General features: G+C 39.1%; 3 protein-coding genes across 3 annotated transcripts; 2 read left to right on the top strand and 1 right to left on the bottom strand.

Annotated features, from left to right (window-relative positions):
• The first annotated feature begins 5,811 nt into the window (after positions 1 to 5,811).
• On the top strand, positions 5,812 to 31,321 carry zbtb20 (zinc finger and BTB domain containing 20). The gene is made up of 4 exons (XM_029518850.1): positions 5,812 to 6,028; positions 21,815 to 21,959; positions 23,271 to 24,806; positions 27,770 to 31,321. The coding sequence occupies exons 3-4, from the start codon at positions 23,291 to 23,293 to the stop codon at positions 28,303 to 28,305; spliced, it is 2,052 nt and encodes a 683-aa protein (XP_029374710.1). The 5' UTR covers positions 5,812 to 6,028; positions 21,815 to 21,959; positions 23,271 to 23,290; the 3' UTR covers positions 28,306 to 31,321.
• Positions 31,322 to 42,361: 11,040 nt separating this feature from the next.
• On the bottom strand, positions 42,362 to 45,261 carry LOC115054276 (ADP/ATP translocase 3). Its single transcript, XM_029519421.1, has 4 exons — positions 45,053 to 45,261; positions 43,732 to 44,218; positions 43,497 to 43,637; positions 42,362 to 43,319 (listed from the first exon to the last, which is right to left on the bottom strand). Exons 1-4 carry the CDS (start codon positions 45,161 to 45,163, stop codon positions 43,162 to 43,164), a joined length of 897 nt encoding a protein of 298 aa, XP_029375281.1. The 5' UTR covers positions 45,164 to 45,261; the 3' UTR covers positions 42,362 to 43,161.
• Positions 45,262 to 48,700: 3,439 nt separating this feature from the next.
• On the top strand, positions 48,701 to 68,471 carry LOC115054298 (GDNF family receptor alpha-4-like). Its single transcript, XM_029519453.1, has 8 exons — positions 48,701 to 48,951; positions 58,291 to 58,557; positions 58,642 to 58,734; positions 58,820 to 59,189; positions 61,098 to 61,207; positions 61,636 to 61,770; positions 63,731 to 63,867; positions 65,771 to 68,471. Exons 1-8 carry the CDS (start codon positions 48,897 to 48,899, stop codon positions 65,972 to 65,974), a joined length of 1,371 nt encoding a protein of 456 aa, XP_029375313.1. The 5' UTR covers positions 48,701 to 48,896; the 3' UTR covers positions 65,975 to 68,471.
• The last annotated feature ends 3,618 nt before the right edge of the window (positions 68,472 to 72,089 follow it).

Raw genomic sequence — 72,089 nt, 5'->3', positions numbered from 1 at the left:
CAAATTTTCCACCATCCCTTTCTGCAGATCCTCTCAAGCTCTGTCAGGTTGGATGGGGACTGTCAGTGGGCAGCCACTTTCAGGTCTCTCCAGAGATGTTGGATTGGTTTCAAGTCAGGGATCTGGCTAGGCCAGTAAAGGACATTTACAGAGTGAAGCAGCGCATGGTTTCCTCCAGATATAATGCTTAGAATTGAGGCTAAACAGTTCAATCTTGGTTTCATCAGACTAGAAGAATCTTGTTTATCGCATTCTGTGAGTTCTTCCAGTGTTTTTTTTAGCAAATGCCCATTTGATTTAATGTACCTTTTACTGTGGAGGGAGAGCTTAGAGCTAAGCTTAGATCAGTGGAGTGATGCTTGTCTTTCTGAACCAGAGCCACCGTCGGGCTCTTGAATACCTCTTCCTAAGGCCCTTCTTCCCTTATTGTTCAGCTTGGCTAGGCGCTCAGCTCTAGGAAGTCTAGTCCTGGTCAATCCAAATCCTTCCATTGAAGAATTACAGAGGCCATTGCAGCAGATTTTTTTTGCTGTCCTCTCCAGATCTGTCGAAACATTCTTGTCAGTTCCCTAAACCTCGTTGCTTGGTTCTTTGCTGATATGCATATGTCAACTGTGTGTCAGTGTGTTCCTTTCCAAATCATCTCCAATCAGTCGAATTTCCCACAGTCTTGTAGGAACATTTCAAAAATGAAAGCTGAGAGAGTTTCAATTGTAGAAAATAGCAAAGGTTCTGAATACTTAATCAATGTAATATTCAGTTTTTCATTCATTTCTAAAGTTCTGCTCTTTCTGTTGTATTCCTGGTCTTGGTGGGAGGTATTCGGTGTACACTGATGAAGAAAAAATAAAATAAAATTTTTATCCTAAAGCTGCTAGATAACAATATGTGTGAAAAGTTAAGGGGCCTGAGTACTTTCTGAATGTACTGAACAAGTGGTACTCTGATTTGTGAAGGTAAATCTAACCAGTAAAGTGCTGAACCTGTTGAACCAGTGACTCATTTTAAATTCTTCTTTAAATTCTTTTTCTTTTTGTTTTCTTTTGTTTTTCTGTAAAATCTTTCACCTCAAACATCATATGACTCTTGGAACAGTTGGTGCTATTCTGTGAAGAACAGGAGCTGCAGCATTTGTCTCACCTCGCAAACACAACATAACCTGAATAAAATAAGTACAGTTTTTACAGTTTCTGCAGTCTAATAACACCTAGGAAGCTACACAGAAGTCCAAACCCAAAGGGGAAAAAAAGGAAGAAAAAAAAGAAGAAATTGTCAGTATGTGAAGTCTTATTTTCCATCACGTCTGGCTTGTCTGTGATCATTCCTTGTGTGTTTCACTGAAACATGTAACACTAATGTTGTCACTGACATACTGCAAAGCCACAAAATAGTTATTTTAGGCTCAATAATTGACAAATTAAGAGCAAAGACCAAATAACCAAAAAGAGAGAATAGCTAACAAAGCAATGTTGTTGTCTGTACTTGTCAACTATCTACCTGCAGCCATGTTTGAAGATGAGAGGCAGTTAGCGCTCTGCACTGCAAACTTACTGTGCATTACAAAATGTTGCAAGTTTGGAGTAGCTTGTTAGCAATTGTAATTTTAATGGCCATTCATTTTATCTCTCAAATACATGAAACATTACAAGGGACAGGACAAAGATGTTATCTTTGCGGTTATTTTTTGAAATATTGAAAAGAATGTGAAGCACAAGGAAGTAGAAAGATGGCACTGTTGCAGCAGCTGGCTGGCACACAACGTGTAATTTTTCTTTAGGATTACTTCCAGTACACCATTTAAATTTGCTAAATTTCAACGGTGACAGTTAATGATAAAGAATACAACAACAGGCATTCAGACATGGAAAGAAGTGGTATCACTTGAACAGCAAATGCCAGCTCAGTATCTAGGCGTGTCTTACTTTAGTCATGCATGAATGGTGCAGTGGAATTCGCAGATGGGTCGTGGCTCAACCTGGGTTTGCAAGTAGCTTTACAAAGTAAAATGAAAATGAAACTGTCCTGAGCTGAACCCGAGATAACAAGGAACAGTGATATCCTGTGGTGACGCTGTGGTTATGTTGGAGAGAGTGGTGGAAAGTGGCGTGACCTTGATGGTCAGTTTCCCAAGCCTGTTGAGGTTAAGTGTGCTTAAGAGCCATGGTGGCCAGCCACACACATATGGAATAATATGGTCATTGCTGGTCTTCTAAAATATCTAAAGCCATTAAAAACATACTAGGCACATTGATAAATATAAACTCATTAGCATGGAGTGGACATGCATGTAAAATCTTGGTATTGCTCAGCAGCCTGATGTGTTATCTAGCTATTCCATTTATGTAAGTTTAATTGTGCTCACTAATATACATAGCTTTGAGGAATCACACAGCAACACCGGATGACACTAGATGCATTTAAAAGAATAAAGCAAACCTGAGAAAAGCTTGTATGCTTCTTTGCACACATTAAGAGGTTTGTACCATGTGGGCTTAAAACAGAGCCAGGTTTAGGAAGGAACATTTCAGAACAGAAATAACATTTTAATTGCACTGCATATTGAATGAAAACTAATTCCACCTGCCCTAAACCAGTTGGCACATTGTCACTTGTCATCCAAACTACTGTATAATGAGTTGTATGTTCTGCCTATGAAATGAGTAGCCTGTGGGTCGTTCACTTTGTGGAATATATTAGAAAACAAGAGACACAAAGGACAAAACCTATGAATGGATGAGTACAATACCATTTTAGTTATTACAGGAGCTGTGATGATTTATTTCCAATCTGAAGAAGTCAAACTGTCAAATTAGTTATCTAGAGTAAAAAGTGTGTTTTGAGTGTTGTTAGATTTTGAAAAGGAACACTTATTAACAGCGACATTGTTATCTAATGCATATTACTGTGAAATATCAAACAGCTGGAGATCATGTAAACGGGGGAAACATTTCATTTGGATTGGAAGAGGCTAGAAGCAGAATGAATAAATGTCCATAAGGTCATAATACTGCCCTCTGTAGGATACATTAAAGCTGGACAAGACAATCCTTGACCTGACAATGTGAAATAACAGCATGTTCCTGTTTAAGCAGAGAACGTTTGAAATGCGGCAATTCAATTGTTATACAGAATAATATTCTTTCCTAATTGATGGCATGGATTGCACAAGGTGAAGTTGAGATATTATCAAATTATATCTTTTTTAAAATATGTTTTTTTTTTCCTACACTGCACCTTTTGATTTAATACATTTTTGTATTTATCAGTGGGTAAATGAATTAGGCTAAAAAGGTCTGGTAAGGAAGAAATGAAGAGAGTAATATATATATATACCCCCCCAGGTATACTCATTAGATATATAAGGAGCATACCTGCTGGTGATGTACTGTGGCTGAGGTCGTTGGTGCCTTTTTGTCAATTATCTAATGTAAATAATGGTGACCACCTTTTGACTCTATGCCTTCCTGTATTAGGACATTTCGCACTGTCACTATCTAACATGGTCGAGGACATTGACCCAGCTCTGTGAATAGTGTGTGAGAATTGCCTCTTTCAAGTTTGAGTGATACTTCCTCATTTTAGAAATATTGCCTTCATCATCTCCATCAAAGAATTGAGCCTTACAATTATATTTACCCACTTTATTTTTAGAACACATTAAGATGTTTCTATTATTGCGTTTTTTGTGTGTGGTTGTTTTTTGTTTTTTTTTAATTACTATTATTTCTATGATACACTTGTGAAAGATGGGTGGATAATTGCAATTTGTATTTTATGTTATTTTCCATTAATTCAATTTTTTTTTACATGAAATGCCTTGCAGATAAATAGATGCCTATTGAGTAGATATCCCGTGCTTGTGTGTGTCCATCTCATGCTTGCTGCAGTGCGCTGATAAAGGGAAGTCCAGCACTCAGTGGCACTAAAACTCAGTATCATCCCGACTGAATCCTCCCTGCACGTGTTACCGCGTTGAGCCGCGTTAATCAAGAAAAGTATAGAAAACACATCTGCAGGACCTTCACTCCTTGACGCTTAGATGACAAAAAAAAAATCCAACTGACTCTTAATGAATATTAAAAGCTTTTTTTCCCAACGTGCTCCAGTAGCGGATTGCAGGGCGGCGCATTAGGGCCGGCGGTGGTGTTCCTGGTTAATGTAGGTCAAAGCAGTGACGGAAGGGTGTCCTCCGTTGAACCCGCCGTATTAATCCACATCACAGTCCTGCAGGTGGCGCGCACAGTCAACCGAGCGGCCCCGGAGCTCGGCACGGTGCTCGGAGAGATGGCGGTCGTCTGAAGCTTCCCCTCTCTCTCCGTCTGTCTCCCCTGTCCGGCCGAAGGACCGTGAAAAGCGCATTTGAAGAGTGCTGCTTTCTATATGAGTGCTTTTAACTCAGTTTTTTTTTTTTTGTTTAGTTTTTTTGTGGCTTGTTTGTTTTTTCTGTGCATCAGCTCCAGAGGCTGGGCCCTTTATCAGACGAGCTGATCGAGCGTAACCTTACGTGACCTCTTTGTCAGTGTTTGAAGACGCAGGGGCTGCTCGCACCCAACATCCTCTGCCGCCCCGCACACACACACACACACACACACACACACACAGAGCAAATCACGCACATGAATATTTTATTGGAAGTATCTGTTCAACACAACCCTCCGCGTGCTTCATTATTCTGATGTGAACTTCAGACACGCGTGTGCGCACACACGCACACCTGTCACTGTCTAGACAGGGAGGGGGCATTAAGGCGGTGGGTGCGGGGGGATCCCACATGACCCATTACTGCTTTATTCTGTGCCAGCCAGAATGCATCTCAAGGCGTTGGATGGTGACACAAAAAAATCCCAATAAAAGAAATGAAAAAAAAAAAAAAAAATCAACAACAACAAGAGAAAAAAAGAATTCGCTTCACCTAATATGATTGGCCAGCTGAACCGACACCAAATTTTTTCCCCGCTCGCTAACTCGAGGTCAGCTCGGGACGTTAAAAAATAAATAAATGAGAAAATAGAAATGCGTAGAAAGTAGAAGACACGGCAGACAATCTAGCTTGTTGGTGCCGGAGATGATTGACGGTGCCGCAAACCAATGAGAGGTCGCGGCGCAGCTGGCTCACTGTACTGGCAGAGGCGGCGTCCAATGCAAAGTTCAGACACATGATGGACGCGGCTGACATTTCCCCCGTCCTTCTCATCCAGACGGGATACATTTGAGAGTTCATTCACATTTGTGTGCACTGATATATATATATATTTATATATATATATTAACAGTTGGCGCTGCAGCCGGCACAAAGAGAGAAAAAAAAACGCGCAAGTTTAATAAATAAAAAAAAAAAAAAAGAGGGTGGGATTTGCGGGTATGGTGAGCTCTCTCCCTGGGGTGCAACATCACAGCGAACCTGTTTCAAACTCCCCCCCACCACCACCACCACCACCCCCACCCCCGGCTCCTTTACAGGTTTCATTGCGCACCGTGGCTGCTATTTTTAAAATTGCTGTGTTGCTGCTCAGGCAGGAGGAAACTTAAACAGCTCGAGTAGGAGGAACACTACTACTACAACTACTATTACTATAACTCCCACCACTTCCACTGAGCCATAATGGAGCAGGTCTTCCCGTCCCATTGTGTTCCCTGCGATTGGGGCACAGTAATGTTGACGGATTTCTGATCCAACCCAAGACAGCGCACTGTTCTTCCAATAGCAGCTTTAAGTGAAAAGGCGTGCCTGCCTGCCTGCCTGCCTGCCCCCCCCCACCTCCCTGCACACCCCCACCCCCTCCACTACCACCACCCCTCAAAGTACTCGATGTATAGTTAAAAAATGGGAGGGCACACTTGAACCGAGCTGCTCTATGAAGGTAGGCTGCAGCGTGTGTTTATTGATGAGATGAAAAGAAGATGGAAGTGAGAAATGAAACAAAGTAAAGGAACATATTAAAAAAAAACTATACGCGCTTCGTCGGGGGAAAACAAGGAGAGCCGTGGAAACGCTGTCGCCACTTTTTCAACGTGCTTCGAAGTGCAGGTAAGAAATTGAGAAAAAGTAAGAAAAGGGATGGGTCTCCTTACTATCTATAATGCTCTTATTAAAAAGGGGCGAAATGAGAGGAATCTCCTTCAGAGGAGATTAAAATGTGCTCGCTGACTCCGGGCTGTATTGCATGAAATACCGCTGACTTCCATGTAGTTGTGTCTGCCTTTACTAAAACCAAATACGAAGCTGTACATAATCGGAAACTTTATTCTTTAGAGGATCTCCGACATCCAGTAAATGTGACACCGGTGTAAGTAAACGACACGAACCGCTCGTGTTAGAGGGGCTCACTTTTGGCTGCCAGGATTTTTATTTATTTTTTGGTCCATTTATATTCGACCAGAAAAACGCGCTGCCTTGGCATGACGCAAGTTTCCCCTTCTGCCATTATTCTCAACATGCCCCTTTACCTTTAGCCCTTCACTTTGGGATCTGTCCGTGAGCCGGCCAGGAGACACACACACACTTGAGAACAATACTCTGGTCCAACTGTGTTCCCGGCAGTGTTTTTCTGAATCAGTGAAAGCCTCAGCGATGCTTGCAGAGCTGCTTGCTCACATTTTACACACTGTGAGCCCGGAACAACTGTGGCAGCCGACGTGCGCATTTGGCTTTTAGGTCAGATATTTGAATCCGAGGAAACGCGTTTCCTTATCGCGTTTTTAAGCACCAAAACGCACCCCCGGCACATATTTGTGTCCATTTCGGTTTGTTGAACTTGCCGTGAAGATGGTCCCGATGTCCCAAATGTATCATTTACAGCAGCGGCTCAAACAGCCGCTTATACTCAGACAGATGTCTAGCCTACATTTTTTATGAATTAATATCAATACGGCTTGGTATTTGTGAGGTAGGGTTACATTAAAATATGGTCGGCAGGGCTGGCTAAGATTGTGTTTGAAGGTAAAACAATACTGCAGGTTCAGTTTCTGAGATAAATCTGAACTAGATCCAGTGGGACTCTGGTCTGGATTTTGGTGCCATGCCCCCCCCCCCCCCCCCCCCCCCCCACACACACACACCTTCTCCCACCCCCCAGAAAATGAAGGATCACTTCCACTGTCGCAAAATCCGCTTTTTACCCACAGCCTACAGTATGTGAAAAATGTTTACGACGAGAGGATGCTTTGGCAAAAGGTTGGCCTGTATGTTGGGCCAGGTTCAGTGTAATTAAAGTTGCATTGGACGCCTCCTTCAAGCCTTTTTAAGACGTTGTGTTACAAAAAATAAATAAATAAATAAATAAATAAATAAATATATATATTCACGTGCAATTCGTGATTCCTTTGCTGCTGCTTATTAAATCGCGTTATAGATGTTACTTCTCTCACGGAATAAAGTTAAGGTGAGTGTCTGTTCATTGTATGTGCGCTAAAAAAAAATAAAAATAAAGCGATGACTCCAAAAAAAAAAAAAAAAAAAAAAAAAAAAATCAGAGAAACGGCCACGGGGAATTGAGCCGGAGCAACATGTCAGTCTTTTTCTTTAGGGCTCTATCTATCCGTGTGCGCGCGCGCGCGTGTGTGTGTGTGTGTGTGTGTGTGTGTTGGGGGGGCAAACAGATGTCCTAAAGTGGTTGGCTTTGTCAGATGAAGAGAGTAATGCAGCATGTTCTTGTGTCTATTATAAGCGCCACTGAGTTTCTACAACGACCCCAACATGCTGTGCTTGATTGGGAGGCGCGGGCTCGCCTCTAACCCCGAAGTTGTACAGAGGTAGAAAGCTTTGAGTCAACACGTTAGTCACGCCAGAGGTCTGTCCCGGTGTGCTGAGTGAAGCTGTTTCCCTCAGGAGACACAAGTGGCACCAACCAAGAAGAGCTGGTCCCGGGTTGGACACGGGGGGAGGCAGCATGAGAGCGCAGCTCTGCGTCCAGCTCCTTCCAGCGCAGGCACGGTCTGTGGATACGCACCTGTGTGTGTGTGTGTGTGTGTGTGTGTGCGCGTGCGCGCAGGTTTGTGCCACATAATTGTGCCTTCATTCCTTTTCACTATTGTTGCGAACACTTCCTCTCCCCGCTTTCATTCAGAATATGTTTCCACAACGTAAACGCTCTGCAGTGCTATAGGCTCGGTTATGTAATTGATGGCTGCACCGGATCATTTGTTTTCTGAATGGACACACTTGGAGAACACAGAGCTGAGCGGCGCAGCCCGGTGTAGCACAAATGCAACATTTTACTTTGATGTAGGTTTGCAGCAGGACATAATTATAAGACTCTCCTGTGAATTGCAGCATGTTGATTGACAGGCTGCATGTGGGTGAGTAAAGTAAAAATTATACTGTCACATAGTGTGAACTGGATTGAATCCACTTCCAATAAAAAGAAACTCCACGCTAACTTAACATCTGTATTTTTGAACATTTTTTATTGTTTGATGAATTGGAGGGTACTTGTTTGGTGTGTAAGTGAGCCCTCATCAAGGCTTCATGTCAAAAACTCTTGTTTTTTTCAGTACAGAGGTGTACAGTAGCTGCTGAAAGACCCACAGAAATGATGTACCTTGGGAGCGTTTGTAATCCACAGTATCAGGTGCCCAGTTTCATATCAGTTAAGTCACTAATGAGTATTTATATGTATGTATTCCACGTGTACATTAATATTCGCAGTGTTTGAGCCGTCACCATTTGCCGCTTTCTGTGTCACAGCTAAAACCCACCCATGACTAATGAATATTTAAGAGCATGTCTGCAGACCAAGGAAACTCATTATTATATGAAGGAGACTCAGCAGATAAAGTGTAGACCTGCTCAGATGAAGGCTCGGGGAGAGAGGTGTTTAGTTAATCCACACCTAACAATCAATCCCAATCGTCTTTTGGCTTCACCATCTTTCACTCATCCTCCGTAGCTTGTCAGCCTCTGTTGTCATTCAGCAATTTATCATTGACCAACAAACTGATATTAAGTGCCCATTGTCATGTTCATTTGTATTTTTTTTTGCTCTTTTTTTTTTACGTAAATGAAAATGTTGCACCGCACAACGCAATGGTTGCTTCTGTTGAAGAGATTTAACCAAAAAATAAAGAAATAAAGAAATAAAGAACGAAAGAAAGAAACAATCATCTTGTACACTACATGTACACAGATGGCAGGTCAGTATTCCAAATTATTTTTTAGCGCAGCAAAAGCACTGCTGCCCAAATACACAAGATAGAGACCTCTCTCTGAAGCCTCCGCAATGCCACATTTCTGGTTGTTGTTATTCCCACACCATTCAGCCATCTTCACCAGGCTGTTACCAGGAAATCCTGGTAACAGCCTGGTGAAGATGGCCTGGTTGTGAATGCAGGGTCACGATGTTGCAATACAACTCTCTTGAAAAGGTTTCAGGGCTTAGTGGTTTATTGGACACTATAATGGAAAGGACGGGAAAGAACATGCGATAATGATCATGAGTAGACTTCACCTCATTTTACTCAATCATGCAGTGCAGTTTATTTTTTCCAAGTCTATTGTTAACTCAAATTACATTTTATTGTAACATATAATTTAAAGTTAGAAAGTAGTAAATTTGGCTCCACATTTAAGCATGCACTGACAGTATGATTAAAAAACAACAACAACAAAAAAAAAAAAACAACCCAAAACTAAATTCATGCTTGCAGCACTCATGAATCTGAACAGATGAATTAAAATTAATATTATTTATAATTCCAAGTAGGCTATTTTACCACAGAATGACAAAGGACTTTTATTAATATGCATTTGAGTCCACCCTGGCACTTTATCTACCACGGTTGAACATATTTGGCAGCCATTTTGGGAATGCAGTAGAGATCCATCGATATAACGAGCCACTTTGTGGATTGCATCCAGAATGTCACAGTGCTTGTTAACTGCTTGGCCTTTTTGTCATAGACAGTGTTTATCCGTTTTCCCTTTTTTGTTGCTGTATAATACTCATTCGAAAAATATTCCCTCATAGAGGAAAACTAATCTTTGAAGTGATTACCAACCGAGACTGCTTTCAGGTGCTTTAAGTTAATGTTAGGTCCTTATATTTAACCACAGAATACCCTCTGAGCTTTTAATAGACGTTAATCCTAAAGGTTTGGTTTTGTTTAAGAAGAATACATTGAGTGTCTCACCTAATGTTTATTGCAAAGACTGCTGTTTTACAGCAATTGCAGCTTTAAAACTGCGTTTGAGTCCCTAGTTACCATGTGATTGGAAAGACTTGTCAAGAGAGACAGGCGAACACAGGAGACATAAAGATCTTTGATTGGGGCAGTTTATTACAGTGCTGGGAGAAAGAACATTTTTTCTCCTTGAGTGGAAGAAAGGAAAGCTTTTTGCATAGGTTTGTAGGCAAAACATCTGGAAAACATAGAGACCTGTACCAGGCTTTCTGCCAGCAAGATTTCTGAATGCATATATGGATGGCACAAAAACATTAAAATAGTTTGTGGTTTCCACATGGGGTCATTAATAATGACACTTTAGAGTGGAATAGTATGATAATGTTGGAGAATGCTCCCAACAGTAAAAGAAAATATGCTGTCTTATAGGTAACCATATGCTTCATGCACACATGCCAGGCTTTCATAGGAAATTCTAACCTTGCAATGTGCATTATTCTTATATATGCCAACCCGACACCATGGACATCTAATGTCCTACTCACATACTGTACATCTAAAATCTCCAAAATCTCCACAGAAGTCTCCAATACTCTTATATGACATGCACAATACTTTTTTTTTCACAAATCTTGATCATAGTAATGTCATGAAATGAGTGACTGCTAACCAACTCTACCTTGGTGGGTTGCATACTTTTATTTATTTATTTTATTTTATTTTTTTTTTTTAACTAGAATCTGTTGGCAGGCTAGCTGCCTCCTGGCTAACTGGCTTGAATCCTTCTACCCACAAAGCACCTTTTTCACACATAACATGCTTCTCTTCACGTTATTTTATTTATTTTTTTTTTATTCTTAAAAAACACTAGAAACACTATTGTAAAACCTTTTGAGAATCTGTACAGAGCGTCTTTGTAATTAAGGAAAGAATTTCCCCTTTAGCTGTATTATGCAACACAAATGCTGTTACAATGAGTTATGGTGATTTCCTTCCAGCACAAAGGCAAGGATAGAAAATAGTGTGCTTTGTTTAAAGAGAGAAAAGTGTATCTTGTTTATTGATGAGGTAGCTATTTTGCCAGGATAAAACCATTTTGGAATAACACTAAAGGTTTTTATTTTGCAACCGGTCAATGATATATTATGTTTTCATTACGCCTGAAGACAACTCCATGACAGCTGTAGACTGTCTCAATTTGTCAATTCATAGAGCAGATTCTTTAAGAAAACTTCCCCTTTTTAGTAAATTGGCAGTTAGAATCCAAAAAAACTGGTCATGAATCTGACTTTCACTCGAACCCAATGGCTTCCAGAGCATGCAATATGTTGAAAACTGACAACAAAAGACTTTAAGGCATGTTTTTCAGTTTTCAAAGGACTTTTGTTTTGGAATCTCCCCTCCCTGCGAGTATCACAGGAATGCGTAATGAAAGTACACATTAAGACTGAATAAGTATTTGAGAATGTTCCATGTTGTTGTCAAGAAGCTTTTGTTTGGTTATAAAACTTTAAAAAGTCTTATGAAACACAGTTACTCTCCTAATTGTTTGATTGTAAATACTTCAGTGTTTTCAGATTGACTGATTAATAGAAATACAGATAAAACGACATGTATTAAAGGAAAAAACTCACATCAAACTGTTCAACGCACTCTCGCAACAAAATTAGCCAACTGTTTTAATATTAAATGTTGGTATTATCCTCAAGGTCTATGATGTCATTTAAAGTAAAATCCATTATTTTCAATGTTTTTTTTTTTTTTTTTTGAAGCTATCAGGTAACAACTTGACCTGAAGTGGTTTTACAACAAGTACAAACGTTTTTAGGTTTCTGCAAGTAAAAGTGTTAATTAAAACTGCAGCTGGTTACAATAACATATGTCTGAATCTTAGGTGAACTTTCTCTTTTTTGCATGACAGAAACAAGCATTTAAACCTAATTTGTATTCTCTGTCTTCGAGCACACACACAGGCCCAGGCATTCAACTGATGTGAGAAATGTATCCTGGATTCTAATAGCGCAGTTGTATGTTTGCCAAGGTGCATGTGTGTCCTCAGTTCACCCTGCTACCCATATGGTTTTCTACAAGTCATGGTGAGCTCACTGCCTAGTTGAAAGGAGAGGCAATCTAAAGAGAGTTTTAGAAAATAAAAAACAGGATTGAATAATAGAATTATTTTATTTTCAAACTGTTAAATAGTTTTTTGTTAAATTATTCTTGTTTACAAAAAGAATAAGGGTTGGGAACTCCCTCCTTTTATCTTGGCTTCAGGAAGACTTTTTCAGCCTCATGCCAGTAAACGACACTAACAGCAGCCAAAACGTTAAGGTCATGCACGTTCTCACTCAAGGTACATCGCTGTGTATGGTGAAATGAGTACACAATAGTGTTGGTGTTGCAGTTTTATCACACAATGAAGCTTTGTACAACCTTAAAGTTTGCTGAATTCCCTTTTCTAATAAGTTATATGTCTTTGAAATACAATTGCAGGAATTAAAAAAAAAAAAAAAGTTTGGTCTTTTGAAAATAATCTTTTGCAAAAGAATTTGAAACATAAAAATATCTGTTCTACCATTCTTCACATTGTTATTTGTGCTGAAAGTGACCTTGGTGAAGACAGTTATCAAAATAGATTCCTGGAGAAACTGGAAAACAATTGAATAATTATAAAAACTGAATGCTGTAAAAAAATATATATTTTATCAGGCTTACCGTTGGTCAGCTTCAGGGTATTTGACAGCTGAAAACTATGTGTAACCTGTTCACCATCAAAAAGTGGCAGTAGTTGAGCGTGTTTAAGATAGGTTAGACATTTCTAAATTATTAAAATGAAATACAATTATCATGTTGCTAACACCAGTTAATAATGGCTGCAATATAAACTAACAACACACTTATTTTTCTTTTAGAGCTTTTATGAATAAGTTAACTGATATGAAAACAAATGTCTTTCTTGGTCTTTGACTGTTGCATCCTCGGTTGCTGACTAGTGCTGGGGCTTTCAGTCATTTATTAATGTTTTCATACTTATTCACTTTTCAGGGTCAGTCCAGTATATCCCAACAGGCATTTATAGGAAGGGAGAGCAACATCCAAGGCAGCTCACCAAGCTTAAAAACTTAAAGGAGCCAGATACTGAAGGTATACAATGATGCTTCCTTCACATAGAACCCTTTGTTGCTTGAAGAGCAGTGAAACTTCTAGATCAAAATTCTGAGTCAAAGCCATAAATTATGTTTATATTTGCAGCCGTTGGTCTCACCCTGACACTATTAATGACTTAGAACTAACACATTTATGATGGGACCTGCCAAAAATACTCATGGCCATGTGCTAAGATTTTTAGAGTAATGTTGCCAGAAACAGCTGATGAGCTTAGGTTACACTCAACACCTTATGAGCTATAGATTGTTACCATCAGAGATAATAATTCTGCTACATTCAACAGACCACACTGACCAACTATTCGTGCACATTAGCACAGCCAAAAGGTCATATGATGATCGTAAATGGAGCGACTGGGAGGTCGTGTTATCTCCCTGCTTTGTGACTCTGTATCAGCTCTATTTCTTATCCAGAAAACAGAACAGAGAGCAGAATCTCGCTAAACCTATCAATCAGAATAGCAAGCATAGTAGTCGTGAAAAGTAAAATAGTTTGCATCGGTTGCAGCGGTGCACGGCATAGCAACAAACATTAGCTAAGTAAGGTGAGCAAAAAATATTAAGAGCGCAAGTGGGCTTTGCTTTCATTGCACACGGTTTTTTCTTGGAAAAGCTAGACTATTTCTACTCAATAGAAAAAATTTTAATTAGCAAATGTACTCCTACAAAACAAAAAAAAGTTGTATCGGTTGTCCAGTTGAAAAACATCCATCTCGCTATCACATGGATGTGTTCATCCCATCTTGACTGCTGAAAACACCATTGACCTTGCAGCAGAGATACCAAAGTTCCTTCGAGAAAAGTGGAAAATAAAGAGTCCCTTCCTTGTCGTTGTTAGGTTAACAGCTAATTTGCCACAAAATAAATAATAATTACTTAAGTGCTAGAAGCAGTTTAAATAACAAACACGCAGCCCAGGAGCAATCACTTAAAACACACAATATGTCTTTAAAAGTATTGGATATAATATCAGTGATAATACATGACTATGTTTATCCTACTTACAATATGTTACACAACTGCCAACTCACACACCCTCAGCCTAATTTCTTCCTGCAGGCACTACTGAGCTTGGTGGGGAGTCAAAAGAGGTCGTGCATATGAGCAAACCTGCCTGCGAAACTAAATTACGGTCAAACTTGTAAACAAAGTAAACAAAGCACAACCTTAAATTAAAAAAGGCATTTGAGTTTCATTTGGAACTGTTGGTTAAAATATTGGCAGAGTATTTTAGAGTTGCTCATGAAAGTATTACACATGTGCATAATTAACACTGACTAATTCAGCAATGACAATTTCTGTGTGGTTTATATCATGGTCATAAGCAGTGTTACATGTTATAATTGGGAATGCGTGTAATTTATTCTCCGTTTCTTCTCCGTGAGGGACGAAATTCATAGCTTTCTCCAAAGATGTATTTACTAAGAAACAGTCTGTGTGTCACAAATTATTTTTGGTTATAGTTAGTACCTGTTGCAAAAGCCTTAAGTTAGCCCGTGCTTTCTATATATTTCTCACCTTGTTGGGCTTATCAGGAGCGTGTGTTAGAGATTGTTCAATAAGATCAAATTTCTTGATAAAATTTTGCCGTTGGCACAACACCAGAATCAGGAGAAATCTTGTGAAATTCTGTAGTTGCCTTGCTTAACAGGTTTGTCTTGCAACACAGTATTGTATGGATAAAGTTTCTTACTGTCTTACATTACACCCACCCTCCACTGGAATTACCAGAAAGCTTACCTTTGTGCTTATTTAAGACTCTTTTGTGTATAGTACTGTGGGATGTTGAAGTCATTATATCTAACTCATGTTTCTGAGCTAAGATGCTGAGGTGCCGGTACTTGGTGGAAGTGTGTATTGGACATTCATGTGGTCGACTCTGTTTCAGCATGTCAGCATTTCACTTTTAGATGGGTCATATGTCAAACAAACTGACGTGACATATATAATCTTAATTTACACATCAGATTGCCAAACTATAAATACACTAAAAGTGCTAATATCTCCAAGGTTTAAAATAAGCACATCTTATTTTTGTGAAATCATCTGGATTGAATATCTTGTTCGCATAGTAAGAACAATCTATATTTGATGATGCACAATATGTTGAGGATTAGGTGATTCATTTACCTGAATAATGACTGATGGCAGGTCCATTTTTGCAGCCATAGCTCGTGGCTGAAGAAAAGTTGCGTCATAGAGTCTTGTGCGAAGTCCATTTTCACCATCTCTTCTGCTTTTGTACTGTTAACATGCAATAAGTTAATTTTTAGTTGAATGGTAAACCCCCTTAAAACGACAGGTTTTGAGGCTGCCAGGTTCAGGGAGAGGCCAAAGTTCTGACCCTTGAAGCACAGAGCAGCCAACAGAAAGTACAGAGTTGTGCTGAACTGCTTAAAGCACCCAGCTCTGTGTTGGACCACCTCGGCACCAGCTCCTTTACCCTCTGGCAGCTGCCCGTGAAACCCACAGAACTAAACTTCTCCGGCTACTCACATTCACATTCCCAAACAATGAATTTTACCAAATGATCTGTAGCTGTTGGTAGCATCAAATTTTCCTTGGTTAACCTCTGAGATACCAGGTTTAGTTCATGGACCACGTCATTATGCCATACTGTAAAATGTTAAGAAAAACAAAATTTCACCATCTTAACAAAATTTTAATCACTTCCACCATCATGCAACATACATAATTGTGATTATTTCAGTGAATATCTTAACTTCAATTGTGCACTCCACTGACCACGTGTGTGGGAACATCTTTATTATAATACTGTTACTGTTGTGTAGGAAAGTCAGCGGTGTTTAGAGCTTGTGTGAGCACATTCTTTTGGTTTCCTGAACTCTGTCTAAATACTGCGTGCCGCCTCATTTTGTCTGGTCTCTCTAGTAAATGTTGTATACACTTAACATATTTAGAGGCTTTCCTGTTCTCTTTACTGTAAGGGCTTCATGTGTGTTAGTTGAGATCCCACACTTTCAAAAGCATCTTTGTTCTGGTTTATCTCTTCAAGAACAGAAAGTCAGGAGACCCTCGGTTTTCTCCCAGAGATATGAAGGTGCTTTAGTCCCTGCATATTACAGGACGCCTGCTTATTTATATACCATAGAGATAAACTAACAGAGTTCTATATTTGCTATTTCTTGCCAAATGTAATATAATTAAGCACTGATTAATGTGATTCACTGGTGATGGATAGAGAAGTTGTATATAAGCATCTGTGTAGGTTGATGAAGATCTCTTAATGGCCTCTGAGGTCCTTTTTTAGAGAGAAGCAAATTGTCCTCAACACATGTAGTAGCTGTAGAGAGCCAGTTGCTGTGGACACTTGTGCCTAAATGATAACTCTTGAATTTAGCATTATCTGCTTCGGGGGTTAGAGGTGTTTTGGAGACGATCATATGAGTAGTCAGATGGTACTTTTTGGTCAAATGCTCATTAACAAAAGCACGGCTATTTACCAATTCTGAGACATTCTTGAAAGCATACTTACCATCACCAAAATGGGACACTGTCTTTATAATTGTATCGGTCATAAGCCAGCAGTGGTTGTCTGTTTCGTTTCCCTCTGTTCCCTTTTGGGAAACTTAATAAAATACAGTTTTCACCATTTAATTAATGGATGTTTATGAGGGCTTTTCCCCTAAAAAACATGATCATCTGCCTATCTGCAAAAAAACACTTGCCCCTGGATACAAAATAGATGGGGTCTGGTGTTTTTTAACAGAAATTTTGAAAATCGAACAAGTTGTCCTGTCAAAAAAATACTTAAGCTGTTCCTGTAACATATGTATGGGTATTGTAGTGTTTTTTTATTTCTTTCCTTGAGGAGTTTACTTGAAAGCTGTACATCCTGATACATTTGAATGGCTTTCTGTGGAACTGGATGTCTCAACACATTAATCTGCTCTGCTATTTAAGAAATTTTTGTGGCAGTGGAGCTAAACTTGAAGAATTACCTTAAAATTAGACAACAAAAGAGTCAAGAGTTCCACTGAGTGTATGATGCATAGAAATACATGAACATAATACACTTATTCAAGCAATCTCAGTTGAGAAGTGGTTATAATATTGCACTGGTGCTTTGTAATTACTTTGCAAAGCTTTGCCCAAGCAAGAGAGCATTGGCAACAGAAAAACAATTGAGTTGTTGTGAATTAATGAAATGATATTTTATAGCATTTGCATATTTTCTAAACGGTCCCTGGTGGTGAGTTGAAATCTAAACTGTAGCTGTGAGGGAAGAATTGTTGGTTTATACATCTGTGTTGTAGGTGAGCAGTCGGTTTGAAGTTCAAGAAGATGTTCCACGTGATAATTGTTTGGATAACACTCAGCTTAAAGGCAATTCAGATTCATTGTCACAAGTATTGTCAGACATTTAGACACATTTCATGAGTATTTCATTGGCGATGTGATGTTGCACCACACAATTTCAGTCAAGAGAGAAAATGAAGTCAAAGAAGAAAAAGAAAAAAAGTGTGAATATCTTGGCTCAACTTGTCATCAGCCTACGTGTGCTTGTTGATGATTTTCAGTGACTGCTATAAAGGCAAATCAATTAAATCTTGAGACTGTGATGTGCTTAATGCTGCCTCTCCTGAAGGGTGTTTGATGTAGGTGAATTATTTACATTATGGGTTAATTGCTTCACAACATTATAGAAAAACACTTATAATAAGAGACACAGCACTCTAAAAAATTTAATCAGGCGATTCATCGTTATTGGGCGGAGATGAATAGTCAGTCAACTAAAGGAATAATTTTTAGTTGTGCAGATCAAAGGGAAGAAAGATGCGACATACACAACTGTGTTAGCTTCTGTTTCATGAATTTATTGACGTATTTCAGAAAAGTTTGATTGGTCACAGTGATTTGTAGATTTATATTGCTTTGTCAGAGGAGAGAAATGAACTTACTGACTCTTCAGTGGACATACCTTCAATTATCACTCGTCAGATCAACACTTCATCTTTTGATTATTGCTTAAAATTCCCGTGTGTGCTTGCTCTGCATTTATATTGTGTGCTAAATTACATTACATTAGATCACGTATCCAAACCATACTATTAAGACATGATTTGTAGTAGTTTATATGCTAATGCACGTGGGCTAAATGGATGATTGAAATTAATAATTACAATGTTGGACAGTGATCGTTAAGCAGTAGAGGTTTCAAACAAACTCAAACACAAATTACTATTAATTAGATGTAACACAAAACACTCTTGATAAGTGCAGATCTGCACCAGATTTATCAAGAAGCTGTATGTGCATGCATGGACATGAGCTCTTCACAATGCCCCGTGGCCCTTTTGTCTGCAGATTTAAATGTACCAAGGGCCTTGAATATATGCTTGTAGTGTGTATATATTTGCATATTCAAGATGTATATTATTCACATGGCTGATACTCCTCCTTTCATAAGCATGCCTCTTATGTCCGTTCTCAACCCCATCCCCCATCCTCACCATTTCCACCCCCCCACCCCCTCTTTGATTAACTAATGTCCAATTCGATGCAGCGTATTTCATGAGCTCGTCACCTTATACAGGCAGCTGATTAACCTGGAGTCTGGCTGGTGAAGTTGCAACCCTGTCTCTCTGCCTTAATTTTTTTTTTTTTTTTTTGGCCCCCTCCTCCTCCTCCTCCTCCCTGCTCACACACCCTCCACCCCTCCTCAGTCTTTGTTGTGGCGGCAGCAGCAGAGCATGCATTGCATTGGCGGTCTGAAGCATTGTGTCTGATTTCCAGCAGACAAACTGACCTCTGGGGATTTATTGACAGCAAACTCCACAGAGGCAGACACAGAGCTGGGAGCATGGAGGCAGCCGGAGATGGGCGGAGGGTGTTGGGGAAGGTTCATAGGGAGGGAGGAAGAGGAGGGGGCACAGACAGAGAGACAGACAGATGGAAGGAAAGATGGCAGGAGAGTTAAACGTGATGAAACAGGAAACAGGTACAAGCACACTGAGAAACAGATCAATTTGAGGGTGGGGACTACACGCCCTAAATTTAGTGTAATTTTAAATTTGGAGGGGTTTTTTTGTAGAGCGTTAGGAAGTGGAAGAAAATGGCCGCCTCCTACAAGGATCTAATTAATTTTGAAGGATCATCAGCCCCTTTAGTCCAAGGCAGGGTACAGGAGGGAGGGAGGGAGACAGACCCCTGGGCTGATTAGAATTCACTGCAGGTAGGCGCTGGCTGCTGCTCACCCACTGTGTCACGGCTAAAATGGAATCACTGTTGTGAGTGGCAGTCTGGGCAACTGAAGCCTGCTTCCCTTGGCCTGCTCCTTTGTTGCTAGCATTCACCTCACTTTACCCCTTGGGCAGGTGGATTTACATCTCTGGATGGGCAATGGAAGCCAGAGAGACAACATATATGTCTGCACTGTAGCCTCCAACAGTAGCATCAGTGTACAGTTACCTTTCATAGTAACTAGTGCCAGCAAAGAAAAAGGGTCAAATATTTGTCACCGTAATGTATTCAGGCATTCAGGCATGTGTGTGTGTGTGTGTGTGTGTGTGTGTGTGTGTGTGGCACAGTGCAGGCAGTGCTTTAAAATAATTATATCTTGGTGGTTTTCAGTTTGACTAAGTCAATTTGGAGTCACGGTGGTAAGGTAAAGACAGGGCTATGCTTGCAGTGGGTTTATGGTTTGGGCCAGGTCTAGTTTTTCAATGAGATATTATAAAAAGACAGATTTTCAGGTTTGGACTTAGGTCAAGGACTTTCACAAGTGTGATGGAAGATTGTAAGTTACCTTTCAATACTAATTTCACAAATTTTAGGTTTAGGGGTCAAGGATTTCATTATGAAATACACCATATGTCCTGAACAAAATGGAAGAATAAAGCGCGTGTGTGTGTGTGTGTGTGTGTGTGTGTGTGTGCGTTAGTGCCAAAGAATGATCAGTCTCTGTTTCTAGTTACTTGTCCATATCTAATCCTTGAATTTGTAAGTTAAAGAACATTTGAAGAAAACAAGCACATGTCTAACTGCTGTACTTCTCAAACTGAGGCCTACAGACACAATGCAGTCTGTGGTCATATCTGTCTCAACTTGCTACTGTCGAACTTCAGCCCCTCACCTCTGGCTTTCTCTAAATTACTCTTTTTTTCCACACCAAACTATAAATAAATCCCTAATCTTACCAGATGATTTTTCTCAGTTCATTTATGGCCTAATTTTGTATCTGTTGTATCTTGGCACGGCAGATTCTTGATCCAGCCTCCATCAGCATCTGTTCAAAAATAATGCAAAGGTCACTTGCTTAAAAGTAAATAATTTACATCTATAGGTTTTAGCTTTTTCAAAGCAAGAGGCGCGTTCTTAGAAAGATCTTGATATTTTTGAACAAAAAATATGCAATGCCATGCAGGTCTGGTCAAATCCAACCTGCATTCTGTTCATTCAGAAACACGCTGTAGTTACCGGCATTTCAGAGAGCACTTGATGTTCGTGTTGTAGCCAGCGTGACAGCTACTTTAGCATTTTTTGTTTGTTTTTTTTTAACCCCATTTCCCAAAAAAAAAAAAAAAAAAAACACCTAAGAGTCACATGATCAAAAGAGGTTACTGTCCAATTTTTTGGTGGAGAGTTTATCCACACCCAAACATTCAGAGCATTTTCTTTCGAGTTTTTAAGCTTTATTGGTTGAAATATCTGAATGTCTGTGATCAGTTTGCGACTGATATGTGAAAAATTGCTTTAAAAAGGGCATTTTACAATGGTTCAGTTCATTCCTTTCACTCTGTCTGACCTTAAATGATCCCATGAGTATCAGACTTTAATGTGGTCAGTTTTACATAATTGTGCTCCCAGTTTTGAGGTCAAACTTTTGCATTCTAATGTGTGTATGTGTGTGTATGTGTGTGTGTGTGTGTGTGTGTGTGTGCGCGCGTGTAGTATAAGAGATATTGTGTGAGGGTTTTTTTTATCATCAGCTCATCACATGCTTTAATGTCATTGAATGCCTTTCTTGTTTTTTTAAATGAATGCTTTGCCTGTTTTTATTTCTTTTTCTATTTTTGCTAATGCCCAGGTCCACTCTATGCCATTACTGGACAATATCATGTTTAATTTATGGATTTTAAAATGGAGGCAAACACACATATGTTCATACACACACAGTTTGTGGTGAGTGCGCACGAAACTTTGTCTGATATAATATTTAATCTGTGTAAATTCAAGTTCGTTTTTTTTTTTTTTTTTTTTTTTTTTTGAGGGGGGGTAAGGGTGTGGTTTTGTTGCCCAGCGGCACAGATAACTGCTGAGAGAAAAAGTGCCTCCAACATCACTGTTATTTTCAACCTTGATTTGTTATCGGTGGACATGTGCACACAGGAGCGTCCATTCATCTGGTTTTGGACAGTCTTTACACATCTGTTGGAGCACGCCGGTGGCAGATTTTTCTTGTTACTGTGGCTCCTGGTTCATTAAGGGAGTGGCAATATTGACGAGGCAGTATGTGGCATTAAGATTTGTCTTTGTCTTGTCTCTCCCCCTCCAAACACTGGCAGAGCAACACATGATTTGGACAGAGAGGACTGACAGCCTTGCCTAGCACCCGGCCTCTGATCAGCCATCTCCACCAGCAAACTGAAGCTTGACCCGCATTTCATCACCAGCCACACAAGCATCTTCGTAACAAAACGTCATCTGACTGTGAGTACTGGACCGTTTGAGCACCCCTCCTCTCCTTTACATTTCAGTCAGAAATAAGTTAGCTGAATGAGCATGAATACTTTGTGCTAACCCTGTCGCTCTTCTTCTGTAGGGCTTTTTTGCTAAATGCATTTGGTTAAAGACACATATTACTGTCAAATATGCCTTTATTATCAGTACCACTGTTAAATCTGTATCTATTCAATGATTTACTGCATTAGAAATTGTAAAGCCTTCTTCCACCTGCTCAAGTTTTTTTTTCATATATGCAGTAGTTAACGTCTGTGTTGATTTTGACATTTAATGACTAGTATATATTCATAAATGCATTCATTATTAATTGACAGTCAGTCTAAATTAATTATATATACATATATATATATATATAGAAAGAGAAAGAGAGAGAGAGAGTACAGTTTCTAGGATAAAAATTAAGGACAGTTTTCCCACTTTAAAGCAGGTGCTGTTTGAAATACTCACTCACATAAGGTTGAACGATTTACTTAAGTTATTCTCAAGCATGTTTATGTGCACAAGAATAAATTCTTACAGCAATCATGAAAACTCTTAATTTGTATAATTCCCACGTTAACTACCCGTCTAATTTGGATTAAGATTCTCATTTCTTTTGACATCTAACTGGGAATAAAATTATCTTAAGTTATCTTGCACACTGATCAGCCAGGTCACATCTAGTGTGTTCCAAGGATAGTTGGGAAGCGCCATCACAGTGAACACATGGCTAACAAAAGAGGCCTGTTGTCCTCTGAGCCCAGTGCACCACCTTATGGCGGTTGCAAGAATTTCAGAAATACACACTATGGGAAACGTGTAGTAATTAATTGGGAACCATCTTAATTGTCTTTTACAATGGCAATGAGGATTTTTTTAACTACCAAAGAAGAGACAAATTTAGCTCAGATGTTGACATTATTTGATTGTTATCTTAATATTGTGAGACTCAGAATTAGCATAACTGTATTGACATTTCATGAGTCTCCTAGTGAACACTCTTATATTTTGTTCTTAATAAGTGAATTCAGTAAATAAATTTTATTGAACTGAGTAATTGTCTAGAATGTTGTTTGCATAAATCAGAGCTTCGCTTCTGTGATTCATTTGCTCATAATTATATTACTACAGAGGGCATATGTAATTATTCAATTATAATATCGTAATCCACTGTCAATATCCATATAGAAATATATTTGTGTTGCGTGTGGAAAAACAGTACAGGCACAAATTTAACCGAGCCAGTTCAATAACAAAGTGTCAAACTTTTAAGTCGGGTGTGTTGCTCCCTCCTTGCAGGTGACATCAGTTGCAAGGGGATGACCGAGCGCATTCATAACATCAATCTTCACAACTTCAGCAATTCTGTACTCGAGACCCTCAATGAGCAGCGCAACCGTGGGCACTTCTGTGACGTGACTGTTCGGATCCATGGAAGTATGCTGCGAGCTCACCGCTGCGTGCTGGCTGCTGGAAGCCCCTTCTTTCAGGACAAGCTGCTCTTGGGCTACAGCGACATTGAGATCCCTTCTGTGGTCTCAGTGCAATCCATCCAAAAGCTGATTGACTTTATGTACAGTGGGATTCTGCGGGTTTCTCAATCAGAGGCCCTGCAGATCCTTACTGCTGCCAGCATCCTTCAGATCAAGACCGTCATTGATGAGTGTACTCGCATCGTGTCCCAGAATGTGGGCCTGGCTGGGCCAGGGGGATTCCCTGTTATACCAGGAGACTCTGGTCAGGAAACACCCCGTGGCACGCCTGAGTCTGGCACATCTGGGCCCAGCAGCGACGCAGAGTCAGGTTATATGCAAGCAACATCACAGCAAAGCATAGATCGTGCATACACATCACTATACACCTACCCTGGCCTCACCCTGCAGAATGGCACTCGGGAGCGCCCTCTTTACATTAACCCTCTGTCAACAAATTATGATTCAACTCTCAGCACTCAGAAGGACCAGCAATCTCAAGATCCACCTTGGATAAATCGCATCCAGGATAGATCTCAGCAGGTTGATCGCTACATCTCGACAGCAGAGTCCACTCACTGCCGCAAGCAACCCCGACCGGTACGCATACAAACAGGAGGGATGCACATAAAGCAAGAGGCTGAAGATGAGTACAGCTGCTACGATAATTTGGGGGACTGCCAAGATGACACTGACCATACAGAGGGTGTAGAGAGTGAATCCAAGGTTGAAAGTTTTGACTCAGGGGTGAGCTCCTCCATCAGTACTGAGCCAGATGCTATGGAGCAGCAGCCGTACCCGATGAGCTTTAGCCAGGGGGGGAGCGGGGACGGTCAGCAAGGTGAAGGAGCTCCAGTGCAGATAGAGGTCAATGACTCGTCCCCAGAGCAAGTGCAAGAGACAGAGGACGGGGACACATCACACAGCACTAGTGACAGTAGCATGATGCAGCCCCTGCCAAACTCAGTCATGTCCCAGTCCCTGCCAAGTGCCCCGCACTACATGCGCCAGGCAGAAACACACACCAGCAACCTGAGGATGCCGCTCACCGTGACCAGCAATTCCCAAGTGATAGGCACTGCTGGAAGCACCTTCCTGCCCACACTCTTTCCTACACAGCCGGCTAGAGACAACAAGCCTTTCCTTTACCTTCCTGGCCAGCAGCAACCACAGTTTGTGGCAGTGCCACCCCCTGCAATGCCATCATTCCCGAATCCTATGTCGGTACCACAAGCGCCAGCTCAGCAGCAACAGGCTGCAGGAGGAATTGGTCAGGGGGAAAAGAAGCCCTATGAATGCACTCTCTGCAGTAAAACCTTTACTGCAAAACAGAACTACGTCAAACACATGTTTGTCCATACTGGTAAGTGAAATGTCTTGCATGTAGTATTTGCAAAATTGTATTGATTTATTTTTTTGTGGTTAACAAACTCAAAGGGTTTTAGTTTTGACTGTGAATATAGATAGTCGAAGGCTTAGAGATGTAATTTTCTTCATGACAATGTAAGACAAATATTAGAAAAAGCCTGGTATTAATTTTCATTATAGTAGTGAAAACAACAAATACCATGCATACCCAAGGTTTGAGGTTGTAGTTTACTCACAATAAGAAATGTAAAAAAAAAAAAAAAAAAAAAAAAAAAAAAAGATGTAAACACATCGATATTCACATTCCAGTATTTTGTCCCGGTCTGCGTCAGTCTGAATGGTGTGTTCCTCAATTATCTAACCCTCTTTAGTAAATGGAATCAAAACACCAAGATCTTTGCTTTCAGTGTAGATGTAAAAACTTATTTAGTCATTTCTCCGTTCAGTGTATTTGGCAGTGGATTTAGGAACTGAAAGATAACTTTGGTCTATGTCGATCTTTAGCCGTTCCCTCTCATTGTAGTTAGTGTTAATTCATGAATTTTATTACATAGGACAAAATGTATTGTATTGCTTTCTATAGGAGCTGTAATTTTGTAATGGAAGAGTACAAAGACCCTGAAAATCTACATTCTTCAGACTAACTAGTATCTTGATCCTTTGACTTACTAAGTCAATAGATTGTGCTTGTACAGCACATCATTAAACTGTGTGCTCCTTTCATCCAGCACTGACAGCCTTATCAATCATAAACTGAGGAAATTATCATCAGAGAAAGAATTAGATATCATATAATTAGATGATCTCATAAAAATTGCCAACTCAAATAGCCATTATTATTCATTAGTAACCATTTCTTGGCCAGAACCCCGTCAAATATGAAGACCATTTAAAACCAAATCTCTGGTTTTATTCACACAACTGTGTGCATCACGACATATTGGGAAGGGAAGTCGCTAATTGACCAATCCTATTGACTTGCTTGTGAGTGGGTTTCACTGAAAAAAAAAAAAAAAGATATTCCAAAGTGACAGCCTGAATAAATTTAGTATCAAGTAGTAATGTAAAGTAAGTACAGTAATAGGATCACTGTGCGCACATCAACATAATTAGTTTTTATTTAAGTAAATAGAAGGTGTCACATGGCCTCAGTGCAAAATGAAGGTGGAGAAGAAAAAAAAACTCAAGCCAACAGTCAGGAAAAATGAATAGAAATATGCTAAATAGAGCTCTCACAGTGACTCAGTCAATTCTCTGATAATTGTTAATAAAGTGTCTTTGGGTCGTGGTATTTTGGCCAGACAGAGCATGACATCTGAAGGCATCACCTTGGGCTGTGGGGATTTTTCACAGACATTTTTGAAACAATTTTTATATTTTATAGAGAAACAATCTATTAATTGAGAAAATAGCTGGCCTCAATATTGAAAATGATAATTAGTTGCAGTTCAACCCATTAAATACACCCATGAAAATCTGAAAGACCAAAGAAACGACTGCACTATTGCACAATACACACGTGCAGCAGAGCCAACAGCATTGGCAGCAATTAGCCAGACACAAGGTAAGCAGCTCTGTAACTGTATGAGTCACTGCCCTGGAGAAATAAATATATATATTTCCAAAACTAATATAGATGAATACAAAACAAAAATAAAGCTCAGCCTGACCTCTGACCTTCCTGCAAAATAAAAAATAAAAAACCTAACAAACACAACAACAACAAAAAAAAAACAAGAAGTGAGAGTGTATACATTACTGGTTTCATTAAATCAAAGCAGGTAGCACATTAATTCACTCAGTGTAGCAGCAAACGGCGGAAACATGCGACTTCATTAACTTGCAAGATACAACTTGTTCATTTTGCAGTGTTATCAGTCTCTTTCTCTATTTGCTAGTTTAACATAATTATTAATACGATCATATTTTATTGCCCATAATGTCAGTAGAGACATCTATGTAAAATGAGCTTACGTCTTAACAAACTGACAAACTTACCAAATAGATACATAAATTATTTGTTCCCTGTTCGCATGGGAAATAAAACGAATATGTTTTCCAGATTTTCCTTTGTGGCTCCACCCCTCTTTGTAAATTGCAGTCATTACAAATTTTTCATAAACGATTACATTTCATACATTTTTGTGACAGTTTTGTAATGTGTACACATCACTGTCGTATTAGTATTACAGCTACTTTAACACAATGCCTTTCAATGCTGTCGCATTAAACACTTAGCGTTCTAACAAGGTTAATATAGGATTAAATCATTCTTCCCAGAGGTTTGTTCTTGTCCTGAAAATGTTCACACGGCTGGCTTCAGGCATCCAATGGTGCTGCACCAGTGCACATCAGTTGAACCTGCCACATTATTTCTCTTGTGATAAAAGTCCAGCAGCTTTTTGCATCAGCGTTTTGCTTGAATCGATTCTCAACCTCTGATGTGCACATATCTTTTGTACTTAATAATAATACACACATGATAGACACATGCCTTCATCAAGGTTGATTTAAAAACTGCAGCTCCCCGACACTTAAGCTCTCTCTTGTTATTTCATCCGCATTTGCAGGAGTGTAGTTTTTCAAATCAAAAATGACCGCAGTGCACAAATTTTAATATTACAGTGAAAGCCCTCATCAAGGCGGCTGTTGACATAATAAACAGATGGAGCAAAATTAACCTTAGAATATATGGAAATAAAGTGGGAAGGTTTGGATTCATAGCAAGATTTTTTGTGACACATTACCTGACCATCCAGCAATTTTCCCCGCAGAAGCCTACTGAGTTTAAGTGTTACTCAACAGAGTTATGATTGTTATGATTTCTAAAAATAGCTAATAAATGTCAATGTTAGCTTCTGTGGGCCACAGTGATGTTTTTTCTGCTTTTCTAATCATCAAAATGTGTCTCTTTCTTCTTTTTCTCCCCTTAATGCTTTGTTTTGTATGTATATCCAGGTGAGAAGCCTCATCAGTGCAGCATCTGCTGGCGCTCGTTCTCCCTGAAGGATTACTTAATCAAACACATGGTGACACACACAGGGGTGCGAGCTTACCAGTGCAGCATCTGCAACAAGCGTTTTACCCAGAAAAGCTCTCTCAATGTCCACATGCGGCTGCACCGTGGAGAGAAGTCCTATGAGTGCTACATCTGCAAGAAGAAGTTCTCACACAAGACCCTGCTGGAGAGGCACATGGCCCTGCACAGCACAGGCAGCGCCATCACAGGGCTGTCTGGGAGCGCAGGTACCCCGGGCCCCGTCTCGATTCCCATGCCTATGGCTGTCCCTGAGCCCGGAGCTGGAGTGGTAGCCCTCGCTATGCCAGTGAGTGGAGGTGCTGGAGTAGGGGCTGGGGTTGGAACAGGAGTGGGTGTAGCTGCAGAAGCAAGCTGCCAAGAAGGGACCACCTACGTATGCTCCGTCTGCCCTGCCAAGTTCGACCAAATGGAGCACTTCAATGACCACATGCGAATGCATGTCTCCGATGGATAAGTACAAATAGATAAACTTTTTTCAAAAAGAATGACAAATAAAATGGCACTAGATTTTCCTTTTCTTATTTTGAGGTATGAAGAGTAATGAGTATAGACACTGGCACATTAAGTTTCCCAAAAAAAAAAAGATTTTTTTTTTTCTTTTTTTTTTTTTCTGTTATTCTAAAGGAAAAAAAAGATGGTGGCCTTAAGGCTTAGTAGTTTGATATTGATCTACTGGATGGATCCTAACTACAGGCCTCTAAATGTATGCTTTCCTAAAATACTGATTTATGTGTTGAACACTACCGAAAGGCCTACGAAAGAAACACATACACACAAACACACCTGTAGTGTAGATATGTCTGAATGAATATACATGTGCATTTATGTTTGGGAGTTTGGGAGTTTTGCGTATTTGCTGCGGTGTGTGTGTGCGTGTGTGTGTGTGTGTGTGTGTGTGTGTGTGTGTGTACATTGCCATGAAAGATAAATCATGGCAGTTGTGAACCCATACTGACCAGTTTGGAAACTATAGATGTCCAAGCTTACTGTGGTATAATTTACAACAACAATAACAAAAGAATCATCTGGGGTTGGGCTACATATTCCCTCTAAGAATACTGATGGTCACAAGATTGCCTTCTTATGTAAAATAAAAAAGGAGAGTAGTGAATTTGACACTGGGTTTTATTTATTCCTATGGTATTAAGGGATTATAATGCAGCTGTTGTCAAGGTACCAATTTCAATCATTTTACTGAAATGTAATTTGCTGTCGATGGTGGCAGGGACAAATATTTCTCATGTTTTGTAATTGTTGTCCATGCATTTTGATGGTTTACTAAATTGAGGTGTGTTGATGAGACAGTATTTGAGCAAAAATGTTTCTTTTTTTCTGAAGTTTGGAGTTTAACTCATTTGCATACACTGCCACTAATATCTTAAAAGACTGTTAAGGCTAGTAGACCTCTTCCATTTCAAAACATAAGAAAAAAAGAAAGATTCTTTTGCCGAGGGTTTTTGTTTTAGCCTTTTACATCCACAGTTATGGCAGGCTTGAATATGCGACTAAACTCTCTCCTTCGTAATTGCTGCTCCTCAACTTGCACCTGACTGTTATGGGATGTAGATTAAAGAAAGGATTTGTCACTTAAACTATTGTTGTTATTGAGTAGCCAAAATGGTTTTAATTTCATTAGTGAATTATAATATTGGGGGGGGCTTGGGCAAGTTGTTGATTGGAAAATCGTTAAAGAGGGGGAATTTAATTTGAATCAAATCTGAATGGAAATAGGAACCTAGAACCCCTGTATAACCTGTTCAGTGCTTTTGCAAAGCCATTTCAGCAGGTGGAAGCTAAATGCATCGCTTGTTATGTTGCCGGCTCTCCCTGAAGGCTCAAGTGGCTTTGCAATGTTTTGACAGGAAATACATTATAAAAGCAAAACAAGTAGCTCCATTGATTGATATGACATTTTTTCCTGATATACCACAAGTGGCAGATGGACTTTCTAGACAATAGTATACATTCCTGATTTTTCTAAATACCTAGACACAGCATGTACAGAATAGATTTGGAAGCTAGTGTGCACAAGTTGTCATCCATGCATCACATCACTTAAGGCTCATTTCTGATATTTGAATTGTTTTGTATTGCTTTTTATCCAAATTAGGACACACACACACACATGCAACTGCCTGCAACTGCAATCTGAAGGATTTGCTCATTTATGTGAGCAAATACTTTCGTAGTTGTATTGTTAAAAGAATAACTGCGTACAGTGGTCTTAAAAAGACTTGCTGTGGATAAAAAAAAAAACAAAAAAACAAAAAAAAACTAAGTGCTACTTTGCACACTTTCTTAAAATGCCTGTGCTTAATATTTAATCATTTTCCTTAAATGAACTTCTATGATTTTCTTTTATTCAATTTCAAAGGAAAAAAAACATTTTTAAAAATCTTGATAAGTGGACTGCATTATTTTCTTGCATATATGTTGCACTGCTTAAACCAATAAGTGCACTACTGTTAACAGAGATATTATAGTTTTAGAAAAGAAGATTTTTTTAAAATCTAACATTTGGTTGTAGAGTACACATGTAATAGGATAGCTTTGTTTCAATTTATTCATTAAAGTAAATCAGCGGTTCTTGGCTTTTGTTAATGCTTGCAGTTATCTACAGTATATACCCATGCCGTGTTAATGCAAGCATCTATTTTTTTTAATTTGTAACCATTATGTGTGCTCATCTATGTTTTAACCTTTGAATTCATTCTTTTATGGAATCAGTTCCCTATAACAGTTCATTCAGTTGCATTTGTTTAGACACAGAACAGAATTTCCCTATGAGAACATCCAAGCCAAACGACTTTAACAGTGAAACGACAGTAGTAATAAACACAGCTCCCGTCCAACTCCGTTGGCGGAGGTATTAATAACTATTATTATATTATTAATGATAATACATATATAATGTGTGTGTGTGTGTGTAACATAAATGATATGTGTGTCCTAGAACAACTTTTTGTGGGTTTAAAGGTGTGCAGAGGTGATGGAATGCAGCTTCTTTGATATCTGTCTGTCAGTTGTACACAGTTGTGTCTCTTCCTTAGTGTTTGTATGTCTGTGAGTGTCTGTGTGTGGTATATAGCCTAATCAAACTGTTGATAAATGAAATATCTGAACTGTAGGGCTTCCTTTGCAATATGCAGCACAGGTACTATGAGAAGCAGCTCTCCAAATCTTTTGGGCCAACACAGCGCCTGTAACATTTGTTGTGAGATTTGACAAAAGCCTAGGTCAAGTACTGTTGACTTTGTTGTTTGGAGAAGTCATGTCAAGCATTTCAATGCTAATTTTCCTATAATCGCTACTAGATTTCAGATCCCTGTGGAGTCCTTTTGAAGTGAAGTTGAGTGATGAACATGTGAGACCTGTATACTGGTTTGTCCTCAGCTTTAAAAAAAAAAAAAGAAAAAGAAAAAAAAAAGTAAGAAAACAAATTGACCACCTATGAGAAACATACTCAAAAAGCATGAGGGTGGTCCTCAGTAAAAGTAGCACATTATTTAACATTTGATTGGCCCTGTCTCTTATGGTGTGCATATAAGCCTAAATTGTATGGTTCCTGTTTGTAGCTGTTATTGCCAGGATGGCAATATTGCTGCATGCTAGTGCTATATTTGTCTCTACACAGCACGTGGAGGGTAATCTCATGCCTTAACAGACAATGCACTAAATAGAATATGTAAGCAACTGCCGAGATCTCTTTCCAACAGTATTGCCACATGTATGGCACACAGCTCATGATGATGGTGGTGATGCTGTCTGTTCAGTACCAAGTAAAACACTGCCAAACTAACGTCATCACTTCTTACAAAGTTAAGGCAGAGACATTAATTGAATTGTTTCGGTGTAATGTATGTATTCAGTAATCTAGCATTCCTTCATGGCACCTAAATTTTACATATTTTGTGTAAACACATATATCAAATGCACTATTGACTGTAGCTAGATGAGTACAACCAGCTTTGTGGTATCATTGGTCTAAATGGTAGGTTAAGTAGCTCGATGTTGGTTTTTGAAATATTTGATTTCCAAATTACAATATCAATCGTCTCTCTCTTTCTCTCTTTCTCTCTCTCCTTTTTTTACATTTTATTTTATTTTATTTTATTATATTTTATTTTGGGAGTAACAAAAGTAGCCAATCTCAACGTTATCCGGATGAGGGCTAATAGCTCGTCCCATCGTCAGCTGACTTGTTGTATCATAAGGTGTTTAATAGCAGATCAGGCTCAGAAGAGGAAGGACCTTCTCTCCAGTGTGTCATAATGTGCTATAGCATACCCAGGCTTTTTCCCTTTCCTGTTGCATAAGCATCACATGCGCTTCACTGTCCATACTTATATATTCCTTATACAGCTTCAGCTATTTGTGGTGGTGCTTAATTCTCTTTTTTCAGTGTTGCAAAGAGTCGGTTTTAAAATTGTTGAAAAGTTGCAACATTATCCAGAAATAAGTCCTTATCTCAGTCGTGCTTCTTCTAGTTGTTAGTTTAAAAAAAAAAAAAGAAGTCTAGACCTTATGTTTGCAAAGTGTACACATATTTTCCAGAACAAAACATATTGAAAAGTAGAAAATAGCCTTGAGCCTGCAGCTGTTTGTATTGTGTTTCAAATATATTACTGTTCATGTTTTGTTTATCTTAGTGTAGAGACACAGGGTCTACAGTACATTGTTGTCCTTCTTGCAGTATGTTTAATTCATCGTTATACTTCTTTATTTGAGACTTCCTCCTGCTTTTTTTCTGGTGATCATAGTGGTGTTGTTACATAGCTTCATATGACTGGATAAAGGATAGTCAGTTATTGAGACATATTTCACAGTGTACTATATATATATAAATATACATATATACTTTGCATTGAGATGAAAACAAGGAAATGGAAGATGGTAATGGTGAGGGCCATGTTGGGTAAGGAACAGGTTCATTTTATTCTGATAAGCATGTGTCTGTCTTCCTGTGTGTCTTTCAGTCCATCTCCACACATTTTAAGTCAGATGTTTGTTTGTTTGTTTGTTTGTTTGTGTTTTTTTTTTTCAAGCATGAATAAAGTCACAAAGTTAAGAGTAGAATACAGAGAACTCATGAAACCGTTCAGAAAATACTTAACTGCATTGTATGTCCTGCTACAGTACACATAAGAATGAAATAGATAGCGTCTTACAAATATACTATATATATTTAATTATCACCATCTCCACACAGATAATAAATACATTTTCAGATAGTTTGATAAAGACATAATTGCAGCTAGAGTATACAGTACCTTGTGGGATATAGGGAATATGCCTATCAAGTGCCTATCAGTACATACAGCAACTATACAGAATATTCATAGTTTTTCTCTCCTACATTGCACAGATACAATATATACACAATGGTTTATTAAAAATATACTATTTATACTATTACTGCTAAAACCTGTTGGTTGTGTGCATCCTAAGAGAACCCTTTAAAATACCTGAAATGTTCTATACATATACAGTAAAAGCTACATCTGCAAGTTTTATTTTTTAGCCTACATTTATACAGTTCGGAGGATTCAAAGATATAAAATACAATTGCATTTTCATGTTTTAATGAACCTAAATAAATGAAATATACATTTAATAGGATTAGATGGTAATTGATTATTAAATCCAAGCTAAATTGGATGACCGTTTCTTTCTTCACGTAGCTTTCTCTCGTTGGTCTCAAGCATTTTTATTTTCGGTTTTGTCATTTTCAAACAAGCCATATACTATACAGTACTGTAAGTTTGGGGGGAAAGGGCAATGCCACTCTGTGAACAGCAGAGGGAGACACACAGCAGTTGGAAGAGGTGAAGTTAACATTGCCTGCATCTACAAACAAAAATCCACATCGAATCCCTGGATATTTTTTAATCTTGCTGTGGTAAATATTGCCATCATTCAGATGATAATTAAATCTGTTAACATGGTAGTACTTACCTCCACTGACACTTAACTGTAAATGAATCTTAAAGAAGGGTTTGCAGACTGTGGTAGCTGATTTAATAGTTGGTTTCAAAGTACACCGTGTGTCCTTTAACCTTGATGACAGGCCCTTCCACATGCAAGTCAGTGCCCAATTTCCCCACAAGGATCATTAAGGCTTTATCTTATCTGACAGCCTTGTTGTTTACGTATCTTGAAGTCGTAAAGTGCAAGCAACGAGCGATGAGAAAAAAGAAACTGGTCATTAAACGTTTGACTAGATTTTTATAACCACTACTTGGAGGCAAAATGAGATCACAAATTAAAAGTTTTGGCTACAGATGAACACATGCATACACAATTCAAAGGTATTTTAGCGGTTCATTTACCAACATGAAAACACCCCCACCCCCCCACCACCCCCCCCAAAAAAAAAGAAAAAACAAAAGGAAATACAGTTGAAGAAAAACCATAATTCAAGTTTCAGGGCTGAGTGGCTGCTAGATAAAAGATTTTGGGATGGCTTATTATTCAGTCCCCTGTGGACTAATTACCACAGTTTTCTCTCTAACCTTCTCTAGCCTAGTTACTGTGCCAAATTTAGAAAAAAAAAGACACTTTTTCTCTAAAATTGAATCACTATTGTTAAATTGTATGTGAGAGCCAAGCAGGAATGGGGGGAGGAAAAAATTCGAGAAATTTCTTCACATCACATATAACAGGAAAATAAGAATTGTACTAAAAGAAAATGGTTGCCTTTATTTTGAATCTTTCAATCCTCCATTATTCATATTGTTCAAATAAATAGGAGAAAACAGCTATGATTAACAAACACACATTTTGAGAACTCCGTTTCATAGACATGTAATGTTAAAATGAAGCATTGATAATGTAGGCAATGTGATATAGCTAGTCCCTGTCATCCAACTGTCACACTATGTCACGCTCAAACAGCATCCATTCAGATTTTACAGACAAACATCCAGACACTGTTTCCATTTTTAAGCTTTACACACATACAGTGAAGCAGCTGTTCAGATTTTAAAGTACGACACAGCCAAATTAAGCTATAACAACATCTAGATTATATTCTCTATGATGCTTTCTCCGAACATGCAGTTGTTACACTATCCTGATGAGGTTTTCATCATCATCATCATCAGGCATCTATCAGTCCAAATAAAGCATGCAGTCCTGTCTACACAGCTTCTTCCTGTAGGGAAGTATTTTGTTTCTGATGGAGCACAAATAATATTGTGTCCCTCAATAACAGTGGTTCGGTATCTTTTTCCTTTTTTTTTTTTTTTTTTTAATTCAATTACAATGAGGAGACTTCAGTGTGATTTAGCCTCCAAAGACTAAGGCTTGAGTCTCACGCTCACACTCGCTGTGGTCTTTTTGGCTTTGTCCAGCTGGATGAGACAATGAGAGTTAAAGAGTGCAGCAGCAGCGTAACTAAAAACATGCATTCCTGTTCAAGTCCAGAACATTCCAACTCCTAGTCTGGCATTCATTTTCCACACTTAACTAACCTAACATTAAAGAAGATTTCCAGCCCTTAATTATTTTACAGATCTGTTGGATATTTGATCATGTAATAGCAAACATCGCCCATCACATTGAAGTTAAATAAGATTTAGAATTTCCTCCAATGGCAATGTTTTTTTCTTTTGTTTTGTTTTGTGGTTGTTGTTTTTTTTTTTATATATAAAAAAATGTCTTCTCTAGTAAAATTTTCCCACAAGATCACAAACCTCATAAGCTTCGAGCCCTGCTCGTGCTTGTGTGGACTGGTCTTAAGGACAACATGCACTATGCTATCACTCTGTTTCTCTCTTTGACCATACAGAGACATAAAATACAAAAAATACAAAATAGGAGAAAGAGTAGTCAATGCTCTTCTCCAGCACGATGTTGGTCACTGTCTCAGCCAACACGTAGTCTGCTGCTATGGACATGCAGGCTCAGAAATCTTTCAAAATTTTTGCAGTGTAACGTTTCTAAGGAAGCTGGTGGTTGCAATTTTTAACGTGGGGGCCATGCTTATCATTAGGAATCAAATGAAAAAAAAAAAAAATTATGAGACAATGTTTGTTTTGACAAACCAAAGAAGGGTGAAGATAATTTAACTTTTAAGGAGACACTTAATTTTTTTTCTATGTGTGTGGGGTTCCTATGATTGGGTTAGATTGCTACAGTTATTTTATGGGTTTCTTTGTTTTTCTTCTCATGGCAGGGTGCTTGTGAAAATGCATCTATGTTTTGTCACTTGATCAGTTGTTTATAGTTTTGTGGTTGTGTTAATTTGCCTATTGTAGACCAAAATAGATTTTTTTTATAAGAAATGCAACAAAACATAAAAATGAATCTGACACAGTAGCTGTGATGTAAACTATGGCATGTTAAAACATGTATAAGATTGTAAATGTTGCTTTGTTCCTCTTACAAAACATAATAATCTTCAGTAAACATTGGTTATGTCCTTTATACACACATTTGGGAAATGAGTGTAGACCTGTTCACCTTCACATTGGATTATATCTAAATAGTGTCTGACCTTTTGTTGTTGTTGTTACACAGTTTTCTTCAAATATTGGCAGTGTCTAATATTTAAGGCTGTCCCGAAAATACTAATCTGATGTTGTGACTTAGTTCATTTAGCCATTTATACTTGAGATGGACCAAGATGTTAAGTTTGCACATATTTGTAGATTGTTTATGAAGCCAAAAACATGGAAAGAGAATACACAACTCTCAATCTCAACAATTTAACTCTAATCTCACTGAGGTGCTCACGATCTTTGAGCAAAGATTACAGTCTCTCACGCTCACTGTAAAAAGCATCCCAGCTGGCCATCGATGCGATGAAAATAAAAATCAAACCAAACCTGAATTTAAAAATCAAAAAATGTGGTCCAAATATTTATGAAAGTGATGATCTATTTTTGTAATAACAACACATCATCTGTAAGAAGAGTGGCAACCATTTAGCAAAATTTATTACTGTAAGGCCTGATTCTCGGTGAATCTGCTGTATATTTTTCATCCTGTGTGTCAAAAATGATAAATTTGATTACTGTAATTCAAGCGATGTTTCACATCTGGGACAAAGACAGAATTTCTCAAATATTGGCATTGCAAATCAGAAATTTCATGTGCCCAAATAAAAAGCAGCCTAGGTTTTTTTTTTTCTTTTCATCTGGCTTTCAGGCTTTTTGCTGCCATATCTTGTATGGAGATGCTTTTGTAAACATGCACTTGAGTTCAACTATGAGATGTGCTTATAAATATGTGTATATTTTGTTAGCTTTTTTTTTTTTGCCTACATTAGCTTGGTATTTTTATTATTACCCTAAAAATACTCCTCCTATATAGTTATGAACTTGGCAGAAGTGGAGCTGTTGTAGTAAAGGTAGTTAACTTCACAACTATAAGCAACCCTGAAATATATGCTGCAGTAATGTGTTTTCAGTTTGTTTTTGATAATTTATGCTCCAAGTTGGTTTGTATTTTATTATTATTATTATTGTTGTTATGAAACAAGCTTGTTTGAAATGTATTGACTGCTGTTTTGAAATAGGGGATAAAGTTTTTTTTTTTCTTTTCTTTTCTTTTTTTTTTTTCTGTTTTTTCCTAAATGTATGTGCAAGAACGTTTTCATGATGATGATGATTTGTCAAACACTGGACTGGAGCGAGTTTTCCAACATTTCCAAGTTGAGAGATGCATTTGACAGACATAACTGCACAGACGACACCCGTTAGCACAGATGTGAGCTGACAGACAAAGCACATCCCCCCCAGCTGTAGGGGAGGGTGACTAACATGGCCACCATCATCCCTTTCAAAACAGGAGTCATTTAGATACAAGAAAGTAAGACATTTCCTTTTTGCTGGTTAATTGCATGCATTGGGTGATGGGTTCCATTTATATATGAAATATTTATTAGCGTTTTCCTTCCAAAATTTTTGCATGGCAGCGAATGATCACAGATTTTTCTTTTCTTTTCTTTTCTGAAGAACAAAGAGTGCTCTCTTAATTATTCAGAAGAAACATTGTAAAGGGACACCACTTGACAGCTATCCAGTTCTCAGATTCACCTGGTATGTTCTTGCTATGGTAGAGCAGATACGACAGTTGAGTCTCATTACACCAACCACCACTTCTCAAACCAGAAAAGAGATTTGCACTAGACTTATTTTGGTCTTCTTCTATCAAAAGCAATATAATTCACTCAACACATTTTTTAACCATAATATCTGATGGTTGTCTGCCCACAGTGGGAATGTTTAGTAAATTATATTTGACAAGTTTTCATTTGTTTTTTGTATTCAAAAGGTACATAATTGGTCACCTTTTTCAATGCGTCCACATATTGTTGATTGTAGCATTTTTCTTTTCTTCTTCTTTTTTTTTAAATCAAGCAGTACCCTGAATATTAGTGTCCAGATTTGAGGGGCATTAAAACTTGTTTCCTCCTGTGATTGTTTTGGACAAATCAAGCAGCTCTTACAGATCTGAAGTTAGGAATGGGATGTATGAGGGAAGGAATCATTTCCCATGAGTCAACTACTGTCGATTGTCTTCATCACACAGCCACCGACCACACATTTAAAGATAAACACAAAAAACCAAAAGATTAACCCAGCTGTCCACTGTCGTGCACACCTTTCCCTTAAAAACACTCTGTTATATCTCTGCAATTTTTTGTCACGCTGAGTGCTTTTTATCTGGGATGTTTAAAAAATGCTTTAAAGTAAAACAATAATGAAATACTTCTACAGGAAAAAAAATCCAAATGCACCTTTTTGTCATTTGAACACAGCATCATTGGCAACATGTGTAGAGAATCTGTGCCCACCAAAGTGTACGTCCATACTTCATCCTTTTTCAGCGAGGTCATCCACAATAGCATAAATTATTGACCTTAGCGTTGTTATTTTGTTGATGGATAAGTGTAAATTTTTCAATAATTCACAAATAGCAACTCTTCACCATTTTTTCTGGATGTAGTAGCTTTCCTGTTTTCACCGCTTTGTGGTGTTGTTGAAAGATGTTGCGGTTTGTCTAAATTTGTTGCGTGTTAGAGGAAGCATAAGTATGTGCCTTCTTGTAATCTCCTTGGTGAGCTTGTTAATATTGAGAAGCTGAAGCCAGCCAATTGTGTTTGCACTAAAACCAAATTGCTTTTGTGATGTAGACTATTTAAGCAAGCTTGTTGCGTCACTTTAACCGTACAGTATGCATGAGGGTGAAATTGGTAAGTCTAGGGCTAGAGCTCTCATCTGTTGACCTGTAAACCAGTGCAGCTTAGAGGATCTTGTGAATATATCTTGGCTTAGTTTCGCATTCAGTTTTCTATTCCATCTCCTTACTCATCAAGTTTGTCACAATTTCAACAGTTTAAAAAAAAAAATAAAATAAAAATAGAAAAAAAAAAAGCAAATAACACATACCATGAATACAATACAGCTTTTACTTTCACATGCCACAGTTAGAGTAACACAACTGCAGTAGAGAGATTCATTTCTCTGAATCCATGGGAATGCATGAGTATAAGAGGTCGCCTCAAGACTATTGGTCAAATTCATTTAGGTTGTTTTTTGAAAACTTGTATTTATTACATATTTTGTTGACATCTAAGAAAGGCCTACATGCTTTGAGTCTTACAAATGCACCTTATTCATGTCAGTCCATGTGGGGAAAAAAAAAAAAAGGCTGGCAACGTAATATCTGATTTAGCACCTTACTACACAGCATGTTTTCACTTAATGCCAGTTTAACTATTCTTCCATATGTATGATTTCAAAAGTAAATCTCATATTTTGTGAAATTGTTTCATGGGATGTGCCAAAGTTTGGAGGCGATCTCGTAAGTGTTTATGCTTATCATTTTCTTTTCCTCCTCCTTCAGTTATAACAATGGTATGTTTCCTATAACAGTGTGTGGAATCAATTTATCTCAGCAAACAGTATCATTACTTGCCATTTTACAATAAGCCCTGTATTTCACATATATTTACCAGTGATGTGTATTTGTTATTATAAAGAAAATAGCCGTAAAAGCTTCATTATGTTACATAATATTGTGACTTTTTTCGAAAAACTGTGAAGACTTATCTTGCATATACTTTATACAGAAGTATTAAGCCTTAATACAAAAGAATAAAAAAAGTGTGGAAGAATAAACTGATTGTTGCTAAGTAAGGATGATTTTTGTAAATGTTACCAGCACTTTTTTTGTAATTTTCACTCTCTGAGGTATTGTACAAGTTCAAGCTGTTTGTGAAGTTTGATTATGAAGGAATAAAAACTAGTACTTTCCTGTACTTCACAGAAAGTCTTGCCGCTGTTTTGTTTTTTGCTCCTTTTTCCTGACAGCTTTTTGGATACATTTCTCAAGAATAATCTGCCCAGAAATGCAATATATAGCATACGCTTTCCACACATGACTCCTCATGTGACTACACTGCCACAACTTACAAACTGACGTGTGGCGAATCCATAAAAGCACCTAAAAAACGGATTGAAAATTTGTATTATCTAAAATTAATCCCAAACATGGCAAAATTAAGTATGTTGATTGTGTCAAGATCCTGATTAAGGGGCTGGATTGTATCCCAGAATACCCTGGACACCAAGGTAGGTACTATGCTGGACTGGAAACCAAACTATGATTAATAAACAACTGCTGTCATAGGACACATGTCCAGGCAACATTCGTGTGCAGTCTGTCAACAGTGGGAAGAAACTGATGTAGCCAGCATGTGGACTCTACTCCCCCCAACACACACACACACACACACACACACACACACAGGCCAAACAAGCCAGATGAACTGTAGATGTGTATCAGGTGATCTGGTCCGATACTTCACTGTCTGATTAGTGCATTGCGTGAGTAATCAGGGCACACAACACCCGTTTTAGCTTTTAAAGACAGTCAGATTAAGACTGTCTACTAAGCAGCCAATAAGTGTTAAACTGTACTTTTATTTGTGCAAATAAAAATAATGATCACCATCAACGCAACATGAAATAAATTGAAATTGTGCCTCCATAAAAATCATAGTGCATACAGTGATTTAAGTGTGATAGATTCCCAGATTTTCATATCCTCCTTTAATACTAATACTCCGGCTTTTCACATTTAATTGTGATACAGTCTGTGGTAATGTCACAGTAATGGCTCCTTACACTTACAATGTAATCTGGTAAACACATTAGAGAACAAGAAAGACAGCGGAACGATTAAGAAGATGCACATATTGCACTCTAATGCAGCTTTCAGGTTGTGTTGAAATATTGCTTCAAATGATTCATACAATGAAATGAATTATGAGCTTGTCTGTGCAAAATGGTTGCTTCATCGTGGCTTGGCTTTTTATTTTCTGATCATTTATTCTTCATATGGGCTATGGTTTTTTTTTCTTAACGTTCAAGTTACATATTTCCAAAACCGCTCTTACAGCATAAACAAAAGTAGCCTTTTATAATACACCTTTTCCCCTGCACCTGATCCAGATCACAGATGTGTATTCTCCGAGTAATGACAGTGACACACAAGTCAACAATTAACACTCTAGCATACACACACAGACATATATGTAGAGTAAGAGTGGGAGATGTGGTGGTGAAGTGTTGCTGTGTTTTTGGAACAACCTTAAAAGTGTCATCAAACTTGAACTGATTTTCACAGACTGAAAGTTTAAATGACTTGGTGTTGTAATGCTCTTTATGACGGTCCAGTGTCCGCCTGCAGCTCCAAAGAACTGGCTGTCACCTGATACCTGGTGGCGGGATGGTGACGGAGATAAATCAGCAGTGATTTAAACCCGTCTGAGCCGCAGACGCCCTTCATTGACAAACACGAGCGCGCGCGAGCACGCGCACAGGGCAGCTCTCCATCGCTTGACTCTGGCGCCCCCTACTGCTGAAACAGAGGGCACTGACGGACTACACCCAGGGAGGAGGGGATCATTGGACTGTGTTAGTCCTCAAGTGTCAAATCTTTCACGACACGTGGGGGGGAGGGGGACTACAGACGGTGGTCCAGTGAGCATGAAGCAGACCATCTATAGCTACAGTGGGGCACCTTGTCAGTAGATCTACAGCCACAGATCACCGGCTGTACATCTGATTGCTGGGTGTATTTGTGTTGCTAAGCCGTCACCCACTGGTATCTGAACACCTAGTATTCATACTTGTTCCAACACGTTTGAGCTCAGCAGAGGGCACACAGTTAAGTTTATTAATGCACTGCGCCAAATTCCTTTATCTAGATGTGACTTCTGTCAAAACGAAAATGAGTATTGATAATTTAATATTTCCTTAAGTGGAAGTTTGCTGACTTTAGCCTAATATGATTCAATGCCTCTGTGTTACAAACTCTAAAGTGAATGTCTTTGGAGTGACTGTTGAGCAAGGTGTTAAAAGAAGTTACCTTGGACAAATAAAAGCAACTGTTGAAGCTGCAGCCTAAACAGATTTTCATGCACAGCCTCCATCTTATAGAAACGCACTAAGCACAGCACAGTGCACCTAGATTTATTGTCATTCTGCATTGTTGGGTCAGAACACTTTCATTTCAATTCAGCCTTTTTTTTTTTTTTTTTAATACTTTCGCATTGAGTAAATAAACTTTCAGTGCAATATTCATACGTTCTAATGTCTGAGCAGTGTAACAGAATATTCCCACATGAAAATGAAAGCACACCAACCTTCTCTAATTAATCTCTCCCATGGGCTATTCTACATTTCCCTGCTGTTTGTGATGAAGTGGAACTGCACTCCTGAAAGTCATTTAAATTTACACAACCAAAACCTCAATAGGGTCAGTAACTTTTATCACCACAAAATTAACAAGCATTAAATTCACCTCTGCTACAGTCCTTACTGTCTGTGAAGCCTTTTCAAAGGCGATAACACTCAAGTGTTCTGATCTACAATCCAATAGTTACCACAGTCACACTGGGAAGGCTCAGGATAAGATAAGCGGGAGTAAATATAGCAGTTGGGACTAATCCACTTCGTGCATTGCATTATCAAGCACATCTCATGCTATGACAGTGTAGGAGACAGTATACAATCAATGATTTAATTTGTTCCCAAGAATAGATTTATTCAGGTTGGGACCATACAAACCTAATGAATGACAGGAGGAGGAGGTATCAGATTCTCTTACAGGAATGACATCGGTAAAGAGGGTGTGGAACGTTTAAAATCAAAAGATGCACAACATACAGCCATCGCCCACAGCTAGTGGTGAGACACTATGTTTGTTCCCATAAATAAGGCAGAATGCTGAGTCCATAGAAATGGAAAGTTATTACATTTAGCCAAATTGGACAGTGATGTGACAATACAAAGAATTAGATGACTTTCTTCAGCTCATCGTACAACACCAGCACAAAGGCGCCGCCCATGCCTCTGAGCACGTTGGACCAGGCTCCCTTGAAGAAGGCCTTGCCACCCTCATCACGTGCAATCTTACGCCAGCAGTCAATGGTCCCACTGTACATGATGTCAGCTGAGGAGGGGAAGAGTGGAAGTTAATTGGGCGAAGTGGTACATAGTCAATGCATCAGAAATTAACTGATGTTTGCCCAATGAGAAAAGCACCTGCATTCAATAGCAGCGATTGTAAATTTCCAGGTACACATGTCAAACACACTTCAAAGGATGGCACAAATATAAACCAACTCACCTCCTTTGCGTCCAGACTGCATCATCATACGCCTACGGACAGTGTCAAAGGGGTATGAGGTCAGTCCAGCAACAGCTGTCACAGTCTGTGCAATCATCCAGCTCACCAATATGTGGGTGTTCTTGGGGTCTGGAAGCATACCTGTAAATACAAGAAAAAAATAAATATTCAAACTCAAGAAAGCACACTCGTCTCTTCAGAGGTGCCAGTGTAGGTCAATGTCCAACCAGTGTACCTTTAGCTGTGTCATAGATGCCGAAGTATGCAGCCCTGTAGATGATGATGCCCTGCACAGACACATTGAAGCCCTGGTACAAGCCTCTCAGACCATCTGACTTGAAGATCTTCACCAAGCAGTCACCCAAACCAGTGAACTCTCTCTCTGCGCCTGCCTTTCCCACATCGGCGGCCAGACGGGTACGGGCGAAGTCAAGGGGATACACGAAACAGAGAGAGGTGGCTCCAGCGGCACCACCAGAGGCCAGGTTACCAGCGAAATACCTCCAGAACTGGGTACGCTTGTCGACACCATCAAGGAAGACCTTCTTGTACTTGTCCTTGAAGGCGAAGTTGAGGGCTTGGGTGGGGAAGTATCTGATGACATTGGCAAGGTTACCTCTCCAGAAGGAAAGGAATCCCTGTTCTTTGGGGATACGGACAACACAGTCCATAATACCCTTGTAGTGCTTGTCAGCGGTGATCTGCTTACTGGCATGCTGGACCTGCAAAGAAGAACAAACAGAGAAGGAAGAGTTAGGTTTAAAACAGAGCCAATTAACTGTTGACCATATGACAGCCACAAGGTCTCCTTGTAGTGACCTTGATGGGCATTTAACCTGTGAAGCTGCTGCCAAGTCTGCATGTGTGTGGACTTTCACAGAGCTTTCACGTGATAACGACTGACGTGGTGCGTTTTGATTTCATTGACATTTATGAATACACCAGATTAAAAATTTAATTTCTACAGCTGCATGATTGCGATAAGGTGCCCGGAGGTCAGTACAGTAGGAGATAAAAATAATATCGCTGCACTGCTGGAACAGAAAAGAGTGTAAAAGTAGCTGACCCGGCTGAGAATGACTGTCCCGGGCCTTGATGCAGCTATCTCAGCTAGCTAACTAAATCAGACATACATCAGAGACGGTATCGACATGATGCTCAATTACAGTAAAATTGTGTTGGACATCCCGCCCTCTTATCTCTGCCCATGAAGTGTCGCAGTTGTTAAGACATTACAGCAGTCTTTGCGTGTTTGTACATTATGTCCTAATGTCACTTCGACCGTTTGTCCTTTGTTAGCTACGCCAGCTAAGCTAACGTTAGCAGTCAGGCTCGTGTAGGTCATTTCCTTTCGCATGACCTTAAATCCTTAAACCCGTCGACAGCAAGACGATCGTCGTGTCTACCTCAGCAACACATATCGACAAGATTAACTACAGGCCTGCTGCTGTGTGAGGACCAGAGGCAGAGAGGAGCCGGTAACTTTGTTCAGAGGCTGTTAACCGGAGCTAGCCGGCTAACACTGACATCTTCCCGGAAGACAGATTTTTTTTTACCTGAAGGAGAAGCTTGACTCTCTCGATCGGGGCGACGGCTGTTTTAGAGATGGCGGCGGAGATACCACCGGCCAAGAAGTCCTTGGCGAAGGAAATAGCCTGCTCACTCATGGTGGGATGTTCTTGATGTGTCTTTCAGGTAACCAGTATACACGGTTTCTCCCCACTGCCCTCTACGGCTGACGGCCTGCACAGACGAAATGGCCGATTGTGATGCCGCGTTGCGGATTTATTCAACGCGGTGGCTCGCGAGACAACGCGGGAACTACGCGGAGACTGCACGCCAATCCGTGAACGTCACGAGGGTCCCCGCCAATGAAGTCCTGCTGACGTCACTTCACGTTAGTGTGCAAGGCAAGCAAATCCTGATGTTAAAACCTGCACGTGATTTTTTTTTTTTTTTTTTTGGACAGAGACCAAACGAATTTCGACAAGACGAGCTGACGAGTCTGTCTCCGGGGTTCCTCCCTCTGACGCCGGAAGACATCTCCTCAGGAGGGACGCACCTGTCCTGAGTCGCAGTGGGGGAAAGTCACAGGGACAAAGTGAGATCAGGCCGTCAAGGTCTTCAGAGAGGCCTCATCACCACAATCACACTGAAAAACACACACTAACATTCAGCTACAAGTGTGGGTACGGCACGGAAACCATTTGCTTTCCTTTTTCATTTGGGTGCATTCCTCCGAAGTGACATGTTTAATTCAAGCCAGCCCATTAACTATTAACAGGTGATCTGCTGAAGCTGGTAGAGCTTCCTCTGCAGTCGGCTCAAGCGTGAGCTGGCTGTAAAGCCTGGAAGAGAAGTCAGATGTTTGGTTTCATCCTGAAAATGTTCTTGAGCAACGTGATTGTTCTGGTGGCACCATCTGTAACAGTCAGACATTAGGTGAGTGTAAAAATTACCACGGTCTAAAAATACCTCAATGTAACGAAAGCTACGTCATTCAAAATGCTTCTTACTCATCACTATGTGAATATACTGAATATGTGGGTAATATGTAATTTTATATTTATATTATTTATTTATATATATAATAGGCCGTATTTTATATTTCATAAGTCGTATATTTTCATGTTTCAAGTAATTTGTAACTAAAGGCATAATTCCTCCCACCGTCCATAAACATGCATGCTTTGGTTAGTTGGTGACACTAAATTGTCTGTAAGTCTGTGTGTGTTTGTGTGTGTGGTTGTTGGTCTCTGCGGTAGACAGCGGTAAAAGGTGAATGAATGAATGAATGAATGAATGAATGAATGAAAAGTTTCTTTAGGCTGCTTTATAAAAAAATACCACCAGAGGGCAACAAGAGATCAGTTTTTCTTTTTCTTTTTCTTTTTTTTTTTTGAAGGAAAAAATGGAAGTCAATATCATTTATCATGTCAATTTCATTATACAAAAGACAGATGAATTTTGACATTATGCCGGCCCCTTGTTACACTCAAGATCTTAATCTCATGTTATATTCATGTGGTTCATAAATACCTGTGATGGTTAATGAAACTATAAATGATTTAGTTGTTATTCTCCTAGCAGAGAGAGAACACACATCTGAGCACTCCAGACACTAACCTGAGCTTCTGGGGCAGACCAGAGACTTTGTGGCACATGCTCTGCCAGGTGAAGCACCGGAGAGCCAGAACAGCACCCATGTTTTAAGTCCCATCAAACAACAGAACTGGAGGCAAAATATGAGTCTCATCAAGTTGATATCAGCTGTTGAATTTGAAGTTGTCTCCAGGGTCTTGTTGTTAGCATGTTACACCAAAGACAGATTTAATTAAAAATGCCTTCATCTCACTATCAAAAGCCGCACAGAGCTCACTTTGTTGGAGCATCTTAGTGTATATAAGTTGCAGTAACGTGTGCACATCTTGCCTCGTGCACAATGTTGGCCACGTGGAGGAGCTGCTGTGATGCTGTGCAGTCGGTGTCAAAGCTCCTGTGTGGAGTTCATAGTCTGATCTCTGTCACTGGAGTGGGTCCTATCTGGAGCAGACCAGATAGGACAACAATGAATTAAACCTGACTTAGCTGAGAACACGCTGGGAAAGAAGCTGCTGGGCATTTTTCACCAACACATGACAGACTTTGTTTGATGTTGCCGTAGAAACAGCTTCACTAAGAGCAGATGTTTTTGTTTAAGTAGAGTGAAAGGTCGCTTTGTGCTGCCATGTTTACTGTGGATAAAAGTGCCTTATTAAAGGTTTCACTTTGTTTTTTTGAATTTTAATGGCAGTGACTGTCCACTTGTATTTCTTATTGCCACTTGTACATTCAGTTGAACAGGATGTGTAAATTAATCCACTAATCCCTTTGCTGTCATTTAATTATAGTGAGGACAACAGGTCATTGCATGTACTTTGCAATGTTGAATTGCCTTTGTTCGCTTTTAGAGCAAGATAATGGTGGGTTTGTTTATTGATATTGTCAGTGTAGTATTTTAGAAAGTAAATTGTAATACTGTTTCAAACAGTCGTACATGAAATGCATGATCTATGTAACGTGAAGAAAAAAAAAAAATCCAACTAAAATTTACACCAAATCTGCAATCCTTCAGATTTAACTTTTTATTATTTTTAACCAAAGCCACCAAGGAGGTTTGTTTTTTCTATAAGGGATTCAAACAATATGTGAGAAATCGAGCTGCTCCCAAAAAACTGCAGTGCAATCAAATGCAAATTGGCTTTGGGTAAATACAGGGGGAAATAATCTGAGGGAAAGACAGGCTTTGTTGTACAGTATCTTTACATGCGCAGACACACACTGCTCATCCGAGCAGTCTGACTGGAAAAGCAAACTAATAAAAGAGACAACTGTTTGTTACAGGTAGGCTGTATATTTTCCACTGCGTTACCACCTCCTGATCAAACAGGATGTAATCTGATGGGAATAAAAAAAAAAGCCTTGTGGTTTGAAAGGGGCAGATGAAGGGGCTAATTTAATTTAACGTTGAACATTTCTAACTCATCTCAGATGACACACAATTAATTCACCTGTGATTCCAAATGACCTCCTGCTGCCCAAGAGCAAAATTTCACTGGATGCAGTTTGCAGGAAAAAACATTTTACATTTCTATTCATAACCAACAGCGAAAACAGTTTAGATAATGAAGTGGATTGGTGTGCTTGAATCCTGATGACTTATGGATATGCTCAAACATAGACTTATTGATTTGTTTTACCCCCTTGTGTTTCGGCCGTCATGTTAAGGGCTGAACTTGTTTGTAAGAAGCCAGCTGCTCTCCCATGGGAAACATTTTGACGTCCCTCGGGCACATTCAGCCTTTTCCAGGCGCCAATCACGTTGCGCCTTTCACAGAGATGCGCCAAGCAGCCTCAGCACTGATCTCAACTCCAGCTGGACAACTGTGGAGCTGCGCCGCAGACAGACACACACCAGCACAACTGCGACATTATTCCTGCCGCTCGGAGCCGGTGGTGGTGTTTCTGACCGGAGCCCAGCAGCTGCACGCAAACTTTTCTTTGTTTTGTTTCGGTTTTGGGTTTTTTGTTTTGTCTTGTTTTTTTTTTTTCGTTTGGATACACGCTTTTTGTTTTTTTGTTGTTTTTTTTTTCCTCCCTAGAAATTTGCCGAATGCTTTCACTGGGGATCAACATCAGTGGAATCCGACAAATAAATGGGACAACAAAAATCGCGAGAACTTGAATCGCTCCAGCTGTGTGCGCGGTTCAGTTTTGCCAACTTTGTGTACTAACCCATCCGATCAGCCGCACACAGCAGCAGAGGAGGAGGCTGGATGTGGCAGGAGACGGGTCACTGAGCTGCAGCGAGCCGGGTCCGACTTTTACCCCCCCCCCCCTGCCCCAGTCCACAACTACCCAATGTCACCGGACAGGATGATGATCATTGGACTTCTGCTCAGTGTCTTCTCCCATAGTAAGAAACACGTTTCTCATTTCTTGCAGCCTTTGGTGTTCTAGATGAAGAATACATCGCCTACCGCTGAGACATCAGGCATCTTTCAGTCTGTTAAATCTCGCAGTGTGTGGCTCAGATTATATTTCCCCCTTTTTGGGAAAAATAGATTTTCGAACTTGAAAAAGAATACGTGTTTGTCTGTAAGAGATATGCACGTTGACTATGGAGGCGTGGATTATAGCTAAGCCCCCACAACAGATGCACACGAAGAGACTGGATTTCAGTTTCTATTGTTGGTAATAACTTGATCATTTTGTAGATTTACTATATTTAGAAGGCAGGTGGTGTTTCTAGCATGAAAAAAAAAGGGAATGAATGGACTGCAAAGCTAAAGAGACATCTTAATCAAGATGAGGATACTCTTTCTGTTTTGCATGGGATCAGGTTGGAGCGTAACTTTTGAGATGAATAATTACATTAGAGAGAGCCATAAAATCAGTTCCCCATGTGTTAATTATGAAGAAGCATTAGATTTTACATGTGGATGACATCATGGGTTCAGCTTTGGTATAATTCAGCCTTGGATGTGCTCCAAAGAGAGCCATTTATCCTCCAAATATTGATTGGACAGCCTAAGATCATGGAAATATCTCATATGAATTTGTCAACTAAATGGTGTTCTCCTTTATATGGATGCATGTCTGTAAATCATTCAGATTTTACATAAAATGTGTATTAAAATGTGATAGGACAAAGGAAAAAATTGAAAGCAAAAAAAAAAAAAAAACAACAACAAAGAAATAGAAGATGGCGGTAAAATAACAGACCAATTATTAATGTTAGTGCCTCATGAGTCTTTGTCCTGATTCAAATGGACAAATGATGGAGAACATTACTTTCTAAATTCATATTCCTCTGCTTCCACAAGCTCCTTCAAAATGAGCTATAATCATGAAATGCCAATAATAGTGACTGTGGCAGGATAAGAAATGCCCCAGTGAAGCGTGACATTTGTTGATCTGTGGTAATTGATGCTGAACTCTATCTCTTTTTTTTTTTTAAACCATAAATGGTCTTCAATACCGGAGTCAAAGCAGAGCGTCTTCTTCATCATCTGAAAGTGAATTGTCTACAGGTCATGTATCCATATCCAGGAAAACAAAACTCCTGTGCTCTTACTGCAGGGATACATACGAGCACTGTAAATGTCAGGGTTATTTCTGTGGTGCAGGAGTGTGCTTCACCGCATCCAGGAATACTCAGCCGGTGACAGGTGAGGCTGTCCATAAGACCTAAGTATCATAAAAAGATGACTACTTTCATGTGAGACTCAAACCTTTCAGGCAGCCGGTATATCATCCAGCGTTCCAGATCCACCTGACAGGCACTTAGGAGAAATCACACCAGGAAAAGCAGTTATTTTCAAGCACTATTTAATTGAGATCTGAGTCATTACAAATGCAGATTAGATGTCTGGTGTGATGTTGAATTCAGCAATTATGCCTGATTGTAAAAGGAATTTATTGTTTATTGACATTATTAAAGAAAAGTGAATTCTGTGTGTATTTCTTTTAACTTTAATGTACTTTGAATTAATCATTACAAAGCTGCTTTTATTTATTTATTTATTTTAATGCAGCCGTTTTAGCACAGCAACCCAATCAGACCAACCCAATCAAGTGTCAGTCTGAAAGACATCCTCTGTCTTTGTCTATTCATGATATATCCATAGCTCCTCTGTAGTGTATTTGTTTATGCAACGTTATTTGTTCCCTTGTAATATAATTTACCCCCCATGACAGTGATGGAAACAGCTGAGGTGGGAACTTCAAATGTGGACAACAGCCGTTTCTGAAATGTCTGCCTTGACTGATGTCCCCACTAAGCTCAGGGCTAAAATTCACCAGAGTCATCATTAATGTGTCAGGAAAATTTTTCTCGTGAACACACACAGTCCCATATCTGTCTCAGGATTTCACATGGCAGATTGTGTAAGAAAACACAAGGAAGATGCTGTATTTTGAAACAATTTTCATAATTTATAAACTGGTATATATCAATGGACTGATTTGAACTAAAACCTTCCATGAGTTTTTTATTAACTGCTATGGCTTTTGTTGTCTCTCTGGGTAATGAATGTGTCTATTCGCTACCTTTGCCCAGCTAAATTAATGGAAAGTTGGATATTGAATGACACTAAACGTGACTTTGACCTTTGCTGTAAGGTCTGTGTGGATTATTAAATCCTAGTACAGACTGCAACTGGTGACTGAGTGTTGCTATTTTGGTACTTCATTTACTGGACGTAATTGAGCCATAATACTGTTGTCATTAATTTATTAGAGCTTCATTTCCAGGCTGCGTAAAGGTACACAAGTCTGTGGTGGACTAATAATATGCTTGAGGTGTCTCTGTTTAGGGTTTAACTGTCTAATATACACACTGAGGGCTGCACCTTGTGCACACAGCTTTATCCAACTCTTGGCCTTTTTATCTTTCCCACTGTGCCATAGAATTTCCTTTTTCCCTTTTTTTTCTGCTGAGCCATTGTCTTTATGTACTCTGTGCTTGTAATTCAGTTTCGTTTAGGACGACAGCACACAGAGATTAAACTGGCAACATGCCCATTGGACATTACATAGATAAAAAACCATAAAATACGCTTCCTGAAAATGCAATTATTTCACACATTAGATTTTTTTTTTAGGTATAAGACATAATTTTAATCAAAATGCACCCGTCAACAACTTAAACATAAAAAGGCAGGTGTCTGAATCACACCTGCTCGTCTACCGAGCTCACCATTCAGCTCATTGCTTAAAAACAGAAAATTTATTGAATGTTAATTTGAATCATTTATGTGTCACTGCCTGTTATATTCAATTTGCTAGTGTGTGCTCTGCATCTTGATTGTCACTTTTACATGCTTGATGGCGCCAACAAAACCCCACAGCCCAATGGAAGCTGTTAATATCTGTATTGCTTTCTGTCCAGGAAATTCATTTAGGACTGCACCAGGCAGCAGAAGAAAGAAGCCTAATACTGACACAGCTCCAGACACCCTGACTGGCTGATTTGGCACCTCATGTCTGTATGCTTTTTACCTGTAGCACAGACGAGGGATGTGGTCTGCACAATCCAGTGGCACATCTCATTAAATGGAATCGTACTCGCGCACTAAATACAGCGAATAAGTGTTGATTCAGATCATGAAATAAGGATTCCAAGCACTCTATTGAACTGTCACCTTTGGATGCTGTGACTCTCACCACACGCTGGCAGAACACATTAATTATCCCCAACAGCCACAATCAAGTCATTTTATTACTTTTTCTGTTTTTAGATGCAGTTATTGGCTATCTCTCATTATTTTCGAAAAATCTTCCATGTTTTAACGGTCTGTGTTATGTGGTGAAAATGCTCCTTTCTTGTCGGGGGGGCTGCTCCCATCTTTACTCTATACCACAGTAATTGTTGTGGTCGCACTTCAAGTTGCTTATTTCTCACTGCAAGTGAGCATTTTGTTGAAGGTTGCATAGCACTGCAAATATTTCCAGGATGGTGTTGCCTGTGTGGGGTGTGCGCATGAAAACTGATTAAAGCAAGCGCAATTGTGCTGCACTTTTCATTGCTCCAGCTACACAGAGATTCAGTCTTGTTGGCTCGCATAAACTGGAGCGCAAACAACAGTGCCATTTGCCCACGCAGATAACAAGAGAGAGGCAGTTTTATCAAATTAGGGATAAGGGAAATATGAAACTTTTTAGGTATAAAACTTTTTTATGAAGAACTTAGCAAAACCTATGCCTTGGCCAGCGTTGTGTGATTAGATGAACTTGTGGCTTTTGTGAGGACAGGGTAATGTCAGGGAGGTAAAAAAAGAAATCAAGATTTCTGAAATGGGCTTTGCACAGAAGTTTCACTTTTATTCTCCTCGTTATTGATTGGGACTTTGTGTGTTCCTCACTTAGACTTGACACATGATGGCTACTATCAATGTGGTCTAGATGTAGCAGGTGAAGAAAGCTGCTGGGGCATTCAGACGAAAGATGTGAAGAGACCTATACAGTATCGAATTATTTTCAACAATTTGAAAAAAATTGGAGGCTGGGAGTTTAAAGGGAGTAATGAAATCTAGTCGGTGTGGCGTCAATTGAGGACAAAAGAGGTGCAGGGATGAAAGCAGAAAAGGATTTGATGACCCATATATGTGGAAGGATAAAGTAAATTGTATGTCTTATGCCAAATGTAGGTAAATATGTTTGTTTGATAAGGGTAATCATGATATACTGTCTTACAAACGGACAAATATGATATTGCCTGATACCTGAGGTATGATTAATAGCTGCTGTGTAAATTTCTGTTCACATAAAAATAAGGCACTTCAAAATGTAATCTCCTTTGAATACCTTCTATAAGTAAACTCACTGGCAGTCGAGACAGAGTGAAAAACATTTCTATAATAGAAACACCTTATTCCATTTCTTTAAAGGAACTGCTCTACAGCTATTACCCAGACCAATGGCTGCAATCTTCCCTACAACAGCAAGAATTTGTGTAAAGCATGCATGTGTTTTTGTTTTTTGTTTTTTTTTTTCTTTTGAAGGGGGGTTATGCTAACACAAAGTTTAAAGCTGAATAGCTGATTGTTGAAGAGTGCAGAATCTAGAGTTCAGTGGGAATGGCTGTGTCTTCAATCGGCACTCCCGTGGAGACACCTCTGTCCAGTGCTGCAGAGACACAACAGGTCAACAGATAGGCAGCTTGCTCAAGTGTGTGGCAGAGATGCTCAGCAAAAGTCAGGAACCGAAATGCCTTTGCAATTACTCAGACAGGGATCCACGATGAACACTAATGGCGCAAGATGGTGCATTTTAATCCAGCTTTTCTGCGTGAAAATAAAGGCGCTTTCATTCTTGGAATGACATGGGGTCAGCCATTTGGATATATTTGTTTTGTGTATTTTTAGGCTTGGACCCAATCTAGTAGTTATTACTGTTTACAGAGACAAGCCTTTCATTAGCCATCTGCTCTGTCCAAGTTTTAATAAATATATATATCTTAAATTTAGTAGCTTAAATCAAAATTAAAGTAAGGATTTTGGCAGGAAGCTCATTATTACTTTTGACTTTAAAATGTGCTCCATTGTCCTGCAGCTTACTTGCTCCTTTATGATGGTCCCATGTTTTTCAGTGTGGTCTCTTAAGGCCAATTAGTGTGCTTACTTGCACATTGACATTCAATTAACTACACAGTATTTTTATGCTATTCTTATATTTAATTTCTGAGAACGCATACATGAATACTACTTGGCTTTACACCAACAAGGATGAGATAATATCCAGAATATCTATGTAGGTTATAAAATGGAATCAAACGTGCCTCATGTTGTCACAGCTTTGAAATAATAAGCTACTAATGAACACAACGGGACATTATTGTGAAGTATTACAACATTAGTGTCTTTAAAGTTCAGAAAGGCTGCTGTCATTTCAGCTATAAAAACATTGTTGAATTCAGGGCTGAAGTTAATGATTATCTTCATTACTATTGAACATGCAGCTTATTTTCCTGACAAACTACTTTTTTTTTTTTTTTTTTGTCTACGTGTCAGTAAATAGTGTTAAATCCATATCACAATTTCCCAGAGCCGGTTTAGCATAATTTTGTGTTACATCGTCCAACATGGTTCAACAATTGACCATATGAAAAATGATTTTTTTGAACGTGAACACACAAACGTATACACCATCCAGCCAGAAAGTGCACTAGCTTGCGTACAGATGAGGCAAATGAGTTCATGAATAATAACAATTGGTGGCAGTCGCACACGTTTATCCAGCCTTTACTTGCTCCATCATGCTTCCTAGCTGCCATTTCCTCCTCAAGCCTGAGCCTTCCAAGAAGCCCCTTTCGTCACGATGCCCAAACACATTTCATGTCACACTCTCCGACCATCCTCTTCTCTCAAGTCAAATTACTCCCAAACAATCTGGATGCTCTGCTACCCATCCCAAGTGCTTGAAAGGGCGGAAGAGAAATTTGCCAAACCACTTTGCTCCCCATGAATGACAGTGTGTGGTTTGCCATTTATGGTGTTAACCTTCATCAGCTTTGCCTCACAAATTCTATTAATCACCCGAGTGAGAAATCAATAGAGTGTATTATGGCTCACATATCACAGTAATTCATCTCGCGTTCGCTTCTCGCTCCTTTCCTTTTCTGCTTTAGACACACTCCACCCTCAGACCAACAATTCTACGCAGCCAGACTTTTGCTTTCACAATTTGTTGCATCTCAAACAGCACAATGTTAGCATGGTGCTTCTTTATCATTGTGACTTTAAATAATGTTCAAGTTAGAAAATAATTATGACCTGTCTACCAAGATTTAGCTGCTCTGTATTTTATGTGAATATTTGTTATCTGAGTGTGTGTGTCTGTGTCTGTGTGTGTGTGTGTGTGTACAAAATGCTCCCAGAAACAAAAATTGCTGATAGTATTTCTTTATCAATGGTAAGCCTAAGGGAGTAAACGCTAGAAAGGAATGATGAATAAACCGTTCACTGCCCAAACAGGAGATTACATGGAATCTATTTAAATTGCAGCTCAACATGGTGGAACTTAATAGTTGAATATAATTATCAAGGTATCACAATGTTTACATAGACAAATATATAGGTAATCATCACCTTTACATCCCTTTTGGAGCTGTGACTGTAAATATGACTCATTGCTATGTGTGTTTTCCCACCTCCACCTATGGTGTCACTGCAGTAGCCCTGGAAGGTTACCTGCTGTGGTGATGAAGCGTAGCCTCTGTTTATGATATGTTTCACGCCAAAGTGAGACGTGGACCTCATGTGGTGCCCGAGATTACAAAACATGCAGAAGCAGAATTGGATTGCAGCCGTGCTTTGTGATACCAGTCAGCAGGAGCTTAATCGAAGTGTGTGACCAATGTAACACAATGTTGTTTGTGTGTTTACATATAAACTTGTGTGATATACAGCAAATGCTAATATTCTGAAGAACAAGTAGACGTGAGGATAAAATGTATGGATATTTGTTGACAGGCGTGTGTTAAGTTCAAACCTGAACATGTATTTATAGCTGCACAGAATATTTAATAAGTCTGTCAGCCTTTTCCCTTTGTGCTCTTAAAAAGTAACAGAACATAGCTAATTATTTAGTGAAAGTACATATTGCTTACTCAAGCTTTTTTGTTCCCTAGTCGGGAAATATTGGGTTTAAAGTGTAATTGCCGGGGACAATTATATGTCACATTTTAGAAAATCAGTTTCTTGAGATGCTCCTTCAGAATGCATTTTTATAAAGAAAGCTTTCATCTTTTCATCCTCAGGCTTCATCTGGCCTTCCAGCATTGTGTTTTTCATGGCACAATAATCAGTACTATACAGTGCAATGATGTGTAGTTTTTTTTTTTCTTCCAGTCAATGTAGACACAAAAACTGTCAATCAAATCACTTCTAACTCTTAATGACTACGGACCAGAAAAGCTCTTTTATACTGAACAGTGCTTTCATTTTAGACTAAATGTGGCTGGTGATATGTGCTGCAGTTGTGCTCAATGACCCTTGGATAAATTAACAGGATGAAGCCCTTTTAAAAACATATGTGGTGATTTTATCCTGCAATATCTTCAAGCTGCATATTTTGTAGGTGTTTTAGGTGCAAAGCATCATATAAAAACTATTTCACTCAAACTATCAGACTATGTTTGAGGCAACTTCAGGGGGAAAACATCCTCAGTGGGTATTTCAATTGACTCACTGTCTGAAAGCAAAATTGGAAGCGAAAGTATCAGTTGTTTCTGTGGGAAAACATGAGCCGTGTTGAATAAATTGGTTTTGTCTTTATCATTACATGTGGAGACAGTGTCTGGCTTTGGCAAAAAGCTTGTTCCAAGTGGAAGGGACCCTGCTGCAAATGGTTTTGCCCGCAGCTGTTTGTGTGTCCTTTTACAATAACAACATCAGTGCTATTTTTTCAAGACATCCGTGAGTACGTCTCCGTACTTTAGATACTCGGATACTTGATATGTTACGTTTAAAATGTTCCAGCACCACACTGATGTCCACAGTGATTTTCAGTAGCGTATCATAGTATTATAGATTAATGTGCCTCATGTTCACTACTTTTTAGACCGATGTTAGTTTGTATTTTTATCAGTAATGTAGGTGCACTTTTTCTTTAGGAAGCTATAAATCATCTAACTTCAGTAAAAGTGGAAGTGGAAGGGAGCATTTTGCTACTGTAATTCTGTCTTTTCAGTTGGCTTAAGCATTTTCAGGAAATACAAAAGGCATCCAAGACTTGAGAGTGGGCTGTCAAACAGCATCTTCTTTCATGGAGGAAATGACCAAACTCGCTATTCAAAACATCTGTGTTTAATCATCCTCTAGCCTTTATTTTCTGCCCAACTTATGAATGCCATCCTGTTAGGCAGCTGACTCTCAAGTCTTGGAGGCCCACATTGCTAAAAAGCACTTGAACAGACAAGCAGGGAGAGTTTTCATGTGATATGCGTATAGAGATTATACAACAGAATGCAGGAAAGTTAAAAAAAGATACTGTGAGAAGGATAAGTTACAGCCTGACATCCACCCATTCATCCATCTTATACTTGCTATCAGTGCAGAGGGCTTTTCAGCCAATCCCAGCTGACATTGGGCAAGGGTGGGTACACCATGCACTCACTGGGACTCTATGACAGACCGACAACCATTCATGCTCACATTCGCACCTACGGAGTTTCAGCCTGACAGACAGGTTTAAAACCTGATGCCAAAGATTCACAAAATCTCTTTGGCATTATGATAGCATGCGTTCACTTATCAAGAAGCATTGTCGTGTGTGATATGAGGACAAGGCAGACATACAGTACACGACAGGCAGATGGAACATTCCCAACAACTTCAATGGACTAATATCTCCTGTTAGTAATAATAATAATGTTAGGAAAAAAATACAATCAGAGGCCCCAAAGAAGAAGATGAAATAATTATGGCATAATTAGAACCATAATATAAACCTATGGTGTTGTTAAATTATCTGAGAGACGCCTGTGTTTCAGTGAGGAGCATTGAGGCTTTGCCCACATTGCAAACTTGCACGTTTTCAATTTAACCTTCCTTGTTGGATATTATGGTAACCTGTTGTGCGGTGGAGGATCTGAGTAGCACAATCATCCCACTTTGTTGTTGTAATTACATCCTTATTTGGGAAAGTACTAGAATATGGGATGATATATACACATTATACAGCACCGTATCAGTCGGTATAAATGTTGGCATAGAGGTTTTTGTAAACTGAGAATGCAAATCTCCCCCTCAAGGTGCTGCTCCAGTATCTGCATCTTTGGACTGCCTGGTGGCGGAGCAGGGCTGCATCCAGGAGCAGTCTTGCATGGTCCTCTATCGACTGCTGGAGTACTGTGCAGCTGAGGAGGCAGTGTCGCCCCTCGGCCCAGATGCCCGTCTGGAGTGCCTGGAGGCCCAGAACACCCTGCAGCAGCACCGCCCCCTTCAGGTATGCAAGTGTCAGCGTGGGTCGCGCAGGGAGGAACATTGCCTCAGGGTCTACTGGACCGTGAGATTTGCAGGTGGGTTTAAGAACTGGTGTGTGTGTGTGTGTGTCCATGTGTTAAATTAATGTTGTAACACTTCAATGTGATTGTGTTTTTAAGCATATGATGAGTATGAGGTGTCTCCATATGAAGAACTGGAGTTAAATCTGGTGAGAAACATTGAGATGTCGCGTATGGCCTCCATCATGGCAGGTAGAGTGCTACTCTTACTTCATTACACATATGGTCCTGATTTGCTGCTATACATTACTCAGTTTTCCTCCTTAAAATGCCCTAGCTTCCACTCACACTGTGGATGGCCAAAACCAGTGTCTGAAGGCAGCGCAGGACTGTGGCCTGTATGAGAAGTGTGGCTCCCTGCGGTCAGAATACGTTGTGGCCTGCACCAAGCGGGCAACTGTCTCTGAGAACAACTGTAACCGCCAGAAATGCCATAGGGCCCTTCGGCGCTTCCTGGAGCGTGTGCCAGAGGAGTACAGCTTTGCCCTGCTCTTCTGTCCCTGCTCTGACCATTTGTGTGGGGAACGCCGGAGGAAAACTATCGTCCCATCCTGTTCATATGAGGAGAATGGGAGAGGGGAGGAAAGAGTTGGCAAGCCGAACTGCATCAGCCTGCAGAACTATTGCTCCAGAGATGAGCTCTGTAGGTAAGACAGACACAGGAGGCCACGTGTCCTTAATAAGTGCCTTAGCCTTAGCTCAGGGTGCCACAGAACAGAAGAAATAGAGATGTAACAACACATAGATGTTAGCTATCAGATTAACTGTTGTTAGAAAACTAGAAAATCAACCATGAAGAAAGATTCAGTTCCCAATGATATCAAGGCTCTGCCTAAGATGATAATATTTGCTAAAAATCTACACAACATGAAAAAATTTCAAGTATGCCTTGCAGATTTTCTTGAACCCGAAGCGGCTCATTCACATCGCTTTAATGCTCAAATCCAATGATATGAATTTGAATGGTTTATAATACAAGGGGAGGCAGCAAATTCTCACATATACAAGGCTAATAACACTGAATGCATTTGGCATTCTTGCTTGAAAAACAATGAAGTCCCTGTGAAGTGAGTGTGCTGGTTTACAGTAATCTAAATCTTGAGAGTTTACATGTATATAACCTTAGTATCAGGTAACCGCACATTAAAAAACAAAGCAATGCACCAAATGTGGAGATCACTGCCGATGCAAAATACTAAAATACATTTAATTAGTATGTTGGCCTCTAGGCCTCAGAACAAGGTATATTTTTGCCCATGGTAAATCCAGGATGAGTGGTTGTTCATTAGCCTATTATTTACATTTAATCTGACAACTCGTTGGTTCTTATTTCAAAGTAGCGATGTAATCAGCAAAGCAAGGATTTTTATGTGGTGTGCATCCTCTCTGCATTGATAGCAGCGGGTTGAATGCAGGAGACAATTCTTTAGCCCAACAAAAAAGCCCAGAATGATAATATTTTTCAGACAGAAAAGATGGATGATGCCCTCAGAGCTTTTTGCTTTTAGTGGCCCAGAATTCATGGCCATGCTCCTGCTCATCAGTGTGATAACACCAGCTACTGCGAGGGCAAGTTTAGTCAGTTCTTTCTCTCTTTATTGTTCATAGGACTCACTGACATTAATAACAGTGTGGGCAATCTCTAAATGTTGCTGAAATTATTAACGATCAGAGTAAAAAAAAAGAAAAAAGAAAAAAAATATGTGAATTGGTTAAATCTGGGAAGGTCATGCAAAATCCTTCCTTCTCCTGCATTATTACTACCAGATTTAAAACAAAAAAGCAGCAGCAGAAATTACAGTACATGCAAGGTTTTTCTGCTCCATACACAAAGTTCCCATGTGTGTCTACTTAAGACGCTAAGAACAGCACTGAACCGCTCAGTCTGTGGTTTTAAATACCCAGTATCATAAATTTACTTTGATTATGAATGCATTGTCTGAACCAGTTACAAAAAACGAAATGTTTTAGAAGGCCTGTTCTTTGCTGTAAAGATTAAACATGACCATTTACTTTAAAAACTTTTATTTTAATCCTCTGGAAGTAGTCTGTGGAATTAGCTGTTAATGTCAACACTGGAGATTTATTTTATTCTGTCCTTCAGCGGGGAATTCCATATTAAGTAGAGTAGCTTTTACAAATGACTGTAAAATGACAATGCAAAAATAATGTATATTTGTCTTTTTTTTTTTTACTACTTACCCAAACAGAGATGGGTGGTGTTGTTGGATTAGGACAAAACAGACTAAAAGAGCATGTGGTTATCGAATTTGTTTTGTGCTCTTATACTGTAGTGTGGATGTCTTGTTGTGTTTTAGCTCAACCCCAAATCCCAAAATGAAATTGTCAAAGCATTTTGCAGTGAACTGCTGCCCTGTCCTGACACATGAGGAAAACAACCTTCTGCGTGTGTGTGCATGCATGTGGTGTGTGTGTGTGTGTGTGTGTGTGTGTGTGTGTGTGTGTGTGTGTGTGTGTGTGTGTGTGTGTGTGTGTGTGTGTGTGTGTGTGTGTGTGTGTGTGTGTGTGTGCGTGCGTGCGCGCGCATATTTCAGATCCCGGTTCGCTGATTTCCAACACAACTGCCAGCCGGCCCCCCTGTCTGCCTCTGGCTGTATGCGGGAGAGCAGAGCCATGTGCTTGAAGGCCTACGCTGGACTCATAGGTGAGATGGAAGAGAAGAAATTAAAGCTTCAGAAAAGGCTGGAAAATATATCAGAGGAAAACAGACACTTAAAAATTTGAAGTTTGACGTTCGTCACTCTAATTAATGAAAACTAACTCCTACTCTTGTAATCATGTCAGCATTACTGCAAAAAAAATTTGATTTATAAATTTCATATCCATCCTGATGATATTTCCTTTATCTCCAACGCTGTATAAAAAGTTACTTTACATACCTGAAATTATCAACTGGTCACCCAAGGATCTGCAGGGGAACTAATACCATTGGTAGCCTGCTTCTTATGTTCTACAGTGATGTGTGCTGAAAATTAAAATCATCTGCCTGAGGGAAATATTTCTCCAAAAGTTTTTTTTTTTTTTTTTCCAGGTGCACCATTAACTTGATTTTTATATTACTTCTTCATCCAGGAACTATTATGACTCCCAACTATGTGAGCAACAGCAGCACAGAAGTGTCCCAGTGGTGCACATGCGACGGCAGAGGGAATGAATTGCAGGGCTGTCAGCGTATCCTGCATATGTTCAGCAACAATATATGTCTGCGTGAGTAAAATGTTGTGAAGTTGCTTATCCAATTCAAAATAAAAACAATTACAGGCTCTAACAATGGCGACGTAGCAAAAATCAAATCTTAGAAATAGCTTCTTTAACTTTTTTCACAGCTTTTACCAATAGTCTGCAATGAAATGAGTAAAAAAAACAACAAAAAAAAAACAAAACTTTTAAATAATGTGAATGTCAGTTAACACAGATGTGACCTGAAAAGCCTGATCAGCATTTTTCATCTGATTATTAGATACTTGCCCATGAAGACTGTCCATAAACATGATAATAATATTTATACATTAAATGTCAATCAAAAATCAAAGTATGGAAGAGTTTTCAGTAAAGGAATGAATATTTCATTTTCCTACAAGTCAGTCCAGTAGTTTGAGTGACAGTTTCCAGACTTCAGACACGCAGCTCCATTTGATGTTAAACAACTCAACTACTACAGCAGACATGTTTTCCTTTGTCAAGATACTGACAGCAGAAATGTTGCCTTTTCAGAGTTGAAGCTACACTGATGATGATTGATGGTTCAGATGCAGTTTTAACTGAGAATTTTATACTGTGTATTAATGGAGAATTGAAATGATGTGAGTAATAATTGATTATTGAGAGGATGAACTACTGAACCATTAGGTTTCCTTGGAAAATAAATGAATGGCAAGGGACATTCTCCTTAGTGTGTCACTTGCTGCCAAATGTAAATGTGATTTGCATGTTTTGTGGGGCAACGAATCCTTCCACCAAATCTGATTAACATAATGTGACTTCTTGTTGAATTGTTGCCAGCCCAACAGGGGTGGGAAGAGCACCAAAAGTCAGAGACAAGATATTCTGATTTGATTGAAAAAGGAATCCCCACTGATGTAAATGAATCAGTAGAGGTTAGGTTAACTCAGCACTGTATTGGCTGCAGCCAGCAATACTGTGATATTTTTTGTGATACCAAAATGGAGAACAAGCAGAGCTTAAATCTAAAAATTCCCAAATTTCCATTCCTCCATACTGCAGATAAAGTAAAACTGTAACGAATCCTTATTCGAAGTAATTTTTTACCACAGCAGTTGATGTGGATATACTTTATTGTCAGGCAGTTTTGTTACATTTCAGGAGAAAAGAAAAAAAAAAAGAGTCTATAATCACAGCAGTGGCTCTGTGATGGTTCTTTAAGCATTTTTTGTCCAACATTGGGCAAGGAGCAACTTGAAAGTTGTGAAAACATTTTTATGAACATCAGCAGAAGTGATTATTTTTTTTGTCAGAGTCAGATCCATTAAGTCCAATAAGCTCTAGAATAACCATGTCAGTAGATCATTTTGATTCGTGTGTGCTGAAGAAGGAGTGGCCATACTCTTCTGGACGTAATGAAACCTATCAATGCACACAGTGTGCAGCCTCCATCTCGTAACGAAAGATCATTTCACCATGCTCTACCTTTGGCTCATTTTGGTTATGTAACTTGCCAAACCTTAGCAGCTATAATGTCACAATCTTAGTCTGCCATTTCAGCATGCTTACTTTGACTGTGTACCACTAAACATAAAGGAGCATAATGGCTGAAGGGGGTTGTCAGTCATTGTGGAGTTTGGCCTACACAAGCAAGTATTGGACAAATTAGTTGAGTTGACCCAGCTCAACATGAAAGTCAGAGTATCAACAACATTATTCTGTTCCTCCTGAGGGGCATATGGATATATCTGTCGAATATAATGGCACTGCACCCAGTGGTTTTGATGATAATACAATCCTTTGAACCATGCAATTTATATGGCTTGAAAGGAACATTCAACATTTCAATTACTCATTATAACATTCAAATATATTTCCCCCAATCATATCTACAGAGACGGTGGAAGTAATTCTTATTAATGTCACTGCTAATATTTTGGTGATGATTCAAAAATGAATAATGATAGGAACCTAATGAAGATGACCCCTGCTGTTTCTGTTTCAGGCAATGCTATCAACTCCATGGGAATCTCTGCACCTCCTCCAGTGGAACACACTCCTGTGCCAGCCTTCCAGCCTTCCCCGCGTGTCTTCCAGGAGAGGGTCCACATCAGTGTTAACACGCTCCCTGAATTCAACAGCGTAAGTGCTCTGTGCCTCTTTTCCACCATATGCTGATGTTAAACACTTGCTACAAGCTGAAGTGAAGAAGTGCTCGACTGTGTATCAGGTGGTAACACCTCAGAATCACACCGGGATTGTAGCAATGAAATCTGTCCAAGTGTTCTCTTTATAACCTGAGATTATTTCTCTGTCTTCACTGCCATACCTCCCATTGTGGCTCAGGATTACCTGTAGGTGTTTGCAGCAATAGGCTCAACGCCTGCTGTTAATAATCATGTATGCACACTCATAAGCTCAATATTCCTCATTTTCACACTTAATCCTTCTCATTCTACATTTCCTTTCCATCCTAACCCACCACACAGCCAGACTGAAGCTCCTCTTGTACAGTACACATCCTCATTGTTACGTAACACTGAAACGGGTTTAGATGTTGCCATTTCTTATATCAGCAGTAAAGGTCTTCTTTCATAACAGAATGTGTCATTTGGTAAACTTTAAACTTAATTTCAGAAAAAGAAAAATAAAAAAAAAAAAAAAAAAAAAAAAAAAAATTCAAACCATAAATCTATTGCTATGGACTGCTAGGCTGCTTTGACCAAACTTCAGAAAATAAAACTTGAGCAAAAGCAACGATCTGAAACAAAAGCTAATTCTCTCTTAAGACAATACGCTCTCTAGCTGTGTTTGAGTGGAGACTTCATCACATTAGGACTGATGATGATCATGAAGTTTCTCTTCTCAAAAGTAATTTGATTTCACATGATGCTGCCAGACATGTGTGTCCTGATGCTCACCAGTGACCTCTGATGCTTATTTTGGTAGACAGATTTGTTTTGAGCCACTTAACTATCGAATAGATTCTAGTTTGATTTAGACTTGGGGTTTCTACCAGTATGGGATTATTGTTTTCTTACACACAATAATGAGTCCAACAGAGATAAAGATTATTCTTACTCTGAGTCAAATTTAAAATCCAAATCACTGGATACGTGGTGTTGGGAGAGTTGTTAATTGGTGGCCACTTCTGTTGCACTGCAGTGTGGATGAACAGTGAATGAATGGCTGCTTTTTATATCTCCACATCTGCCTAAATGCTTGTAAAGAAAAATAAGAAAAGCAGCAACATGCTCTTATACTGACTGTGTTGCCCTCTAACAAGCCTCTTGGTTTGTCTGGTTTCAGAAATGTACAACATTGTGCCAATAATTAATTATTCAGTCACACCCACGCTGATCTGAAATAAGAATAATGATTACAGTTGGCAATCCAGCTTTCTAACAATATCCAGAACTGTACATTATGTCAAAATATGCCACAATACAAGCGCACACTTTACATTATAGACACTGGCAAACTGATCATTTTTTAAACGGCAGCTGTTTACAAGTTTATTTGCCTCTAGGATAACATATTTGTTTTCCATGCAGGCATCTAAAACCTATTCCTGATGGCCTCAGGTTGAGCAGTAATAGAGTAAACACTACAGAATGCTGCTGAGACAAAGGGATTTTTGCTTTTTGCCAATATTTTTGTAACTGAGGCTGGCAGCATCTCATCATCAGTTCTTATCAGCCAGCAAACATTCTCAATACTCTCTGGGGTGTTCCAACACTAAAGTCACGGAGGTCTATTAGAAGAATGAACCAAATTAAACACAAACATTCAAATACACTTATATATAATTTGTTAGGCTATTTTGCCATAGGATTTGTTCGGATGAACTGTTTCTTAGTTGTCCCACAGGCATGTTGTTTAAAAGCAGAGGTTGGTACTTTTCAGCTACAGCTCAGGGATATGACTGTAGCTTTGAATTCTGTGTTTTATTTGGACAGTCTTGTGAAGTTTGCATCCTGAACTCCCCCTCTATGCTTCAGCACTTCTGTTAATTGGAAGAATCACTCTTTCCCTGGTTTTGCAGATGGACAACAGTGAGGGAGAAGAGCAGCAGGAGGAGGAAGAAAGTGAAGAATTCAATGTTATCCCGCCTTATTCTGAGAAGGACTCCAACATTGAATCGGGGGCCAGAGGGAGTCAGCGGGGAGCGGCTAGTCGAGCAGTGCTCGTGTTACCATTACTGCTGCTTCCTACACTCATCCTGGACTGGAAGTGTTGGGGCTACTGAATACTCCATTTCATCCTCCGTTCATATTTTACTCTTGCTACCACTTTCAAATTAATCACCGCACTTAGAATGAACCACAGAGGACATTTGCGAGGAAGAAATGGAATTGCTCCTTCTTAACTTTTCTCTTTCTTTCGTTTTTCAAAGATACTGCCTTTACTTTATTATTCTGTTTCTCCTCTCTTACCACTCCCTCCTCAAGAGTTAAAAGATATCAGTAGTCGTGTCGTATCTGCCACATCTTTGCTTGAGTTCTCTTCTGTGAATGGAAGGCAACAACGTGAGCAGATACATGAGTGCATGGCTGAATTAAGAAGTGCTGTGTGGGCAAATACTCTATCTAGAGCCTACTTCACACTCAAAGTACATCCACTTTTTTAACAAGAAGCACATTGCCCAAGGCCACATCCACTATACATGCTCCCAAAACCCATATCCAGTCTACTCCACTGCAACTGGACCTGCTTGATTTCCATTTCATGACTCATGTCACATCCGTTCCACTGCTGGCCCTTCGGCTCTTCCTTTCCCTCAGTCATACTGTGAGTTGAGTAAAATAATCTACTTTAAAACAAGCTAATAAGAAACTGCACCACACTTGCACTGCATTGAACGACACACAGGATCGTAATTTAAAAAGTGATAAAATGTGAACCAGTGCATTGTAACATTAAGTAAGTAAGAGCTCAACTTTTGGTGCATCTTACTCGGTGCGTCGAAAAGCAGAAAAGCATCAGTCAACCTCCTCTCCTTCCTTTCTTAACATGCCACTTCGTACCATTCCTACTGGGGTGAGTGGCTGAGGATTCAACCACAGGCAAAAGCAATGAGATCAAATTCTATCGTAGAAATGATGAGCAGAGAAAAGCAACATAAGCAATTACAGCACAATTCAAATTGCTCAGCATGCCGAGGAAGTCTCGAGTAAGGCTCAGGGGAGGAAATAGCCAATTTACTGCTGTCATACCCTCTCACTTTTTTTATCCTTAGGAGATGTGTTTTTAGTGCTCCTTCCCCCTCATGTGCTTTAGATGTTGTGAGAGTGAGATGCGGAGATAGGGATGGACACAGGAGGCTGTAAAGCCTGCTGGCTGCTCTGATCGTTGAGCAGCACATTGAGCCATTATCTCTGCCTGAAATATCTTTTGCTGATGTTAATGATTTTTTCTCTTATGGCTCATTTTCTTGTGAAATTACGCAGCTGCAGGGATGTAGGTAAAGAGAAGTATAGTGAAGTTTTTTTAAAAGGGAGAAACTTCTAATTTGAGGATGAGGTCGCAGGAAGCAGCCTGTTTGAGCTCTGCAAGGAAACGTCCTCATATACCTTGATTAATATGAAAAACAGTTGTATGTCCTGCAATATTTACAGTTATGGTGATACAGTCCACTGGCTTTGCTATTGTCAAGGTCTGAGCATTAAAAAAAAAAAAATATCCAAAATGAAAATGATCTGTTTGCTGTACATGTCAAAAGAGCACAACCATACAGGTACATCCAATCCCACACCAGTGTCACAGTTTCAGTGGTATTGTATTTTAATGTGGATGAGATTAGTCAAACATCACTTGAGGAAGCAGTACAGCCCTCCATTTATTTATTCTTTTGGCCCCCACTACTGGACTTGTTTACATGCTGGTTTATTGACACAGAGTGACGTCTTGATGAGGAGAGACAGTTTAAAGGCAGAAACGCACTGGAAGTGTAGGAGAAGTATGCCCTTTCAAATGCAGGTCCATCACCACTTCAAGCTTAGGTTTGATTTTCAGAAGTCACAGCTGAACTAAATTGATGTTATAGGTTAGACTTTCACTGACTCTTGCCCACTTCAGGGCAAAATTACATTGTGCAGCTTTTTTTGACCACCTTCTTGCTGAGAGTCTGTCTGTGGATGCCAAGAAGTGGATGAGGAAAAGCTAACAAACATTTGAAGTGTGCCTGCAAGCTTAGTGGGTATCTCCATCGGAGTTGCATATTTGGACACAATATTTCTAATAAAAAAATAAAAAAAAGGCATGTATCAAAGTATATAAACTCGAGCCAGATGACAGAAGAGACTGATAAATAAACAGTATGCATCACAGCAGTGGTGATGCTGCTTATTCATCTCTCTCTGACTACAGTCAGTTATGACATCCAGTGCGATCTGGCCTTAATGACTGAATAGGAGTTTACATGTATTTTCACATTTCAATGGGCTTGTTTATATTTGTAAACTATGTAAAGTAAACATTTGCATCCAACATGGCTTGTATGTTTCTATGACGAGTTAAGGAAACGAGACGAAAGTTTATTCTCCATCCATAAATTAAATTCTTGAAGAAAAACATAAATATTGCCCAACTTGCTCATTTTTTAGATTGTATCTTGAAAATCCAGTTGAGACTGACTGTGTACAGTATTATGTTTCACACTAACCTTGTTTTAAATACGTATCAAACATGCCAAATACTGCTGACTATAATGTGTAATAATGTGTAATTTTGTGACATAGCAGAAAGTGTGCCTGTTTGTTAAAAGAATAAAAGAAGAATTAAGGAGAAATCTGCTTTACTTTAAATGACCAAGACGTGACTGCTGTGTTTGAACTTCATTTTCCTCATCATGCACGAGTGGTGCTGGACTAATATGGATCAATGCGCCCTGATATGATGGGGAGTGTGGCTTAACACCAATTGCGCAGCAAAATAGTGAATGAAAACTCTTAGCTGATGTTTTAATATATGCTAAAATATACAGCTTCAAGTCTCTAATTTGCTTTAATTAAAAACAATGTGTTAGAAATTGTAAATAACACATTGGCTGTGTCACAGGGAAAGACACACAGTGGCTTTCCCTGGCTCATAACCAATATGGACCAAGCAAGCCCAGTCTCATATTTCTGACTGACAAAGGTGATTATAGAGTCTCTGGTCTTTTACATCTAAAATGACACCACTGTGGCAGGAACAAGCTTTCTAGAAAGAAAGGCTCTGTAACAAAAACTGGCATCAGCCTGCGCTTTAATTACAAAATGCACAGCATGAGTTTCCTTGGCCTTTGATTTTTGTGTCCAAATTCAGCCAATTGTCTGCAAAGTTAAGTTATGCTTTAGTAATCTGTCTGAGGAAAATGATCCTCTGCATTGTAACTATTCTAAATATTTTGGAGCAGTCAGAGGTTTTTCATGTTTTAGTCCATTAACTACAAATTACATATTCTTCCCATCACAACAAAACCTTTTGGAAAATGTTCTGCTTTTGTCAGTCTTTCTGTTTCCCTTTTGAAAAAAATAATTAACTTTAGCTGTCTTATCAGTCACAATGACCAGGAAGTCTATGCTACTTTTGTTACATTACACATCATTTTTTCTCAAGAATTCAATAACTGTTGCATTTTCGTTTAAGTTTTTATTTATATTTTCGGGGAATAGAATATACCCCTTTCAAATCAATACACTGCATTACCATGTAGTGACAACACTGACAAAATAGGCTTATTTCATAGCTGACAGTTTGAGTTGACATGGTAAGAAAAGAAAAGGTGTATAATGGTATTAACAATGGCTGCATTGCCATCATGTGTCCTACGAAGTCGTGACAGTGTCATGGTGAGGCAACACAAGCAATACCCTGAAACTGAAACAGCTAAATGAAATTTAGACATCATTAATTTTATGATGTTTAAATTTCTGCGTTTTTCCTTCAGTGATATGTCAAAATGTCCTCGGTGAAAATGGTTTGTTAATGACTTGACGTGGACTATTATGCACTGCAGAACTCAAGCAAGTGTGCTAATTTTTAGCCTTGCTAGAGGTGTGGCCTGGAGCAGTGGCTTTTTTAGACTATGGCACCCTTTTGTGATCAGACCATTCAGTTACTGGCTGAAGAGTCTCTGGATTTTTCTCAAGATGTCTTGTTTGGTACTGATTTTTATCTTCTTTTTTTTTTTTGCCAGCAGATGATGGGGCAGCTAGCTTCCCCTCACCGTGAAATGATGATGCTGAGTTGTTTTCTCCACTCTATACAATCTAGTTTTATTTCTTTGGCTTCTTTCAGACTCTGCTGAGCGGAAGATGTAATAGAATTTTTTTTTTTCTTTGCATTATCAAAATTCTCCTCACACACACTGTGTTAATGTACATTCAAGTTCCATTGTCGGTAAAAGACAATGCAGTTCAAACCTAAGAATTGAATGTCAGACTTTAATAAACTGAAATCAAAAACTGTTTGGTTAGAAAATTTGAAAATCGTCAATAAAAATGTAGCATTATCATTTGCGGGGAAATATGAGCATAACTTTGTTTAATATGAGGTTTTAGGACACACACGGTTCAAACTTGGGACGTTTGTTCTGTGTTCATACTGTAATCACAACCAAGCCAGTGTTTTGCCACAGGAGGCACTTATGCGGCCTAATATCCCAGCACTGCCCCTGTAATTAATTATTTTATATATATATATATATATATACATATATATATATATATATGTATATATATATATATATTTATATATATATATATATAAATAAAAGACAAGCAGTTATGTTAATGTGGTTATTAATTAAGTCAATCAGTGCATTCACTTTGCACATATTCCTGTCCTATCAACATACAGGACTCTTCTTCACATTTCACATGGAATAGATTAATATGAGCACAGACATTAACTCAGAATCTTAACACTACTCAAAATTAGCTTTTCTTATTAATATGATAATTTGTGCAGCAAGCAACTCCATAGTCAAATCAGATCAGCCCAGTTTCTCCACAGTTTTCTCATACTGTCACTGTTCTTGTGTTTTCTCCACACAAACAGACAGATACAGTTCCCTGCCGCTGCAAACATACACAAGATGACCTACTAAGTTGACAAAAGCACAATTCTTCAGGCAACCAGATCTAATAATTCAAACCTAGATTCTGAAAGGACTCTGTCAGGACAAGCAGAAGTTATGAGGACAAAGGCCCAGGACTGAATTGCCATGGAATGATCTTAGAACATCCACTGAATTGAGGCTACATGATATATAGTTGTGATTTCACAGCGTCATTAATTCAAACTGCAACTTTACTACTAATGATCCATTAAGGTACACATCTCCCTGTGATTGGAAGGGGTACAAAATTTGTTGCACCATTATTTCATAAAAGTATTATTTAAAAACAAATAAAAATACTATTTTGTGCAGGAAAATGTCCTCTGATTGATACATTAGCATTAGATCATTCATAGTTGCATAGTGTGTAGCCTACAGGAAAAGAGGACATGGAATGAAAGGAATACTGGAATTTCTTGTGCACTATTGAATAATCACACCAAATTGAGATTGCCCGGTTTGTCCCGGTTGCTGTGCTGTAAATAGAAAATAGTTCCTGGTCTCCCAAGGCAAACTAATCCCAGGGGAAGACCAGATTAAGAGTGATTCCAGAAATCCCAAAGGAATGAAGCTGTCCAGGCACTTTGCCTGGACAGAGGAAACTGAGGCCCTCTTGCTTTATGGGCACGTCCGACTGGGAGGGACTACATATCCCATTTATTTGGGGTCCATTAGAAGCAACTGGAAAGCATTGGGGGAAAAAGATATATGGAACTCCCTGCTTTGTCTGCTGCCACCGAAACCCGGCGTCAGATAAAGGGGGGGGGGGGGGGGTATGTGGATGGATGAATAATTAGTTATTTAAATGACACTAAGGGAAACAGCTTTGGTGTTGCTGAGTCAATGATACATAACAAGGAGCTATAAAAAGGTACAGTGTTTTTCAGAGGTTAGGATCCACTGGTTTAATCTTTATCTATGTTTCATTTTATGTGATAATCACAACTCAACTACATTGTAAAAAGTCACTTTAAAAGATAACTAGTAATTCAGCTGTGCCATTGTAGTGAAGTATAAAGTAGGATGAAATGGAAAATGATTAAATGTACTTATTTTTCATCTCTGCCTGTGAGAAAGAAACATTATGCAGGCAGCTTAAGGGGCAGCTGGAGGAGATTTGGAAAGGAAACTCATGTGATGCATCATTATCAGCACTCACTCCCTTTAAGCATGTTAGGATTTTATGAGAATTTGGGTTTTACACTCCAAATATTTTAAGTGATTTTACAACTTTCTTTCTTTGCCACACACACACACA

This window comes from Echeneis naucrates, chromosome 14, assembly GCF_900963305.1.
Source record: "Echeneis naucrates chromosome 14, fEcheNa1.1, whole genome shotgun sequence".
NCBI lineage: Eukaryota > Metazoa > Chordata > Actinopteri > Carangiformes > Echeneidae > Echeneis > Echeneis naucrates.
The sequence above is the reverse complement of the archived record's forward strand: the minus strand, read 5'-3'. Positions and strand labels throughout refer to the sequence as shown.

Bases quoted from the DNA above. Each gene is read 5' to 3' on its own strand.
- zbtb20 (XM_029518850.1), top strand. From the start codon at position 23,291: ATGACCGAGCGCATTCATAACATCAATCTTCACAACTTCAGCAATTCT. The intron at 24,807-27,769 runs GTAAGTGAAATG...ATGTATATCCAG, and splicing joins ACACATGTTTGTCCATACTG to GTGAGAAGCCTCATCAGTGC.
- LOC115054276 (XM_029519421.1), bottom strand. From the start codon at position 45,163: ATGAGTGAGCAGGCTATTTCCTTCGCCAAGGACTTCTTGGCCGGTGGT. The intron at 44,219-45,052 runs GTAAAAAAAAAT...TCTTCTTTGCAG, and splicing joins GAGTCAAGCTTCTCCTTCAG to GTCCAGCATGCCAGTAAGCA. The intron at 43,638-43,731 runs GTACACTGGTTG...TTGTATTTACAG, and splicing joins CATCTATGACACAGCTAAAG to GTATGCTTCCAGACCCCAAG.
- LOC115054298 (XM_029519453.1), top strand. From the start codon at position 48,897: ATGTCACCGGACAGGATGATGATCATTGGACTTCTGCTCAGTGTCTTC. The intron at 58,558-58,641 runs GTGGGTTTAAGA...TGTGTTTTTAAG, and splicing joins CTGGACCGTGAGATTTGCAG to CATATGATGAGTATGAGGTG. The intron at 59,190-61,097 runs GTAAGACAGACA...CGCATATTTCAG, and splicing joins TCCAGAGATGAGCTCTGTAG to ATCCCGGTTCGCTGATTTCC.